Raw genomic sequence first — 60,471 nt, forward strand, 5'->3', positions numbered from 1 at the left:
TTTGTATTTATCACATTGCGCCGGGGTGTCACGGATTTGCATGGCTGTTTAGAAGGAAATAGCCGATTTTCTCAAGGCCATTGCGTTACCAAGTGCTGTCATACACACCAAATGAGAGCACGAGGTCAAGCGAAAGCAGAGCTGTAAAGTAGGCTACTTGATCTCTGATTGGTTCTCGATCTTGCACTAGTATTTGGCACATAAGTCCTATGGGATTCATGGCTGATCCCAGATTTACTTTGCCGCATGTGACCCAGTCTGTGAAAACCCAGCTAGCCAATTTTTTGAGATTTGTTTTACGCAAAACCATCCTTCATAATGTAAAATATAGCTTTGATATCTTTAATATTGACTGAGTAAGGTCATCAAATCAATGACTGTAATCAAACTTTGATGCTCCTTATCGCATATAATTAGATTACAAGACTTTGTCTTGGATTTTACAGACAGGGACATATACAAACAGTGCAACAGGACAAAATATAGGCTACTAAACGAATTGATTAACACACATGCCAGTCTAATACCACTTTTGAGGCTAAAATGAAAATGAACAGCTAAACTCGACTATATCCAGCTAACTGTCTTGAACTGAAACACTAGTAATATGCTGTGGTTATTCTGCATGCTTGTACACATGATGATCCTTTTCTCAAGGTTGTGTATGGTGTTTTAAGTCAAGGAATACCTTAAACTGTAAGAAATGGCAAAAGAGATTTGTGCATTTTTTATCTTTTTATTCAACTCTTTTGTTTCAATCTTTCAAGTAAAACAATGTGGAATTTCAAGGGAACATAAGGAATGTTACAAATTAGAAGAGACAAATCAAAATGAAAATAAGACCATCACCATATTCTTCTAATACCCCAAACGACTCTGTCCAAAAAGGGTAAAGAAAGCCAGCTTACAACTCACTTGACTGCCAATGTGTGGCAAAGTATAAGATATTCCTCTTAAAGAGGTTTTTTAAAGTCTCTCCTACCTACACAGCATCAGTCCCCCAAAGGAAAGGACCAATACTCCAGAAATAAAAATAGCTGACAGAAGCAATTTTCACTGGAGAACTGATTTTGGGTTTTGGTTGCACTTGAACAGAGATTGCGTTTTTATGATGAAAAGTGGAAAACCGTACACTTTTCCACCCTTCATCCTAAAAATGCCATCCATTACGGTAACGGTACACTTAAAGCGCTACAGATGTCCAAACTTTTATATGTTAACATGGATCCTTGTATAGATCAACAGGCACTCTCATTTTATCAAACTCAATACAATTTAATGTGTAAAGATGATTATAAATGACTAACACTGGGAAAAAGTGAAGAAAAATTGCAACAGGATGTCTCCAATTTCTGAACTGCTGTAAAGCAAATGACAAGCAAATTTCAAGATTTATCACAAGCTCAAGAGATACAACATTAGAGCTTACAAAATGCAGCATGAGGTACCAATAAAGATCTATTGACAAGATGATGTCCTTGGGGGAAAATAATCTAAATCACCTATGCACTCCAAAAACTGGGACATTTTACATGTGCAAACTGGAAAAGCAGGCAGCAGAAGAACTTAAAAGTTATGGACTGAAACAATACACAAGACAGATGATCTAAGCAAATAGTAACTCCAGCATAGTGCAGCCCCCACCCCCAAAAAAACATTTATAGACCTGCCCTCTTCTTCATACCCTGGAAGATATATAATTTTCTTAATTTATCAACTGACTTGAAACAAACAATAGCCAAACAGCTGACAAACATTATCCAGAATGCAACAGTCTAAAAACTTTACAATTGTACAATTCCGACTAAATCATTTAAATGTAGCATTAATGAATCTCTTTCTCATCAATACCGTTTGCAGCACGCTTTGTAAAAGAGTACAATCTATGTGACCAATCTTCCAACACTTCACATAGTATTCCAGTCTTTATGATTACAGTACATAGTGTGAACAAATAATAAATCTTGCCTCTTGCCTCTTGCCCAGCTACTTTGACGTTTTAAAGTCTCTGTGGTAGGGTAAAAGATCCCATTATAACTCAAATTATTAGGACACATTTGTCACAGATGACTAATTCTTCATCATTATTGTCCCACTTCTATAGACCCTTTCCACAATGTAAATGGCTTGACTTAAAATAGCTGAGAGGGCAAAGGCGAGGTCATATCTAATCCCAATGTGCAAAAGATCTTCTGTCTCTCTTATACAGCTAAACTATGGCCTTTAATGAAATTGATCCCCTTTCCTTGAATCCATAAAACCTGGCCATTCTCCTTTCTCTGTTTACATTTAAAGAACATTTCTCATCTCCTCATCACGTCTTGGAGTGCCGGTTTTGGGTGGATGAAGAGCGTGTGTTGTTAGCTGGAGGGCGTGCCTGAGCTGCTGCCAGGGCAGCTACACTCCTGAGAACCCTGTCAGGAGTCCCATCACTTGATCCTGCAAGAAGTTCAGGTTTCTCAGGCCTCTTCTCTCGCCTGCTCTTTCTGCCTCTTCCTCCCTCACTCTTCCTCTTAATACTTTTGCCTCTCTCTGTATCACTACCAGAAGAGGGTGCTCTGGAACGAAGGCGGGGAGGCTCCGTACTCTGTGAACTTAGACTGTGGGTACGCTGGCTGCTGTTGCTGCTGCTTCGACTTCTACTGCTGCCTGGTCTTCTTTCGCTGCTTATGCTACTGCAGGCACTATGGCCTCTTGAAGACCTAGTTTCTCTCGTCTCCTCTTCACATTCTTCCTTGGAATCAGATGTCTTTTTCTTCTCGTCTTTTTTAACTCTCTCAGATTCCAAGGGAGGAACGAGGCTGCCTGGCCGCTGCCGGGTGGATCGGGCAGCAGAAGAGGACTGAGGTGATTCGGTTGACTGATTGGGGGTTTGTCTGCCAGTCCCTGCTTTACTGTTGCATGTCTTGGGAGAATCCAGTCCAGTTTTGGCTTTAGGCATACTGCTTTTTTCAGATGTCTGTTGTTTACTTTGCTGTCCAGCAGCCTTCATTTTAGGGCTGGGGCCAGGTGTATCTGGTCCTCTTCCTCTCATTGCCAAAAGCTTGGCTGCAGCATTAAGGGCCGAACAGCGTTTGCCCAGTACCTCAGGTTCAGAGGACGTTGAAGTGTTGGATTGTGAAATTGTGGATTTTCGTGTTTTTCTAGAATTTGCTTCTCCGCTGGACTCCCCATCTGTGGTGTTGGTGTTCTGACCCTTCTTATCTGACCTAACTCTTTGTCTTTTATTGCTCTTATCATTGCTAACAACCTTTTCATCATTCCCCAGCTTTCTTTGGGCTGATCTTGTTAGACGTCGGTTTCTGCTATTAGAGTCCTCAGAGTCTGAAGAGGAGGATGAAGATTTAGACTGGTGTTTTTGTGCAGACACCTCCTCTTTTTTCTCTTTTTCAGACTTTGTATCTTCTCGTTTCCTTTTCACAGGTTTTCTACCCTCTCCACTCTTTTTGGACCTGGATGATCTCGTACCACAGGAGGATACAGAAGATGGGGAAGAGGAACGTATTGACTCCTGGCTGCTCTGTCTACTGATGTTTCGTTTTTTAGCCAAAGTTCTGGTTTCTCTGTCCTCTTTATGACTGTCCTCTTCTGATGGCTTATCAGGTCCGTCATTCTTGGGAGCATCATGGATCTCAACATCTAAGATTGCTGCTGGCAGTTCAGAGGCATTAAGTGTCTGTTCCTTTGGCAAACTATCAATTTTCCTTCTTTTTGGCTGAGATGAGACGGTGTCTTTTTCTTCCGTATCATCTTCACCAACACTGTCAATTTCAATTTCTTCTGTTTTCTCAACTGCCTCTGGATTTGGTGGGTTTTGGTCTTCTTGATTTTTATCCATGATCTTAGCTGGCATGTCTTGGGGTTGAGAAGAATCTGCATCTTTATAGTTGGATGTGGACAAAGAATCTGCTGTTGTTGGATTCGGAGTGGAGGGAATTTGGTTTGGTGCAAGTGAAGAATGTGTACAATGTACAGCTGTTTGGATAGGTGTGATCTGAGATTGTGAGGGGGAAACAGATGTTTGATCAGACATAGGGATGGTCAGTTGGACATCTGTCGACACAGTAGGTGTAACAACAGGTTCTGATTCAGATTCTAGCTCAGTTACAGAAGTCAAAGAAGGTACAGATAAATGTTGGCTAGATGACTGATTTGGGGAAGTAGAAGGTAAATCTGTATCACAAATCTGCTCTACAGAGGATTGAAGAGACGTTTTGTCTAAGGGTTGTGAAGTTGTCTCAATCTCTGTATTTGAGTCTATGCTCTCATTGGTGGTGAGTGAATTTACTTCAGTTTCTAAATCTATGCCTGTGACAGTTAAAGGTTGAAGAGACACTTTGTCTAAGGGTTGTGAAGTCGTCTCAATCTGCATATTTGAGTCTTTGCTCTCATTAATGGTGAGTGAATTTACTTCAGTTTCTACATCTATGCCTGTGACAGTCAAAGTTGACACTCTGTCTAAGGGTTGTGAAGTCATCTCAATCTGCATATTTAAGTCTTTGCTCTCATTAGTGGTGAGTGGATTTACTTCAGTTTCTACATCTATGCCTGTGACAGTCAAAGGTTGAAGAGACACTTTGTCTAAGGGTTGTGAAGTCGTCTCAATCTGCATATTTGAGTCTTTGCTCTCATTAGTGGTGAGTGAATTTACTTCAGTTTCTACATCTATGCCTGTAACAGTCAAAGGTTGAAGAGACACTTCATCGAAGGATTGTGAAGTCGTCTCAATCTGCATATTTGAGTCTATGCTCTCATTAGTGGTGAGTGTATTTACTTTAGTTTCTACATCAGTCAAAGGTTCTGAAGAAACTGCGATTTCACTGCTCTGATCAAGGACAGGTGTAAAGGTATGCTGTTGGGCTTGGATAGAAATTGTATTAGCTGAAGGTTCTGTGAGATCACTAGGAAGTTGTAGTGTAGGAAGTAAAGTTGTGTTGGTCTGTTTTGGGGAGACACATGCTGTAGAATTGCTGTGTGATTGAGTCTGGTGTGTACTTGTTTGAGAATCCGTGCATGCAGTTATGGGGTTCGAACTGGCATGTCTGGTACCACCATGTGAGAGTTCTGACGAAGACTTATTTAGAGAGTCCCCATGCATGGAAGATGATAAAACAGATGTAGTGGTCTGGTTTGTTTGTAAATCTGGTTCAGATGATAAAGCAACATTTGAGGGTGAAGTGGGGTTGACTTTAGGAGAGTTTGTGGATGGAGTTTGGCTTACAGTGGGTAAAGTCACAGGCATAACATTTGACACTGGCAAATTAGGCTCTTGGGATAAAAGAATTCCCACAGTAGTAGTAGATGGAGATGAGCTTGTAGGTAATTGTTCTTGTTGTCCCGCAATACAAGTTATAGCTGTACTTGTTGTGGAATCTTTACGGGGACGACCTCTTTTACGTTTTGGTGAGACAGGGGGACTCTGTTCAGGACTTGTTTTCTGGGTTACAGGTATCTTTTGTTCTGGCAAGTCTGGACCCCTTTGTGGTGTTTTAGGAGGGCGGCCCCTTTTGCGTTTCAGTGGTACAGGATTATTCACATTTGAGTCACTTGGAGCAGGACAGTTTGCGGCACTGTCCCTATCAGAAGTAGCTTTTTGTTTTTTGGGTGACAAGGCAGATCTCCATCCTAACCCACGACCTCTTCCAACAAACTGTTCTCCTAACTGTGCAGCCATTCGAGACTCTATTTCCAGCTGCCGTCGTACAGGTAGGTTTCGCAGGACAGGCATGTCTGGTGAATGGTGTGTTGGAGAATACGGGGGGTGGCCTTTCCCTGGACTAGACTGTGATGAAGAGGAGACCTGATCATGCTCACGTGGTGGTGGGGACGAAGACAAAGATGTTGGTGTTGATTTGGGAATAGAGTCCTTAGAAGTTTGACCAACTGCTTCAGAAGAGTGAGAAGCTGTCTCTTGTACTAGCTCTGCCTGTTCGGTCTCCTCCGATGAACCCTCAGTCTGTGCTCCGCCACTTCCACTAGCGCCGCGCCTTCTCCGCCTTGGCTCTTTATCTTCCACCACAGTGACAAGGCGACCTGGTAGCTTTCGAAGAACCTTGGCTGATGGAGAATCTTCTGGAAGGCCCTTGAGAATCTCTCTTTCAGCTGATTGCCGCTTTCGTGGTGAGCGAGAGTTAGGTGATGTCATAGTAGGAGAAAGGGACAGCTGACCATCCTGTTCAGACTGATGCTCAGGAGAACAGATAGAGTCTGATGATGCAGATACTGTTCTATCTCTCTTGCTATGCTGCACAGTATCAGATAGTGCCTCTACCATATGCTCTTCATTGTCCTCTTTGTTAACAGCCAATAATAAGGACTGATGCCCACCAGAGCTTCTGTCTATTGCAGAAGATGCAGGGGTTGAAGGCACTGAGCTTAATGGGGAGTTTGCCTGTTGGTGGGGGGATGGCACATACATGCTTTTTGGGTCGGAACACTGCAGAGTAGGGGAAACATTAGCTGAATCTGAAAACTGCTGGTTGGTTTGGAGTTTCTGGTTTTCTGATGACATGGGTGACAGAGATTCTTTGGTTGCCCCTCGCCCTCGCGGACTCTTGCCTTTGTCAGTTACTTCTCTTTGTTGAGGTGTAGAGTTCATTAATGCCCCCCTCCTGCCTCTCTCCCTATCTGGAGATAGCCTTGATAAGGATATATCATCAGCAGGTGTCCCTCTAAGCCTGCCACTGACCCTTGTTGAAGGAGCACCCTTTTCTTTGTGTTTTCGAGGTCGGCGTGCAGGAGTTGGTTCCTCATTACTGTGAGTTATAGAATCATCATCACTGTCAGATGACTGATGCAGTTTCAGACCTTCTTCCTTTGCCTGATCCAAACCTTTTCTTGCAGCCTCAACCTGTTCCTGTAAGTCAAGACAATATATGTTTTAGATATAATTTCTTAAAATTGAATAAAAGATAAATAAAATAACCTAGGATTCTGGTTTATTGATTACCTCTGCTTGCTTCAACTCCTCCTTGCAAATGTCTTCAAGGGAGGCCTCAAGGAAATTCATGGCATACCGTTCTATTGGAGTGAGCTGTTCAGAACACATGCAATAAACATTTAGCGGAAAAAAGGCAAATTGTGAAGCAGAATAATTTACAGACTAAAAGATTCAAGCCACATTGTAAAAAAGCATTAAATAAGAAAAGAATAAACTACCTGTTCAACAAGAGCAGCAATTTCCTGCTCTGCCTTGGAGAGCTCCTCCTCTTCCTGGTCTCTGCTGTCACCATCTTCGAGAGGGATGTTCTCATTAAACTCTGCAAGCTCAGCCACCTGCTCAGCCTTAGCCTGAGATGCAGCCACTATATCCTCTTCATCCTCTGCACGACAAAGGGCCTGGAAAAATAACATATAGAAATTATATATTTTTTCAGCTGTCTGAAAAATTAAATACATTTAAAAAAAAAAAAAAGAATTTGTACCATGATCACTGTACATGAAAAATGTCCTGTTTAAAACAAGAAAGTATAAAATGAACAAACAATTTACTTCTGTGTCAAGTGAAAAATAATTACCTGTTCCAAAATTGTGGTTTGTTGTTTATTGATGGACTCCTCATCTTCTGACTGAGGCACACTTGACTCAGCATCTTTCCTCTCTCCTTCTGACAAATCAAACAACTCTCTAATAGTTTGCTGTGGAAATTAGGTAGTGGGTTACTTAATTGTTCCAAATTGTAAGCACATGCGATGACTATACTTTTGAAAGCCCAAACAAAATAAGTCATACCTGCTTGAAAAAGGCTGTGGTGAAGTTTCCACCTTCAATAGCCATATCCCCCAACATCCTCTTTTGATTGGCCTTTTTCAAAATATTTTCTTCAACTGTACGCTCACTGATTAGCCTAAATAAATATCAAATCATAAGTATTAAACACGGTTCTATAGTCTGTGCGATTTAAAAAAGCTGATAAATGGGCAAGGTTTTTACCTGTAGATGTGGACATCTCTTGTCTGTCCAATTCTGTGGCACCTGTCTTGAGCTTGGGCATCCATGGTTGGATTCCAATCACTGTCATAGAACACAACTGTATCTGCCCCAGTCAGGTTAACACCCACACCTCCACTGCGAGTGGATAGGATGAAGCAGAATATGCGGCGGTCTGCATTGAAACGTTCCATCAGAGCCTGTAAGAATCAAATACTCTACGTTTGGCTTGCAGGTCTTAATACGAACGTCAAACATGTAAACATCCAACTACTAATATTATTTACTCATTTGTTACTTACTTGTCTCTGCTCAACGCGCGTGCTCCCGTCCAACCGTAGGTAGATGTGCCCATGGTAGTTGAGGAACTGCTCAAGGATATCCAACATGCGTGTCATCTGAGTGAAGATGAGGACTCTGTGCCCTCCTCCCTTCAACGTTCTAAGTAGAAGGTGGAGTGTCTGGAGTTTACCTACACAGGAAAAAAACATTGCAGATCACAAAAACAGCAGATTTTAATACATTATGTACGATGATTTAATACATCAGTAAAATCTAGACTATGATTAATTTTATATTGGTGCTCAGCAAAAAAAATCAATTCAAAGCTATATACTAGAACAGTACCATCCCATTATAATCACCTATAATAAACCTGTCCTTAAAGTCCCAGTACTTACCACAATCATACTGAATAAGCCTCAAGTCCGGAAAATGTGTCCTCATGTTACACTGGATGCGATGTAGATTGCGAGTAAGCGGAGAGAGACGGGCAGATAGAGTCGAAGATAAGTGGGTTTGCTCATGTCTGAGAGAGGGAGGTGGGTGGCAGCTGTGCATTGTAATAGGTTTCGCCTCCACTGGAGGGATAACAAAAGTAAACCTGTGGTGTGAAGGAATTAAAAACTATTTAGATTTATTCAACGAAGTTTAATATCTTATGTATGCACGATTTAAGGTGTTTGTAAGACATGCCTTTCTATAACTTCATTGAGAAGTTGAAGCCTCTCTTCTGAGTTGTGGATGACTTCTTTCAGGGCTTTGCTCTTTTCCAGGAAGCTATGAGTATGCTGTGATTGGGCAGTGAGGCAGGAGCTGTACCCCGAGTAACTCCACCTGCCTAGAACAGGACGTGCTGGGGATGGTTGAAGTCCTGGGAGGAAGGTTAGGAAGTCCAACACCTCACGGCCATACACAGGCTTAGCACTGGAGTGTAGCTCGTTGATGCGAATGATTCGAGAGATTGTGTCATCTCTTTGACCCTTGCGACTGTCTGCGAGCCATGACTGTCAGAAAAAGCCATGTGACAAATAAGTGAAAAGTGACAAATAACCGGGACAAAGCAAAACAGCAAAAAATGTTACTGAAATAACTGTCAACGTTGACCATGATAGCAGATTTATCAAACAGGTATTTTTATAATTACCATATAGAAAGGAGATCGTGGTGGGGGTGGCAGAGGCTGAATGCGGGGGCGCTGGGATGTTGATACGCTGCTCTGAGACGAAGATGCTGGCTTGGGAGCGCTCATACGCAAAGTAACTACTTCACTATGTGTGTCTTCACGCCCTGAAGATGAATTTACCTTTGCTACTGCAAACAGAGTTACACACAAATAAAGCAAAAATGTTAATAATTTAATCCTCTATTTGCTATTAAGCAAATTCAAATTTTTTTTATCTGGAACAGTCTCACCTGGTTCTGGATTTGGTGTTGGTGCCTGTATCACTCTTAACACAGGCCGAGGGGGCGGAGTCTGGGATGAAGCAACAGTTCGGGGTGGAGCAGCATAAACTGGAGGTCGGGGTGGAGGCTGTGATGAAGCGGGTGCTCTGAGAACTGGGTTTGGTGTGCCATGAGGATGCAGGGTAATCGATTGAGGAGGAGCAGGGCGAGGACCGGCAGGACGAGGAGAAGGAGGCACAGCCAAAGTGGGGACTAAACTGGGCTCCTTACTTGCTGACTGGCGAACAACAATCTTTACAATTCCAGGCCCACTTATCATAGATGTTGGAACTGCAATAAACAAAAGGTATGTTTAGTTACTATGCAAAAATATGATTTAAAGTAGCGGAGCTATTAAAAGACAAGATTTCGAATGATCAAATAAGTGTTTAATCTTTCATCTCTATGTCAGGTGTAAACAGAGTTTAGATGAAAAAAGAAGGGACAATAATAAGTAGGGGTGTGACAAGATTGTGTGAGATTAAAACATCACAAGATTTCTTGTGGAGGTAAAATGCTGTCTCATAATACAAGCATAAAGTTTAGTTTGTGGCAAAACCTTTTACAGTGCATGCATTATATTTTACTGTATATGCTTCTTTGTTTGATATAATGTTCGTTTGGGAACTCATATAAAGTCAATGAAGTGTTGTGTCTGTTGATCATGAACATGAAGCGTTTTAGCAGATTAAAACCCTCATTCTAAGTTTACATGATTTAATGTATACATGTACTTGCTCAAGAATTACAGTGGCTACATAATTTCTATTGTAAAGAATTGGACAAATATTAAAGATTTAAATGTTGTATAATATAACTGTGTTGTGTAATAAAAATAACAATCGCGAGTCTGCTGGCACCCTCTGTAGACATTTGTAATAATACATAATGCTGTTTATCATGGGCAACAGAAGCAAAATAAACGAAGGGTGGGTTCAAAGCATTTACTGAAGTAGATGCCATTTTATTGAGAGATCTAAAAATTTTGGGAGGGGTTGCTCGAGGACCAGGATTAGGAAGCACTGCTCTGAGGTCCTTATTTAACACACCTGATTTAACTAATAAGCTTGTTAGGGAGACATGTTTAGCATTTTGGAAGGCGGCTGATACACTGCTCACCTAAAGGATTATTAGGAACACCTGTTCAATTTCTCATTAATGCAATTATCTAATCAACCAATCACATGGCAGTTGCTTCAATGCATTTAGGGGTGTGGTCCTGGTCAAGACAATCTCCTGAATTCCAAACTGAATGTCAGAATGGGAAAGAAAGGTGATTTATGCAATTTTAAGCGTGGCATGGTTGTTGGTGCCGGACGGGCCGGTCAGATTATTTCACAATCTGCTCAATTACTGGGATTTTCACACACAACCATTTCTAAGGTTTACAAAGAATTTACAGTATTTGGCAGTCCTGTGGGCAAAAATGCCTGGTTGGTACTAGAGGTCAAAGGAGAATGGGCCGACTGATTCAGCTGATAGAAGAGCAACTTTGACTGAAATAACCACTCATTACAACCGTGATATGGAGAAAAGCATTTGTGAAGCCACAACACGCACAACCTTGAGGCGTATGGGCTACAACAGCAGAAGACCCCACCGGGTACCACTCATCTTCACTACAAATAGGAAAAAGAAGCTACAATTTGCACGATCTCACCAAAATTAGACAGTTGAAAACTGGGAAAATGTTGCCTGGTCTGAGGAGTCTCAATTTCTGTTGAGACATTCAGATGGTAGAGTCAGAATTTGGCGTAAACAGAATGAGAACATGGATCCATCATGCCTTGTTACCACTGTGCAGGCTGCTAGTGGTGGTGTGGGGGAGGTTTTCTTGGCACACTTTAGGCCCCTTAGTGCCAATTGGGCATCGTGTAAATAACACGGCCTACCTGAGCATTGTTTCTGACCATGTCCATCCCTTTATTACCACCATGTACCCAACCTCTGATGGCTACTTCCAGCAGGATAATGCACCATGTCACAAAGCTCGAATCATTTCAAATTGGTTTCTTGAATATAACAATGAGTTCACTGTATTAAAATGGCCCCCACAGTCACCAGATCTCAACCCAATAGAGCAGTAATTCTTAAAGTGTGGTCCGCCAAACCCCCCAGTGGTCCCCCAAAAGATGACCTAAACTAGGTGTTTATACAATCATCACTTATTTAAGTAGATTTTTCATATTAAGCTGCAACTTATTTCACATATAATTTTTCGTCTGAAATAAAATTCATATAAAAATTTCTGAACATAGCATTGCATTTGTGTTTAAAAAAATAGTTATTAGTGCATATTAAACTTAAATTTAGCTAATCCTTCCTATTTTGTTGTTTTTTGGGGGCGTGTTAGAGTGGGATTCTGTTAGGTGGTCCTCAGAAAAAAATTGGAAGATAAAGTGGTCCTTGGGTTGAAAAAGTTAGAGAAACACTGCAATAGGACATCTTTGGGATGTGGTGGAACGGGAGCTTTGTTCCCTGGATGTGCATCCCACAAATCTCCATCAACTGCAAGATGAGATCCTATCAATATGGGCCAACATTTCTAAAGAATGCTTTCAGCACCTTGTTGAATCAATGTCACGTAGAATTAAGGCAGTTCTGAAGGCGAAAGGGGGTCAAACACAGTATTAGTATGGTGTTCCTAATAATCATTTAGGTGAGTGTATATGCCCTAAATCAGAAAAAAAGGGAGTGGGTCCAATATCATTAGTCTTAAAAAGTGGGTGGGACATATAAATGGTTCCGAAGCTCATGCTGTTTTTAGTACATATATATTAAAGTTTTTGTTTAATAAAATCATGTGTTTACTTGGTTGTGATACTTTTTAAACAATTATTATTGCATCATTATTATTATGTTATTTTAAAGGTTATTGCATACTTAGGTTTATTTTTAATACCAAAAAATATAAAATTACTTCATTATCAATTACCAAAATAGTTGTTAAGGACACTCCTGCATTAGTTAAAACATTTCAAAATTAGGTTTTTTTAGTTTTCCATTCATATATTTTATCATTGAGGCTTAAAGTGTAAAAATCTTGTCTCATTCTCATGAACCCAATCTCATGTCTTATCTCATGGAGTAAGGGTCTCGTCACACCCCTAATAATAAGCAATACGTATTTAAAAGAAATAAAAAAGGAATTTAGAAATAAAAATAAGAAACTAATAAAACAGTACAAACATTCAAAGTACAAACTTAACAGCTCACAAAACTATTCAACCATTAAGAAAAATAAATGTAACACCTACAATTTGCAAAACTGTAACTTTCATGCAAGAGTTAATGCACCTTATCCAACAGGAACTATTTGGTTAGTAGCCGGCAAACCGCACAAAATTATCTGTCACATGCTGTTACAAACAAAGAACCTTTAGCAGACTACTCATGCGCATGCTGAGAAAACAGGTTGTTTGCTAGCCGGGATACAGGCTGTACCCAGACAAGAAAAAACTCAAGGACAGCACAAGTACCTTGAGTAGCGGTGAAAGGTACTGCTAGTCCAGAGCAGGTTGGGGTTGTGCTGCTTGGGTGAGGAATTGCTGAGCTGCTAACTGACTGACTAACTGTGTGAAGAACTGCCACCTGAGCTGGCTGACTAATAAGGTGGTGCTGCCCACTACTGGAAACCAGATGCATTACATTTCCTAAAGAGGCACAACCACAGAAGAAAGTGTTAGCCCACAGACTCCATCACACACTCACCGAAAGACTGAAGGCATGCAGGAAATGCGAAACCTATCCATAGCAGGCAGTGGATCAGTTCCACAAGCAGAATACTCTTATGACTAATATACACGTGGAAGAAGGTGGTTACCTTGGATGGGGCGTGATTGAGGCACAGGGACTTGGTGTAGCTGAGTCCCAGAGAGTGTGAGCTTGTTGCCCTGAAGCTGGAAGGTGACTGGTTTACTGCCCTGAGATGATGACACAGGCCGGCCAGCAAGAGAGGCTAGCTGAGCAATACTCACCACCTCCCCAGCTGTACATAGATACATAAAAACAGTTGAACTGTGTTTTTCACCATTTAGCAAAACGACTGGTTATATAAGAGTAATAAAATAACTTACATGGCAACCGAGCTTGCATATCTGGGCTGAGCAGAACTCTTTGAGTCATGAGGTTGCTGGATGGTTGAGTGGGAGTGGTCACAGCTGGGATGCTAGTGGGGGCTGAGGCGCGTATAGTCACTGGATGAGGTGCTGGAGGCCTGACTGCAGTTACAGAAGGGGTGCTGCTTGGAGCCACTGGGGCTTTTGGAGCAGTGACAGGAGAAACAGGACAAACTAAAACAGAAGTAGAAAGTTATTCTTCCTGTATAATGATCATAAAGTTCTCATGCATGACAGGCGCTAGCTTATCAGGATGTGAGGTTTGAGCTAACCTGGAGCTGCTGGCTGGGAAGTAGCCTTAGAAGGGGCAACCTCTGTGATTAGGGGAGGCTTTGGTGCCTGAGCAACAGTGGTGGTGGTTGGGCACGAGGGTCGTGGAGTATTTCCTGCTGAACGCCCATCAGACTTAGGAAGTGGCTGGAGCATTCTACAAAGGTAGAAACAAATGCAGAATATTTAGAAAAGCTATGATCAATTGCCAGTTTCTGTATTCCACAATATACACATAGCCTTTTTATCTGCATACCTGTTGACCTTCATGCGAACAGGCTTTGGTCTGGGAGGAGGATCAGGGGACTCCATGATTTCCTGAATAAGCTGACGTGTCACTTTTCTCTGAGGCAGGAAAACATCTGCTTGGTATCGAGATACACGTTGCTCCAGACCAACGAGGTCAAACAAGGACAAATCACAGCGCTTTGAAAAAAACAAAAATATCTATTTACTTTCTTTGGAGCTCACTAGGACCAATTGGTGATTAATTTATGTGATCAAAAAAAAATCTTTATTTAACATCATAACGTTTCTAAGTTTACTAGTTTTTCTTTTTTCAAGGCTTTGAAATCGAAGGTTTAAAATGTAGGTTTAGTAAAAGTGATCATCTTCCACCATTTACCTCAAAAGGTGAGGTCTCAAGAGCCCGCTGAACCAGTGAGGCAGTAGAATAGACGATGAGTTTTGTGATAAAGGGAGAGTGTATGGGTCTCGGATCAAACAGGTTGGGGTGATTACACACTTTCCGCAGCTGCATCAGGATGTTGATCACAGACATAAAATGGCCGCTGGCCAAAGTCTCTCGTGTTCTAGAAAATAAAAATAAGATTATTATACATACGACACACATTAAAAGCACTTAATGTCATCAAAAGCATTAAAATTTCACATTGACATGACCTTACTCAGTTCATATTAAAGATATAATAAGTATAAATATTATCACAAAATGTTCTTTTATTTACGTACAATGATTTTATGTAAAAAACATTAAATCACAAAAATTTACTTTAATTGGGTTTTACAGACTAGGTAACAGTGGCGGTTCTACACGGATGCCAAGGGTGGCCCGTGCCTCTGTAGACATGTCCCTGGCCACCCCTGTGGTCACCCCGTGCTGACCAAATAAAAAATTATAAATGTATTTTGATTTTACACGCGAGCGCCAAAAGCGGAACTAATGCGATGCAACATTCTACACGGGCAAATTAGAGCGGCGCACCCAATCACTGTAGCCGCCCTGTGGGTGCTGCTCGGCGAGTGTCTCAATTCGTTCCCAATCTCCCGATGTTGAGAATGTGTATGCAGGTTTGGGCACTGGTAAGGACTCTAAGCTCACTTCACATTGGGACACTGTTCACTTGTTCTCCTGTGACGTGGCTGCTTAAGCGCGTTGTGATCATTCACAGCTGTTACTCATCAACAACCAGCAAAACAAACATCTCGCTAACTTTTTAAATAGTACATTGTAAAAAGTGCTGTAATTATGCTCTTACATTTACCTGCATAAAATTGGAGGAATATAATTAAATGTTACATATAAAAAATGTACAATTTAAAATAAATATAATTTTAAATATTGATTAGATTGTGGTCCCTAACTGTCTACACTGTCAGAAATAAAGGTACAAAACTGTACCTTTTCTGTCACTGGGGCTGTACCCTAAGTATCCGTTTGATACCTTTACAGGAATACAAAACAGAATGAAATTTTTTGTAGATTACCGTACCTTAAGGACCTACATTGTTAGAAAAACGTCAAAATATCTACCCTAGCTGTCAGTGGGGCAGCACCCTTTCAAAAGGTTATTGTATGGACCATTAGGTACAGATATGTAAACATTTAGTACCAATATGTACCTCTGAGATATTAATATGTATTTTTGAGGTACTAATAAGCTCTCTTTGGTCCCAGAATGTACTTCTAAGATACTAAAATGAAATACATAGGTGCAAAGCTGTACTTTTTGAAAGGGTACAGCTCCAGTGACACAAAAGGTGCAGTTTTGTACCTTTATTTCTGACAGTGTAGCAATGTGTGTTTATATGTAAACTAAAACAAAAGTTTGTATTTATAAAAGTTGCATTTCATAAAGTTTATTGAGTAGGCTCGAATGATTTCCGGTTGGAGGGCTTTAGAAAAGAGTCCAGGCTCCTCTTTTGCACCTGCACTCACTTTTGTATGAAATAAATATTTATATGATTGTAAAGTAAAATAAAGTTTAAGGGGTGGTTTCCCGTAAAGGGATTAGACTAGTACTAGACTACAATAAATGTAAGAGCTTAAATCTTAAAATATATCCGTGCCCTTTGTTTTGCTTCAAAATGCACACAAGTAATGTATTTAGTAAGGCATTTTGTTAAAACTAGTTATATTTCCTAATAAAAACTAAGGCCTAGTCCTGTCCTAAACTAATTCCTGTAACCACCCCTATAATCTTTAAATATAATTTCTTGCCATTTTTTATGTGCCCCTCTGGTAAAACACTGCCCCCTCCTTGGCCCCCCTAGTGAAATTTGTCTAGAACCGCCACTGCTAGGTAACATATCTGCTGTCCTTGTATACTCACGAGGCCTGTGCCATAAAGTCATCGTAGAGAAAACGCTGTCTTTTGGAGAGTCGACACCGCACCACATGCTCATACTTTTTGGGCATTTGCTTTTCCACATCTACTTTGATTCGGCGCAGCAGAAAGGGTCTTAACACCTAGAGAAAATGACAGAGAGAGTGTTACGCTTCTATAAGCCCCCTTATAATATTGTATTAAAAAACATGTATATCTCTGTAAACGTCTGTATATCTCTCATATACTCTGTGTACCTTGTGAAGCCGTTTGATTAAGCCCTCGTTGTACTCCTGGCTCCCTTCAATCATGCCAGTGAGTGGGTTGGAGAACCACTCTTTAAATTCACGATGGGACTGGAAAACGTGCGGCATGAGAAAGTGCATAAGAGACCACAGCTCCATTAGACTGTTTTGGAGAGGGGTACCTGTGAGCAACAACCGCCTCTGACTGTACAGAAACAATCGAGAGGTAAATAAACCATTACAGATCGTATTTGTATTACCTGGGTTTTGCACACAAGACATTATAAATGGGACCTGTATAGAAAATGACCCATAGAAAAGTACCTGTTGAAGTTGAGCAGACTTTGCCAGCGCTGAGACTTAAAGTTCTTAATATTCTGGGCTTCATCCAGAATAAGGTACCTCCAGGATTTACGCCGAAAAGCCTGATGATCTTGCAGCACAAGCTTATATGAGGTGATGCAGACATGGAAAGCATTGGGTTTGGTCCAGCCCTGAGAAATAGTGAAATTGAGAAATGTGAAACATGAAGAATGAACATCTTACTCCTTTAATTTATATTAATAATGAATATTGTATTTAGTACCTGTCTCTTGAGTTTGCGCTCCTTCTGGCTACCATAATAGGTGAGAATTTTGAATCCTGGGCACCAACGTTTCAACTCCATCTCCCAGTTGAGCATTACACTGGTGGGTACAATGATCAGATGTGGACCCCAATTGCCTGAAAAAGCAGAAAGACAAAACATTTTGTAGAACCGCACACATCCACCACATTTCTAAAACATACTTATGACAAACTTATGTGGGATAGGTTACCCTTTACACAAGCTAGATGAGCCAACAGTGCAATAGTCTGGATGGTTTTGCCAAGTCCCATTTCATCGGCAAGAATGCCATTAAGTTTCTTCTCATTCATGGTAACCAACCAGTCCAGTCCAATGTGCTGGTACTCACGCAATGTACCATGAAGCAGGAAAGGAATTGGTGTTTTGACCTTGAATTACATAATTCAGTTAGCGCAAAACAGAAACAAAAATGTTATTGTGGAGCTGAAGGGTTTGTGTATGTTGTCACCTTTGTTGTTGCCAGTGTGTATCCTTTGGGTTGAAGACTCTCCGCAGTAGCAGCAATGTGACTGATCTCTTTCTTGGGTCGAGGAGATGTAGGAACAGTGGGACTATGATCTCCCTCTCGCAGAAGAACCTCCATTCCCTCACCTACATCCTCATCGTCGTCACCATCCTCCTCCTCATCCTCTTCACTACCCACATCCGTATCCTCTTCAACATCTTCATCACTATCTACAGCCTCCTGGGAATCTGAAAATGGAGTAAACCACAATTGATGATCTGTAATATTCATTGATTTCGACAAGAAATGTTTCCCATCACAAAATTGTTTTACCTGAGGATGAGCTGCTCTCATCAATACTGTCCTCTCCTTCTGTCTCTTCATCTGCCTCCTCTTCAGTGCCCTCTGATTCTTCTGAGGAGTCTGGAGATGCGGAAGCTGAGGGTTCCTCAAAATCAGAGGCATACGCTCCTCTGTATTTTTCTAGGAGCTCTTCCATGCTCATCTCCCCTGTGAATCAAGTAAGTAATTCAAACCTAAACCATACCTGAATTCTTTCCATAAAAATGGAAATAATACATTTGGGAAAAATAAGAGACACCATTTCAGTTACCCTCTCTATTAAGGTCATCAAGTTCATCTGCATGATCTCCATCTCCTTCAATGATTTCCTGAGCTGCAATGGTGTCCTCTTCATCTTCCGCTAAAGAAGAGCATAAAGAACACTCAACTCTTGTATTCTCTTACAGTTATTAAGACTCCCAGCTTAAACCTCTTAAGAAAAACTCTATGTACCATCTTCTTCATTAGCACTGAATTCTTTGTCTTCATCCTCAACTGTGGAAGAGGTAGCATCTGAGGGTTCATGTTCTGACTCAACATCCTGTGCAATAAAAAAGCATCTAAGGACAGTGCACTAAAAGAATATGATGTCTTGTGAATAATGACAGTGACGATTCGGAGGGTGAGAATGCATTAACAAGTAGGTATATTCGTGTCTGTTCATGTTAAAGGCAGGGTAGCTGATTTTGATTAGCACTAAAATCATGACCACACCCTCGTCATCCAAAGTCACGCCTCCTCCAAAGCACAAGAACACGCACAGACCAGAAGCATATTCATGTCTCATTCACCAGTGCAGTACAAAGTGAATAACATTACCAAAATAATGAAGATAAACAACTGTTTTAAAAGTGAATTAGATACCACACGTTTTTGGTTGTGTAGAAGTAGTAGTTTGCTTGTAATTGAAAACATAAATATTGTTGCAATAATTTGTAAACGTACACAAACTACATAAGCAACACAATGTTCCACCAACGTAGAATATCTGAATCCATCTAAAAAGAATCATATCGCGTATCTACCTTTCCAAAAGAAACATTGCAATGACCTTTTCAGACCCTTTGCCTCCCGCAGTGGAAAAGCAGTATAGTTACCGATGTTAATATGGGGTTTTGCTCTTTGCTGATCCAGATGTTTTTTGCGAAATTAGACTTATGAGGTGTCATGAAACATTTTGATAAAAAAAGTAAATGCAAAGTAAAAGTATCAAAATAAGAAGCATACAGTTACAAACACCTCTTCATGTACTATTTTGCCCATGATTTCCCATGATTTTTTCCACATTTAAGGGGAAAATTTTCATCACCGCAACGTGTCCATGACTGGATTTGGGTTCTTTGACATGGAAATATTTATAATAAAAAAATTAAAAAAATAAAATCTTCAGTGCATGTTTAACTAAAAACATTTAAAATAAAGAAACATGTGGTATTTGGTAATCACTGGTAGGGGTGTCATTTTTCGTTCGAAAATCGATTGCACAATCGATCGTACCAACCAAAAATAGTTTTGAAAACGAAAATAGGCAATCGATTTTAACCAAATATGTACACTATTAATTTTAAAAGAATTAAACAGTTAAAAATATAGATGTAACAAAACTCACAAACAAGCAGAAAAAGAAAATAAAGAATTCCGAAAGTGCAGTAGGTGTGCGAAAGCTAGACAGAAAATACCCAGCAATTTTACGCACCTATAGTTTCACGCTTTCAATCGCTGCATCTAGTGTTTTGCAAAGAAAATGGAGGACAACGTCAATAAACCTGTGCAACACGAGAGAGCGTCGAAATTGTGACCTTACAGGAGATGATGAGTTATGACAAGGAGCCACCCTTGCGAGCTGACAGCGACCCGCTTTTGTGATGGAAGATTGGTAGTACGAAATCCCCCACCTTGTGCAGCTGGCAACGAAGTACCCGAGTTTTCCTGGGACATCAGTGCGGTCGGAGTGCGTCTTCTCAACAGATGGACATATGGTGAATGAAAAGCACTCTACTCTGGACCCCTAAAATGTTGATCGACTTGTTTTCCTGACCAAAATTTTTGTAATGGCCCTAGTCTTTTTGCGCATTTCATTATGCCTGCCTAGTTCCACCTAAGTGTCGATTATGTTTAATAAAAAACACAGCATGTTCTCAACTTCAAGTAAGTCTATTTAAAGTTTCATTTTTGAACAGTTGTTTGAAATGGATCGAATCATTATTTAAAATAATTTTTGAATTGCCTAAATCATAAGCAGCCGGTTGAAGCCTGCAGTAATGTCTTTCAATTATGGCAGCAGTCCACTCTGCATATTTTTTTCGAGAATGTTGCACTACTGTTGCTGTTTTTTATTCTGCACAAAACTTAATGACAACGAATAAGAAATATTGCTGACTTGTGCGTTTCAGGCGCTCTCTTTACATTTGTCTGTTATTTGGCGTTGAAAATGGAAACGTCTTTTTTAGACATGGAAAATCGATTTTAGAATCGATTCAATGAACACTTATATATTAAAAATCGAAAATGATTTTTTCACAAAAGTGACAGCCCTAATCACTGGTAAATGTAGAGACAATTATAAGGAATATAAATGTGTTCAAGACCAATTTTCTCATCCTCTGCAACAAATTTCAATCATTGTTTAAGCCCTCAAGGAACTAACATTTTCAGAAAAAAATTGTTGGAAGGGACATAATTGACTGTGACACTCAAAATGGCTACCAGATAAGCAGTTCTTATTTTTACTCTCCAGATAGAAGTTGAAATTTTGTTTGTCATAGTACCTAGACAACTTTTTAAATTCAAATTACCGATTACAGAGTTTGTAAATGCATATATTTAATGTAATATCATGTTGCGGTAATGATAATTTTTGATAATGGTAATCTAAAAAAAAGTAAATAATTATATAGGAAATAATTTTTAAATCATCTAAAAATAATGGTTATAGTAAGTTCAGACCTTAATCTTATATGTGCAAAAAATTGGCTTCAAGGGCTTTTTAAAAATTCTGATGCTGGACACTTCTAAATCTGAATTTTGTGAGAATCACCCAAATGTGTTTCGTTTTGTGGCTCCTGTGCTGGTTGTCAATTCAGCAGGAAGGTTTTTTTTTTACAGAGCGGACATGAATGCCCTGATGACGTATGAAGTCTGTATTAACAGGGTGCGCAGTGGCATGCAAAGCACATTCACCGAAAAGGGGAGCAAAATTGCATGCGTCCAGTTATTAAATTCGGTCCGAGTTTGTTCACAGGTGACATATGTTTATACAAATACATTGACAACTTAAAGGTCCCTGATACCAAACTGAACAGCTTAACTTGATCCCATTTTTTCAAACTTTAATTAGTGTGTAATGTTGCTATCAGAGCATAACTAATACCTGTAAAATGATAAAGCTCAAAATTCAATGAAAAGTTATATTTTTTTATATAATTTCCCTTTCAACGCCTACAGTGAACGGCCGGTTTGGACTACAGCCCTCTCCTTCCCTATTGAATGACGTCCATAAAACAGTTTTTGACTAAACTCCACTCACAGGTATACATCAGTTGCCAGCTTTGGCTCAAATGGCTTAGGCTAATCTAAGCTCCTGTCGAATCACAACACACTAAACAAACTACACAATCAGAACTCTTTACGTATTTCTGAAGGAGGGACTTCACAAAACAAGACAGACATCAGCCCGTTTTTAGGACAGTAAAAACTGCGGTATAGAGATAAGTAAATTATGTAAAAAATACAGCTTTGTTTACACACAAAACATGAACACATGATATATTGCGCACCATAAACACAATCATAGCTTCAAAAACACAGGAAAAGCAGGACCTTTAAAGGGATAGTTCGGCCAAAAACGATATTAAACCCATGATTTACTCACCCCCAAGCTGTCCGAGTTGCATATGTCCATCGTTTTTAGACAAACACATTTTCGGATATTTTAGAAAATATTTTAGATCTTTCTGTTGATTAAATGTAATGTTACGGGGTCCAGCATTAGTCCACGACCTTCAAGTCCAAAAAAGTGCGTCCATCCTTCACAAATTAAATCCAAACGGCTCCAGGATGATAAACAAAGGTCTTCTGTGGGTAATCCGTGCGGTGTTGTTGTAGAAATATCCATATTTAAAATGTTTTTAACGTTATAAACTACCTTCCGGTAGCGCCGCCATCTTAGAGTGATGCGCATTCAGGATGAGAGCTTACGCAGCGTACAGAGTTTCTCTGCTGCTGCTCTGTGCCCCCGCCCTCCGAATTTGTCATACGTCACTAAGAAAAGTACACTACGCTAATACTCTCTCTTGAGTCTACGATGGCGGCGCTACCGGAAGGTAGTTTATAACGTTAATAACATTTTAAATATGGATATTTCTACAACAACACCGCACGGATTACCCACAGAAGACCTTTGTTTATCATCCTGGAGCCGTTTGGATTTAATTTGTGAAGGATGGACACACTTTTTTTGGACTTGAAGGTCGTGGACTATTGCTGGACCCCGTTACATTACATTTAATCAACAGAAAGATCTAAAATATTTTCTAAAATATCCGAAAATGTGTTTGTCTGAAAAACGATGGACATATGCAACTCGGACAGCTTGGGGGTGAGTAAATCATGGGTTTAATATCGTTTTTGGCCGAACTATCCCTTTAACATAGTGATTGCAATCAGGATGTGAAGAGACTTTCATCCAGCATAACTAAAAACGTTTCTGAATCAAATCAGCTACCCTGCCTTTAACCGGATCCAACTGTGGAATTTGGTTGTCGCTTCCATTAAAAAGTGTGAGTACAGGATTATGCATTGATAAAGAAGTGTACATGGCTAGTAACAGTAGCGTGTCTGATCCTAAAAGACCGTACCTGGGGCATAGTTAAGGTACTAAGCAGCTGGTCCAGAGGCAGAGTGCCCTCCTGTCTCAGTAACTCTATCTCTCTCCTCTGTGTCTCTGCATCATTTCCCTCTTGCTGCTCCTCCACCTCTATAGTCTCTTCATCATCCTCCTCCTCACAAGGTGGCTCAAAGTCTCTATCTGCAGCACAAAAGGATAATTTAAAAGTATAGGACTAAGACTTGCATTGCACTACATTAACTACAGCACTGAAAAAAAAGAAAATGGTCTCTAAAAATATCTAGACACTTAAATCACATTTTGATATCTATGAAACTCATAGGTATTAAAATGTGAGCACATAAAAAATGATGACTTGAACACCTGAATAAAAACTATAAAATAAAGCCAGTCCGTACCATCCTCATCAACAGTATTCTGCTGTGATTGCTTGGATGGAGCAATGATGTCTGAACTGTGTGCTGGATCGGCGTGCAGCGACTGACTTAACAAATCAGAGTAACGCTCAGTCTGACCCACAATAAAATCCAGCTGGAGATCTAGAGCCTTCTTCCGCTTCTCCTCCAGTCTGGATTGTTGTTTATACTGGACCACCTGTACACAACAATGGGTGGGCAACAGGTATGAGGTTACATTTAAACTGAACAGCTTAACTTGATCCCAGACTAACCTTCTGAAGTAGGCATTTAAATTGTTGAAGCAAAAAAATGAAAATTTGTATGATTTACTCACCCTCAAACCATCATCAATGCACATTTTTTTTAGATTAACACAATCAAAGTTATTTAAAAAAAAAATGTCCTGGCTCTTATAAGCTTTTTAACAGTAGTAATCAGGGTCCAGGAACAACTTCTGACTGAAGCCTAATAAAGTGAACCCATTTTTCACAGAAGTAATCCACACAGCTCCAGGGGGTTAATAAAGGCTTTCTGAGGGTAACTGATGTGATTTTGTAATACGATAATGCACCGTTGGTGCTACCTGTTATGAAATGAAGTTAAAGCGCCTTGGCTGACACTGGAAGCTAGTTATTATGATTTATAATGTTTTAAATATGGATATTTGTCTTACAAAAGCATATCAATTACCCCCAAAGGGACTTATTAACCCCCTGGAGCCGTGTGGATTACTTAACTTTTTTTGGGCTTTAAAGTCAGAAGTTGTTTCCTGGGCCATGTAAATCATAAGTAATTTTTTTTCACTAGAGTATTTCTTTTAATGATCATAAAAAACAGTTGCATTGTGCATTTAAAAAGAAAAATCTGAACTTTACCTTCTCAACGTTGTTCCAGAAAGCTTTGACCTCCTTGGCAATGGAAGAAGCAACTCTCCTTAGCTTGGCTTGCTCTTCACGCTTTGCTCGCTCTTCCTTCTGTCTAAGCTCCTCATGATGGCGCATCACCATCCGTACTACCTGAGAAAAGATTCAGATTGTTAAGATTTCTAAAATGACAATTATCACACTTCATAAGAGAACTAACAGTGCTTTCTCTTACTTTTCGAGCTACTCCTCTTTTCCATCGTCTTTCTTGAGCAAAGTCTGCAGAAAGCCACTGCATTTCCTCACACAGGTAATCCCAATGGACTTTGGGTCGCACTGGTTCTGGTATGCGAGACAGGCGCTTAAGGGACCAGTAACCTTCACGTTTTAGTGCTAGAGTGCGATGTTCTATTTCTGCTTCCTGTGAAGAATGCACATCTATGTTGTTATTTCAAGCACATGAAAGTCCTAAAAAGTGTTTGTGGCTAATAATAACCAAACTTTAAATACAAATCAAATACTTCTCTCACATGTTTTGCCAGTTCTGCCATATCTGTATGCTTCTCTGAGCGAGATTTTGGGGTGTTGGTTTGCTCTGACTGAGATCCGCCACCAGAACCCTGGGAGGAAGTGGAGGGTGTGTTTTTGCCATAAGAGCTTCGCACAGGTGAGGCTCTATCCGAGTGGGAACGTATCCAGTCACTAGATGAAGGAGACGGACAAGGAACAGGGGAGGTGGAAGGGGTTGAGCCTGATGCGACCTTGCCTGCAATCCACTGGCAAACCTTGGAACAGACAGATATTTAAAACAAAGGATCTGAATGCATGACTGCACAATACAACTCAGTGGGAACTGCACAAAAGTGACAGATTGCTTAAGAAGGTACAAAAGGAATAAAAAAGACACCACAGTGACCAAACATCTTATTAACTCCCTCAGTGCTCTAATAAAATACTCTGGATGAAAGAACAATCTTGTTTACTCAGCCATACTGCCCTGCCATGTTTAGCATAATAAGAAAGATAAGGACAGTGAGTTGGAAGAAGTAGGATCTTCACAATGCCTGACACCTCTTACCTTCAATAAAATCCCTTGTCTGCCTGTCCTGCTCTGCCCATGCTGGAAAACACACATGGCTCAACACATACAGCTATAATAAGTGCACTAGCATCATATTATGGCTTTAAAACTGATATGTATAACACACAGCTTTAAAAAAAAATCATCTGAATTAGATTTTTTTTATTTTGCTGACTACCTTCTTTAAGCTCTTTCTTTATTGTGACAAACTGTGTGCATGTACCTGTAAACCTAAGCCGCCAATAACTTTTTATACCTTATTAGGTGCTGGACTGGGCATAGCGTTGCTGTCATCATTCTGAACCTCCATTGAACTGTCTGCCTCTCCATCACTGCTTTCATCTATGGAAGCATCAAGTGGCTCCAATATGCTGTGCTGGGTTGTTGACAAGCGTTCATCTGGTGACTGCTCCAGTTCCAGTTCACCTCCCAAAGACATCGCATCTTGACAAGGTGTGCTGGCAAGAGACTGTTTAGACCTATTCTGTGGCATAACATTGGATACAGTACCCCACTCATCCCCAGAAGACAAAGGAAGAAGGCTTTGTGAAAAGGTGTTAGCAGTGGATTCATTTGGAAGATTCCTGTCAGACCACTGAGAATTAGTTGAGTTTTGCTGCAACAGTACATTAGAAGTTGAAACCGTCTGAGAGGACTGCGATGGTGTGATCAAGTCTCTAGGTAATGTGACATCCTCTTTTGTGGTGGAGGTGTTATCATGCAAAGTGTCTTCAGTTGCATCAGTTTTAACAAGGCACTCCGAAGCTTTAAATGACTCAATGGGGTTTCCGGAATGGACAGGTGAGTTCTGCTTGGTTGATCCTCTAGCAGACAGGGAAGAAGGGTGTTTAAGGACAGGGTTTTCACCCTTTTTTAGGATAAGTATCTTGGGATCAATTGTGCCACAAGGCAATGAAACTAATGACGCATCTTGTGTATTTTCCATTACCACAACAGTCTCTTGTTGATCTCGCATAGACCCAAGTGTATTGCCCATTAGAGTGGACGTCAACCCTGTTGGTGTCTTTGCAAGTTCATGGGGGTGTGTATCACTTTGCTTTATAATTACAGATCCTTCTGTTTGCGCGGATGCCATGATGGTTAACTCTTCTGTGAGTTGTAGAGTATTAGGATTAGATGAGCTTTGAGTGTCTATATTACTATGAATTTGTGAGAATTGAGGTGTGAACTCTTGCACCAATGTTTCCATTGGTTCAGGAGCTTGTTCTTCCTCTTCATTTTCAGGTAGCAGCAGCTTAACGTCACCATGTATGGCAGCTGAGGTAAAGCAGGGCACAGTGCATTCATATACAGCAACAGCTGACTGGGATTCAGTGCACTGCACCAGAGACTCCGTGCTGGCCTCCAGCACCTCCTCGGTGCCCTCACACTGGCCATCTATTTCACTTACAACCAGCCAGGTATCCTCCATATCTGGCTGCATTAAAATTCCTACATCAATCAAATCTTTCATCTCAACAGCATTTATTTCGGACAGAACCTCGGCCCCCTCTTGCTGTCTCTCCTCCACATTCACAACTTCTGCCGTTTCGTTTAAGCATATCTGTATCTGTGAAAGTTTATGCTCTGCAGGAATACACTGTTGTACTTGTTGGACCACACAGTCAATGCTGGCCTCAGACAGATTCGACTGATCTGATTCTAGGCCCTCTAACGCCACACAGTTCGCTGTGTGTGTGAGCAGAATGCTCCGGTCCTGTTGGCGAGTTGAGGACATGGATATTTCTAAATGTTTGGCACTGTCATTCTGTTTGAAAACCATATCTGATGAGCCACAAGCCAGGACCGGTGACCTTTCATTCACTATAGGGACTTGTACATGGCCAGTGCATGCCCCATCCCCAGACAGCTTTGGTTCATCAATAGAAATGTCATGAAATACTTCCTTAGCAGCCAAGTTAGAACACAGCTCTCCATCTACAGGGAGGTTCTCGTTGCATTGTCCTTTCCCTGCACTTATCGCATTACCTAAAATTTGAGGGGTTTCACACAACGGGATAAGCTTTTGTGCACACTGAGTATTTTCAGATGGGGCAGGCAAGACAGTCTGTTCATGAAGTGGGCTTGCATTTGGAAGGGTTGATCTTTGAGTAGCAGCTGCGAGTTCAGACTCCTGCTTTCTGTTACTGTAGTCCTCCTCCGAGACGTCTGACATGCGGTTTCCCTTGTTAGGGGTAATGTGCTCTTCAGAGTAAGGTCCTCCTTGTTTTGATGAAGTGTATGCTGAACAGAGAGAACTTCCACTAAATCCTTGTGTTTTTCCATCTGCTGCTTTTGTAGCTGTACTAACGCCACCTTCCTTTGTGTTAGGTAGGTCTTGCGTGATGTTTTCCATAGGCTTCTTAGAGTCATTTTGTGCACTAGCTTGGTTCTCTGATTTTGTTGTATTTTCCCCCTGTGGGACGGTAAACTCGGATGACCGGACGATCTGATTTGTCTGAAAATAGGGAGTTGTTTGAGACTGCACAATGTCTCTGTGTTGTTTAACTGCACTTGAAACGGCTGGGATGACTTCAATGCTTGGGGCATGAGTGCTATCTCCAGGTGTGTGCTTTCCAGATGTTTTCTCCTGGAAATTGGGCTTGATTGTCTCTGATGGCAAGGATCCCTTGTCAGTCTCATTAGGGGAAGAGAAAGCCCCTGAATCTCCAGGGTGTTGACTCCAATCCTGGCAGTGGCCTGTGGTGGATTGCTCCACCCTATCGGCCTCCATATGTGCCAGGCTTGTCTTACACCCGTAAAGCAAAACTTGTTTTTTTGTAATGGTATCCGCCCCACTCTCAAAAAGTCTGTCTGTGGGAGTCTGATCCTCCGATGTGTTCGTAAGCTTTTGTAAGGTTTCAACGGAAGCTGACACCAGTCCTCTTTGCACAGCTTCTTTTTTGTGATGCAAAGTTGATATATCCTCTGGTTTCTTGGTGCTGCTATTTCTTTGAGTATCAGCAATGGTCTGTTCTTTATTTGCGGCCTTTGAGTCTCCTTTCTGCTGCTGTGATCCAGTGGAAATGTCAGCCGTTGATGGTGATAGAGGGGCAGCTGCGACTGGCTGCAGGGCATGCTGGGGTGGCCCGGCCACATTCTGCGCAGCCACGGAGGTGCCACCCAGCACAGCCACTGCCGGACAGGTGCGTTGCTGCACCGCCTCTTCCCCAGACTGTCCTGCTTCAGAACTGCCGCTGCCACACAGTAAACCTGTAAAACAAGAGAAAAATGTGTCAAGACTAATCTTTCACAAAGTGCACATATTTCCATTTTAAGATGCGTGACATGCAAATTCGTCTTTTTTAACACAAACAAATCCATCAGTTTGTAATGAAACCACAGTATATAAATACCTGTATGTGATGAAGGACCAGTCTGTTCTGTGATTTCCACTTCCAGGATGCTGAAATCAGGAGTACCACTGCATCTGAGGTAAATAAACACTGTGAGCGTAATGAAATGAACTTTATATCCAACGCAGATGACAAACTATTTGAAAACCAAACATGTAATCCTAAAGAAAGGGGGCATAGAAAGCAAATTCGTATTGGTGAGTTAGCCACAGTAGTGCTGTGCAACTTTCTCCAGTCGACCTGCAGTACATGGTTGGTGGTTATAAAGCAATTACAGACAAATTATTCAGACGAAACAGAGGTAAAATTAGTATTTGTATTGGATGCATCTACTAAAAACAGGAATTATGACAGTACGCTTCTTTAATACTATAGGAATCTTAAAAGCATACATAATTTCAAGTACAGTACTTCAAATAGCCGAAGTCTTCAGAGTACATACCATTTGAATAAGGTATAATTGTTTTGAAGATGCGTCAGAGTATTTCCAGGCTATTACTTTAAAAACACAGTTAAACACATGATTTCTTGACTGCTGTAATCCTATAGCAAGTTGGCTAATATAAGCGTTCATTCAGTACAACAGTGCTGGTGCTTCGCCTGCGGATAGCATTTAGCAACGAGTTACGGCTAAAAAAAAACGTTATTCTCCTATAAATGCTTGTACACTTGTAGACAGGTTTGCGGTTAACGTTTATTGTGTGAGGATGACGAATGCTGCCGGTTTCATATGCACGAGCCGGGCTGTTGGCAAACGCACAGCACACATGGGCCTTTAGCAAGCTAGCATGCTAACAGTTTACAGACGCTACTTTAGAGCAGATATGATGTAGCTTCATTTATGTTGTGGGCGTTTAAATGACAGAGAGTTCGTGTCCTTGAATGTGTCGTGTAATATTATTCGGAAGGGGGTTCGCTAGTATATGTCAGTATTAGTCTTACAGATACAAACAAACACATTGATACACATAAATACACTGTCTCAAGCTCTCACGCGCGCACCAAACGCACTGCACAGGCATAGAGCGCGTGCAGACATCGCCTTTCACGAGAAGTTATGCAATGACGAAGAGGACACTAATTTATCTTAATCCTACTCGAAGGGTTTTAAAGACTTGCCACTGGATATAAATGTTTTTAATGCTACAATGACTTTCTTTTTCACCCGGTACAGAGCGGACAGTCGTATGACGTCACGCGTTGCAAAAATCAGTCAACTCAACAGTCCATCATACTTTACCACATACATACTATCACATGCACCATCATGGCTTATACAGCAACAAATTATTTCAAGTGATATAAATAATAGTAAAAAGTAAAAATCGTTACGGGCAATTATTAAGTATATTTTTTCATCACTCATGGAGGCAGTAAAAGGTTAAAGTTGCATTGTCTGAAGTAAACAGTTAGACACACTGGAGGCCAAAGAAGTAACACAGAATTAAATGTCCAGTTTGTTGTTAGGCTCGCAGTGACGGGCAACATTTTCCCAGACATGTTTAACACAAAGGAACCCGGAACCCCGTGACTTATTAAAGTTTTTATTGTAATTCTGTATTTCGCATTTAAAGCAGATTTCACTGAGTTTTACGAGCTGTTATACAACTCAGGCTTATTCATTAAAGGTCATTCTGTTTCCTTCCAAACCTGATACTTTTACCACCGACCGCTTGAAAGTCAACTTGTCCCGCCATGTCACAATCCCCCCCAATAAACCCCATTTCCCTCCTCCCCTCCCATCACTTCCTCCCCAGCATTCCCCCCTCCTCTCGCCGCCGCCATCTTAAGTTCCCACCTACCTGAAATTTCCGAGCACTTTTCTTTTACTAAATTCTCGCTAAAGGAGTCACCATCCGCTTCAAATCGTACTCAATCCGTGACGAGTGGGTTCCAAACTGCCTCTCGGTACCCAATGAGGTACTGGCAGGATCGTAGTATCAAGTTAAAGAACGGTCCGAGAGAGACTGGTTTCGGGATCGCTGAATCTAGCGGTTGCGGGGAGGAGACTTTCGACGCAGCGAAATGGAGGAACGAACGACTGATAGCCAAGTTGCGGAGCAAATCGACTTCTCGCGAGATTTGCTTCAGCGCGCGCTGCACTGTCTGCAGACTTCTGAGACGGATACTGCTACACCGACATAGTAAATATTATTGAAATATTCATTTTCTTTATTTAATTCTATATATGAATCAAACCATCACTTTCCCTTTGGTAGCTTTTGTTTTCTCTAAATCTGAACGTGCGGCTTAACCTCGTGAATCTACACGAGACAACATTTTGACAAGGCACAAGTTAAAGTTACAGATTTATTGCTAAATTCAAATTGTATTATTTTTACACTACATTATTTATTTATGCTAACTTTGTGGATTTTGTGTCAGATACTGTTTTAGATTTCCCGACTATATTTATAATGACAATAAGTCAAATGTTGTGTTTGAACAATTTTTAGGTAGGCTAATATTGTGCATCTTATCGAGAGATGGGATGCACGTGTAAAATAAAACTATATGCCGTAAAATAAAATATGTAAGTAAATATGCCGTGTATGTTGGTATATCTGGGTATCATGGCTTAGAAATTAATTTGTTGCAAGAAATTATTTTACAAAGTAAACCTCTGAGTGAGCCACCTCTGCAATGAATTAAATACACTAACACACATGTAAATAACCAACCATTTGTTTAATAATCTTTGTGATTTTCTTATTAAGGGGGAGGGAACATTTAAAATGTATAAAATTGTTTTTTGCTCAAATAATTAATCCAGAATGTCCTGTATATCTGTGCAAGAGTCCTTTCAATCGTCTTTAACTCCAAGTACAAGACGTGCACTCCTTTAGTCCAGTCAACAGATGACCCACTGTGTTGTATGTATGTCATGGTCTGGATGATGCTTGTTTTGCCGAAGACTTCAATTAAACTGTAAATAAAACATTTAAAAACACACACCTCTCCCAAACTATAAATATATTTCTTGCGCTGCAGAGCCCGGCTTTGTTACATCCTTATTACATTGATATCAACAAAACCACATATAGGAGCCATTTCACTGTAGTGCTTTGCTGGACAATAACCATCACCAACTCATTTCAAAAAGGGAGTGCATTTGATGAGACCTGAAACATGACATTATAACATAAACAGTGAATATATTTATTATGGAAGGTAATTAATGTTAGCAATAATTATTACAAAAGCAATATCACTATTCTACTATATTCTGACCCGTTCTTTTTCTGAATCAGAGTAATGAATGGGAGACAGTTCTTTCCCGTTAGATTTTAAAATATTATCCGATAAGATGTACAGTTCATAATTTTTTTTTTAAAGAATAAAATAAATCTTAAGTTCATTCTGATGTTCATGGAAGTTGCCTGATGGTTGACTTGAATATTTAAAACCATGATGACCACGTGTCTATATTCATCATTCCATGGTTCCACATATCACATTTCCAGACAGTTCATATTGACAAAAAAACCCAAAGTACTTGACTTTTTCAACCAGAGGATGAAATTTCTCTTTACAGTATGGTTTTCCTAGAGTTCACCTAGAGAAACAGACCTCCTTTGATTTGTAAAAATTATAACTGTATCTTTGAACACAATTCTGGATCCGTCACTCTTCAAGACAGCCTGTTTTCACCTTTTTAGTAATAATGAATAGTCTTTGAATGTCGACAGGCTTCTTTGAAAAGACAACCCTTCTTAAAACCAGGGCATAGCAAGATAATACCTTAATTGCACCAACATAACCACAGTGGATAGATAAATATATCAAACAGCCATAGGAAGTCTCTGTTTCCCCTTCAGGTTGTTTCAAAACACTTGTGTATGGTCATCAAAGCTTAGCTCTTTATTTGAGTGTTCGGCAGAACCTTTCCAAGCAAGGAATGGTTTCTTCAGCACATCGCTACAGAAACACCTCAAGCTTTACCCATTACTATCTGGACTCCCCATCTTTGTGTGTGGTAAAAAGGACCAAGTCTCCTGCACCACCAAGTCTGGAACCACGGGGTGGAGTAGAAGATCTGTTCACAGATGAAATAAGAGGTGGTGGAGCTCCAACTGACAATGCCCCAACCAGACCTGGGGCCTTGGTTAGAATGCCATTAGGTACATGAGAGTGTGAATGCAAAGGACCGAGTCTAGCGTAAAGGCCGGGGTGATGTGAATGTGAAGGTCCGGATGCTCCGCCTGGATGAAGATGAGAGTGAGATAGTAGCCCTGCATGAAGCTGTTCTAGGTGGGCAGCATGAGACGGGCTAGATAGATGATGAGGTGCGGACAGGTGTGAATGCATCCCAAAGTACCGTGCTCTCTCAAAGTCTTCCCGCAGTATCTGAGCACGTTGTTCCTCATCAAACGCATGCGACATCATCGCAAACTCTGGTCTGTTTACAGAGGAAGAAGCAGATGAAGAGGTAGGTACTGATGGATGGTGTTGGCCGTTTGCCACTGCTGCTACTGCAGCAGCTCTCTCTGCCTCAAAATAGCGCTGTACGCTATGTTGATGCTGGAGAAAACGAGACAAGTGTGGATCAGTGCGAAGTGCAAGGTGGGGATCTGACCTCAGATTCAATACATCCCTGCGCTGCTGCTGTTGTTGGGCAGCCAGATCCCTCCAAGGGTCCCAGGGAAAGCTATGAGTGGCTTGGGAATGACCTTGTGGTGGACCATGTGGATGTGGATGGAACCGATCAGCTGGACCACCTATTACCAGTCCAGCTGGGCCTCCAGCACCACCTAGATAAGCATCCATAGCCCTTGTACGATCTAGGAGGGAAAGAGGATGATGAGGAGTGTGTGGAGTAGGAGGAGGAAGAGGCATGCCAGATGTAGGAGTCAATGAGAGGGTTGAGGAAGGAGTGGATGGATGGTGGTGGTGTCGACTACTAGGTCGTTCATAGCTGTGCGGGGGTACAGCAGGATGTGAGGAGATGGGCACTGGCTCAGGCTCCTCTTTACGCTCTTCTTTGACCTTGACTTGGGGAAGCAGCAACCCATGGTTTGGACCGGATTTAGTTACAGGAGTTGTGGTCCGATCAGGTTTCTTGACTGGAAGTGAACTAGCAGAGGAAGAAGAAGATGCTGGACCATTGTTCTCTCTTTGTAAAGAGTGGCTGGATTCTGTGTTGAGAGTGTGCGGTGGCTGTCGGTGAAACAGATCCAGAGGAGAAGGGGCTAAGGGGGCACTGGTAGGAGAGGCTGTAAGTAAAGAAGAAGTTGAAGACCGAGGTCGTTCAGGTGCTGAGGCAGAAGCAGACACTGGTGCCCGAGATGCAGAATGTTGTCTCTTGTCCAACTCTCTTTCTCGGTCTCGTTCACGCTCTCGGCTGTCAGGCTGAGCCCCGCCTCCGCTTAGTGGACCCAGGCCATTCATTTGTGAACTGGGGGTGCTGCTGCGGTGCTTGATGGATGGGATACCAGGCGACATTCGCACTGGCTGGCGTCCATACAAGATACTGTCTCTGTGTGAAATAATATCAAACATAAGATTTAATACAAAGTCCACTCCTCTGAAAATCAGATAATTCATATCAAGAAACCGATCGAAATTCGATCACTCTGAAATGTAATACCTGTCTTTTTCATCTTTTATATGAGTCAGTTCTCTTCTCTCCATTTCTTTCACTCTATCATCTCTTTTTTCTGGCCCTTTAACCCACGAGGAACCAGAAGAGAAGGTTGGAGGGGGAACATGCAGACGATTCCATGGATCATGGGGGTTGCCTAATCCTCCAACTGCACTTGCAGAAGGCTCAGTCTTAAACACACTGGCAGCTTAAGTGGGAATGTAGAAAATTAATGGGTTTAGTTGAAAGATACAAAAATTGAGAACTGTCAATCAGATGATTATTAAATATAGCAATATATTAAGGCATTCTATAGATTAAAAACAGAATAAAATAGCACAACAAACCTATCGTTGGGCTGCCTAATCCCCCAAAGGCACCAGAACCCAGGGCTCCCAAAGTGGGAAAGGGAGGCGAACGTACATATGGGTCTGCAACAAGACAAATGCCCATTAATGATGAAAGCAGGCTTCATTTTTACATAAATCACAATGGTAATGTTTATGCCCTAAAAGGTAACCAGTAAAGCAAGCCAGGAGAATATAACACAACACACATCTACAAAGCAGCAACCAGCATGAAACTATGGGTCATATTGTCTTACAAAGCCCCTACTTTCTCAGAATCAGTCTCTTACCCAGATGTGATGCTGGGGTGAGGAAAGAGTGGGGCGTTGTTGGAGGCATGAATGGTGTGGAGGACGGATTGACTCCACCTGAGAAGACATGGGTCAACTCAGACCAAAGCTTTAACACCCATAAATGGACTACCATTGAGTGTTGATATTTAGCCATGTTTCTGCTTTTAATCTTTTTAAAGCTTTCTTTTATAAGAGTGCAATTTGGTAGCAAAGTAGGGCTGCAAAACCACTCACATCTCATTAACAGTGATTTGTCAGTCCAGTGTATAGGCAAGATTTTTAAAACAATCACAGAATTATGTCACCTGCAAAACTGAAGGTTAAAGAGAAAGGAGTGTTACCCACCAGCAGCTGCAAACAGGCCTGGTCTTGTAAGATCATGAGTTGGAGGAAGGGGGCCACCGAGTGATCCTAGACCTCCTAGTCCTCCAATACCAGGGCCAGGTAGTCGAGGTAACAGGTCATTACGGAAGTCAAGTTTTTGTGGATCAGCGTGCAAGAGCTAATTAGTGATAGAAATGGTTAATATAACTGGCACTATTATATTACTAAGCAGTATTTTGTTCAATATTAAAACATGTTATTGTATGAGTGCAGATATGTTGTACTTGTGGATATTCTGCGAAGAATTTTAACTATTTTAAGCTCCATTTTTAAATCTAAACCAAAACACGCTCAAAACCTTGACTTTCTCTTGATGTCTTAGAATCATCCAGGCCACACGGACATGCATAGCACACCATTTTCCAGGTTTCTGCAAAAATACAAAAGAAGTTTTACTGTGGAGTTCCTCACTAGTAATCACTGACAGATAAACAAATGTAATATAATAAATAAAGATAATCTAACTTACATTACTGACTTTTGGAGGTGGTGCAAATGGGTCTTGTAGCTGCTGATACAAACATCATATGTTACTCAAGCTACAATTTCTATCCATCCATATAAAATACACAAATATAATTATATATGCTTTTCACTAATTATTTGACAAAACATAACAAAATTAACAGACAAATGTTACAAATCCTTTACCCTTGTAGCTTTAGGTTGCAGATGGGGAGGTACTCCCAAACCAGAAGTCATCTCTGGAGCAGCTCCCTGAAGGACAACAAGCTGTCAATAACAACAAACTTTTGTGACCCACTTCATTACCATTAAATAAAAAACAAGAATAAATGCCGGCGGATTTGTAGGTAAAAGTAAACATGAAAAATCTCATTTGAAATAGAGAAGTTTGATCTACTGATGTAACACAGTCTGTCTTTCAGACCTCGGAACACCATGGCCGGTCCAGAAAACCTTATCATTGAAACAAAGCTGTAAATACTGAAATCTTCATGGTGAAGACATAACAATAAACACATGACAATTGAAAATATGCACATAACAAACGCCTATTCCTGCAGCAACCACAATAAGAAATTATTATTCTAGTTGGTAATTATAAGAGCAAAGTAAAACAAACTCTAAACGCAAGTACGCTTTGTTATGAAAATGGCCTGGTTAATTCTCAGAATCTAAAGGTAGAAAATGATCAATGCTGATAAAATTGTAAACATTTCTGTGCAAGAAACCTCATTAAAAGTTGCCAAAAAGGATAAACAAAATCTAGACCTGGATTATGGGTGGGCGATATGGGAAAAATATCATATCAGGATTGGTTTAGGCAAAATCACGATTTTATCGCACTTCCTTTTCATGTTGTTGTTTTTTTGCCATTACAAGACTATTTTTGCCATTACTGAGCCTTAATATAGCCATAATAATGCCCTAAATTTATCCTAAATTTTTTAATGTACTGTAAATGTTGCAAATCAGTGATGCCCTGACAGCCTGGTAGAGTAATTTTAATAAAAAATCATTTGCATTGCGTATGTGTTGGAGCACGGCCATCCGCGCGTATCAGTATACTTTGAAAGCTCCGTGGACGCGTGCGAGACGAACAAGGGAAAAAGGTATACCCTGCCCTTACCTCGCCTTTATGTAGCGCACCCCTTGTCGCGTACTTGATGTAGGCACGAATCACAATACAACGTTGTTTCCGGAAAAGTGGATCGTGGAGACATTTTAATCGTTCACGATCAAATATAGTCATATCGCACACCCCTAACCTGGATTAATCTAAACCCTGTCTGAGAAAATGTCCCATGATCTTTTTGTAACAGTGATACTACACCAAAACTATCCTTTATACCACATACGATCATTTAAGACTATCAAGTCATTGGTAAAGTCAAAATTCTTCATTTGCGTAAGCACCAGAGGACACTCATCATCTGATTTTATTAATCTTTCATAGGAAGGACACAAGAGCTTTCAGATTTCAATATTCAAAACATGGACCAAATAACAAGCAACACATACCTTAGGCTGAAATGCTCCCCCCACTGAACTGAAAGGTCCTGTGGGTGGAAGAACCGGCGGTATTCCAGGCACAGGTGGTGGATACTGAGGAAAAAACTTCACAGGAGAGAGAAGATAATAAATTAACATTTACGAAACAGATGCACTTACAAAGACACTGGCTGTATTTTCGAAAGATGCATAACAGATTTAATAAGCAGGATTTTTCTGCAATGATTTTGGTGCCCATGCAAGCAAAAATTTAGAAGTGTGATTTGCAAGAGCTACTTGAAATAATGCTGTAGACAAAATGCATATGACCCATTTGACAGCATTTATATTTAACACGGCACTGATAATGAAAAAAGAGGAACTACCTATGGTACCTGTAGCTATGACTTTAATGCTACAAACGTTAAACAACTGAAGAACTATAGTAAAGGACAAGTACAAGAGAGTCCCGATCTCCAAATATAATAAACCAAGCTATCAGTTTCCTCCCATTTAAAATGTACTCTATTCTAATGATAATTGCTATAAAAATAACTACATTAAAACTTACCGGGTGTCGAAAGAGACTGTCCATCTTGCCTGGATACTTTTCAAACTAAAAAACAAACACACACAAAAAAAACAATGAAATCTCATCATCTTTTAAATGAAATCAATTCATTTCTTATAGACCAGTTCAAATGATGTAAACAACACTGGTCCAGAAACACTTCCTGTTACAGTTTGTGAGAGTTATTTTTTTATTTTACATATATTATTATCTAAGATGTTTGTTTAACTTCAATTAATTCAGGTTTATATGTTCTGTTGGTTTATTTTATCCCAACGTTTATCTAGTGTTAAAAAACGGAAACAGGAAGTGCTTCTGGACCAGTGTTGTTTACATCTGTTGAACTGGTCCATAGTCAACTGCTTACCAGTGGAGGTGCAGCTGCTGTGGGATGTAAAAAGTGTTGGTGAGTATGAGTGTGCTGGTGCTGGTGGTTGTGCTGATGGAACTGGTAGGCCATTGTGGGGATGGCTGTCTGGGCTTGTGAGGATCTGCTGGAGGTCCCAGAGCTTGAGCTGGACACAGACGCCCCACCAGGTGCAGGACCAGATTCTGTCAGGTCATGGCAGATCAGATCTGGATCTGTAAGTGGAAGAGAAATGATTAGCAAATGACAAAGAATACTTGACAGTTACTCAAAGTAAACTGATTGCTTGTAATATATTACAGATGAATACTACCCACTGTACTTTACAGTAGCTCTGTTTGGTTACCTTTACCTGTCGAACGGTGCGGTGACACCTGCAGGAGAGGAGGAGGTGGGGGGAGGCTGGGGGACGGGGTGAAGACAGTACCTGGACGAGAAGAAGGTCGCACTGTTCCCACTCCCCCTGGCCCTCGACCTAGGGACACACTTGTAGCAGGAGTAGGTGGTCTGATCGATGATGAAGAGGCCGATGAGGATGGAAGCTTGCCTGAGGTACTGCTCCTAAAAAAAAAACTAGTCAATTAGATTGCAGCTGATGACATTTGTCATCTTTGTCTAAATACGCATAATTATGGATAACCATAAAACCGACTATACTTCAAAGGAATTATTTTAATGCTTACGGTATACAGTAAATGTGATTTACCTCACTGACCTGTTGTTGCTTCCTATAGTGAAGATTGATGGTGACTTCTCAAGGAACGGGATGAAAGGCTTGTGTTTGTGCTGTGCTGGACTGGGATTGTGCCGTTGATGGGGACCACCATTTCTATTACGCTGCTCAGGAAGTGAGGCGGAGACTGATGCGGTGGAATGGGCTGTCAGGCTGGGGAGGGAGGATGAGGTAGAGATGGGCTCAGGGTAAGGCTGCTCCATACTCCTCTCCTGACTCCTCTCCAGACCAGATATCCGGGGTGTGACTGACAGAAGGGGTATCGAGCTATTTGAGGGCAACAGAGGGCAACCGTTGGCTGCAGCAGGTCCGACCAAGTTGGAGTTAGCTGATAAGAAAAAGAGAGAGAAAGCAGCAATTTAATTATTGTAATATTACACAACTCAAAAACAAAACTTTCATAAAGGGTTAAGAATACGCACAAGTATTTTATTTCTGTGATTATATACTATGCAGTTAATATCTAATTTTCTATTCCTAATTCCTAATTTAAAATATGCACAAATTAAATAAATAACGTGTGAGACATACAAATATAGCATTTACATGCAATTGATAACATGCAGCAGATATTTACCTTCTCTTGTGCGAACAACGAATGCTGGCTCCATATTGTCCGAAGCCTAAATAGTGTAAATGTTATATTATTAATAACCAATATAAATCACAACACATAAACGCATAAAAAAGGCTGAACAATTTTTACCTTATCCCCAGATTCACTTTCTGTATCACACTGTGGGTTTAACAGAGATAAATGAATGTAAAATATTTATTGCCTAATAACAAAAAAATTCCAATAACAGCTAGCAAACTACAAATCGGAAAAATAACTTACAATGTATCCTGTCTCCATGTGATTCCCAGATACCTAAAACAGACATTTGGAAATAGTCAAACCCCAATGAAACAGCAATATGGCAAATAGCAGACATACATTGATCTGCAAACAATTCTTAGGCATGTTTTTAAAAAATGTATTGTATATTATTTTAAATATTAATTTATCTAAGTAAAACAGTTGGCTGACAGGAGAAATTCAACTATTATATCCTCCAGTTGCAACAAACCCCATAGAAATCTACTGGCTATAATTACAAGGTTATTATAATTTATAACCAAGTGCTTACTTCACTATAATTTTGTTGCACTGGTCAATAACAGGGTTCACATGTCCGATTAACAGATGTGGTAGTTCCACTTGGAGTCAGGTCCAAAATATACAGACAGCCTTGTCAACGGTTCATAAACGATGGCCGTTTTGCTATTTGCTAAGTGAATTTTAATGAATTGCATTCCAATATATAGTTGCATTACATATATCACCCTGCTAGATATCAGGCCAAGAGGCATTTTTACATGTGGTGTGAAGTGAGTTTAAACCAGTCACAACACTGCAGCAGCTTCAGACAGGGTTTAGATTGATCCATAACTAGGCATTAGTTATACTAGGACATTTAAGTAGTTTTTACAAACAAGCCTTACAAAAAAATACTGGTGTGCATCATGAGACAAAACAATGACACTGATATATGTTAAGATGTGTCAGTGAAAGATGTTTTAAAATTAGGCAGCTCAAATATGCATTTTATTCAGGGACTAGGACAAGCCCCGTCCGGAAAACCGCCCCCATATGTCTAATCACAGTTAAAAGCACAAAAATAGGGCTCCAATCACTAGGTAATTATCTTAACAATTAATATTACACTTCTGGAGATCTGACCATTCAATTTCCAATTTTTTGTCCCACCTGCTTACATTCACTCAATAATATAAATGATACACCAAAACGCACTACACTGTCAGCACTGTCCAGCATTGTTTAACCTCCTAAGACCGGAGCTTTAGTTTGTCTTTTTTTCAGATATCTTCCAGCTATTTGGAGGTTAGGAAGAACCAATAAATATAATAACCAAATATTGTTTTTAAACATGACGCAGTGTAATTGTCCACGTTTGTGTACAACAGGTTCCAGTTACACAGAATTAAGTATGGTGCAAACAACAAAAAAAATCACAGGTCTTAGGTGGTTAATTTTACCAGTATGCTAATGTCCTATAATAAAAAAATGAGTAACAACTGTTTCTTATTCTTCAAGTAAGAAAACAGCTCCCTTCGTGATTCATACACATGAATTTACATTCATCTATGAATCTTTCAGTACCTGAGCACTAAGTGATGATTTCCCAAACAGACCTAGCCTGTTAGTCAAGTAACTATAACTACATTTACATACGCATTACTCATTAGGGTGTTTATACTTGTTCCGCCTTTCTTGTAAACACAGTTGAATGCTTCATAGATCTGTAGTATATCTACTTGGAATAAACCTGTATACATGGTTATTTCTAATGAACTAAGATATATTCATCCCATCCTGCCGTTTTCCTTTGATAGAAATACTTGAGATGAAATGTTGAAAATACTTCTTTATAACATGTTACGCTGTAGTTCACCGATTCAGCATGATAACTGAATAAAATAATTTATTCACATTTAAGTCATGTGCTTGTCATTCACAAATATATGAGTGCCCTTTCTCCGGAAATTACATGCACACTGTGATAGATCTGTACACAATGGGTGTTTATAATTAGATACGAGAACTAGATTTAGGATATGAAACCGATTTTATGAAACCCAAACTTTTTCAATTTCAAATGCATTTTGGCTCTTGTTTATTTGTCAGATATCAGGAAAATCATCTGAATTGAATGACAGTGTAAATGCACATTAAATAGATAAGTATAGATAAAAATAAACCCACCTTAGCCTCTCCTTTTCTCTTGAGTTTTGATTTGATTTTCCTGCGTTGTTCCCAACTGTTGGTGAATGTTGCAGGAGGTCCTTCCTCTGGCTCTGACAGAGGGCCTCCATTTTCGTCAAGGCCTCTCTTTCTTTTGATTCCTCTAACCATTAACAAACCAGATCGTTCTGGTGGCTTCAGAGAACAGTCCATCTATCAAAGCAACACATTGAAAGATTTACAGGTGCCAAATATACCATACATGTGTTGAATTTAACATAATGTCCACTTACATCTAAACCAAGTTATTTTGTTCAAGTCTCAATTCAATTGTGTTTATTAACCACCCTTATGGAAATAAGGGTCAGCACCAATAAAATGTTTTAAGAAACATTTTAACAAACTTGTACCTAATTCAGATACCGATATTTCTTACTTGTTCACTTATTTGAGCTCTTTCATTGGACCAATACATTAGTGTATCTCTTGTAATAAAGTATCCAGCGTGACAATAAAATGTTTACCAAGATGTAAACCACTTACGGATGTCATATTTTATCATCATCACCAGTAAACTATTTCTACTTCTCAATTTTAACCAATATTTTTTATTCTGTATAATTTAGTCAAGGATCAGTACTAGATAAACAAATAAACAGACCTCCAACGCCTCCAGGGTTATAAAGCTGGCTATGGCGAATCCATCGATGATATCCTCCTCGCACGACACGGATTCTCGCTTTCTCCGACGCGGAGGCCGGTGTCTGGCCCCGGGGAAGACGGGTCTGCATTCTCCCCTGCCTGCACCGAGCAACGAGTCTCCTCTGCAGAGTTCCTGGTCCGAGGCCGAGGATGGCGATGTGGCCCTGTGCTCAGCGAGATCCGCTCTCCTCCGCCGCCACTCTCTGTCACGCTGGGAGCGTGAGCGACGGCTTTGCCTGAACCCACCGCTTCGACTGGGACCGTCCATGTCAAAGCACGACACCAATGTCCGTACAAAGGCACTTAGAAAGTAAACCCTGGTCCGGCCTAGGACAGTTTACAAACTATTTCGAGATATAAAACCAACACGTTAAGGTCTCAGATGCGATTTACTGTTCCTGATTTATAATTTAATAGAGCCCAGTGGAGGCATTAAGGTGGCAGCACACTGCAGTCCGGTAAAAGTCATGTCTGGGCATTACTGGGCCCGTTTAATCCAAAAACACACAGGTTATAAATGCTTCTCGATATTCCAGAAACTGTTTTTCTGTCAAGACATTGTCTCAGTCATCTGAGGAAAAAGGAGAAACTAGACATCAGTGGCGCAGTCAGGCTTTAAAAACTTAATATGGCTGGTATAAATAAACCTAAATAGGTAATTTGCATAGATACTGTTTTGCGAGTAAAGCACCAGCATCTGATTTAAAATAGGAAATTACATAAACATAAATTAAATATTTATGTATAATTAAATAATTTATGCATTCAATATATATGACTAAAGCATTTATTAGCATACAAAATATTCTACATAGTACCTAACTAGTTGGGTCTAAGGGTTTTCGTTAGTAGACTTTAGTAAAAGTGGACGCTTGGTACACACGAATCGCATTTTGGCAATCAATATAGACGAATAAATGTTATCATGGTCTCGTTGTAAATTAATTCAATCGATTAGTAAGCGAAGAATCGTTGCTTCGGTTAGCTAACGTTTACTGCTAGCTTTTCAGTTGACGATGTTAGCTTGCTAACTTAGTCAGCTAACCACATCAGGATCAAGAATTAAAATTCACTCACGCAAACAGGAAAGATTCAATCGTAAAATGTTGCGTTATTGTACTTTAAACGTCAGTGTGGAAATTGTTATTGTAATAATGTCAATAACAACGTTGATAATATCCGGTGTAAACAACCAAGCGAGCCATCACTGTCCTACAACCTCCTTACATTTACATCTTACCACATACATTATATAATTTTAAAACACCAATCATCTTTAATCGGTTTAAAGTTGAGTAGGTTAATAATTTATCTTGTGAAACATCAGTTCAGGAATCACAATTTAACTGTATTTGCTATTTACGACTCCAATAAAACAAGCTAACCATGTAGCATGTCTTTCGTTGACACCCCACCTTTCAAAAATAAAGAACGAACTAATCCGTTCAATTTAGGACATCAATCCGACCGATAAACCTTGCACAACCCTCAAACCACAAATGTTAAAATGAATGCTATCGTTATCTGATAAAGCACACGGGCTCATTAGCTATCTTATATACGAGCAAATGGGAAACGGAGAGACAAGTCTCTGTGCGATCGGTTTTAAAAAACCTCTTATAACGCATATATTTTACTCCTTTTGGACAACACTAATCATCATGTTCTCGGTATTTAACAACCCTAAAGGCACAAACAATAATAAAAATAACTAAATTACCAATCACACCCACCACTCGAGCTCTAAATAAGGCCATTTTCCTTTGGCTTCTGCTTTCGTCCGAGCCTCCATTTAAAACGATAATAATATAAAACGGGCCTCGAAGCCTTGGGCTGGAGTTGCACCGTCAGGGATATTGAGCGCAGCTCCGTCAGCGCAGGCCGAGCACCTCCTTCCGCGGCCCGCTGTGTGAGCCACTCAGTCCGCTGAAGATTGAGATTTCGCCGGGCTCCGCAGCACAAGATGGCTTTCACTCAAGCGTAACGTGGAAACTAACGTATGAAAGCTTACTTTTCGGTCCGATCGTCAAAATAGAACACATCAATTTTTCTTGACATACATGAAGCCTGGGTGGATTACCCGTAGCACTCAAACTGCATTGTGTGCTTCTGTCCGGTTTTCTTCCTCTGTTGCTTCACTACAGGCAGTCTGTACTGAATGCGACGACCGTACTGCCACCTACTGTTTCAAAACTAGCACCATCTTTTTCGCCTAAAAGCGCACAACAGATATAAAGCTATTTACAATATTCACAGTATTTACAGATTATGTTTATCTGTTTGTGACTTGTGTTGGTAATCTTGTGATGCACGATCCTCTATGCATATTACTTAATAGCATCCCAAAACAATCTATCAGTCTCTTAGTAACTTTATTCTGGCTATCAGGTGCACCTGGCTTACTTTAACTTGTAATACCGTAGCGTGCTGTTATTTTCGTTTAAAAAAAATATTATAACCTAATTATTATTACTGAACAAAAACTGCAGTATAAATAAAACTGTAACTAGCGGCCTGTGATTTTTTTTATTAAAAGGCAACAAACAAATTTATAATACACGACATCCAAATAAATATCAACATAATTAGATTTTTGTGTCAGATTAATACTATACAGTAGATACATTTATAAGTACAATAGATGGTCAATAAATAAATAAAAAAACAGAGGCCTTAAAACAGTTACTCATTTTACATGTAAATGTATGTACTAAAACAAGTAACATCCGAATTATGTCCAAATTTGTGTTGATTTTTTTTTTTTTTTTTTTGAATGAAAACAACAAGCAAAAAAAAAGATTTTTATGTCTGATCAAAATAATCAACTTACATTGATGTCAAATGTGTTGCTGTTTATTATGTTAGATTCATATGTCATATCCTGTGACGTAGAACTATAGAAAGGAAGTATTGACATTCAGATGCGGAAGTTAGAGCGGTGAAAACAATCGGGTGGGTCGACGGTAACTTTAAACAAGGGCTATAAGAAATAAACGGCGGCGTAATATTTCGTCTCTTCAGCCGCTTCAATCACTCATTTCTACAGACGTTTTCTACGTAAAGAAAAGTAAAGGTAAACCCGACGGTGATGTGGGTTCAGAGGCCTCACAGTTTTCTTCATTTTCTGATCTAAATTTAGCTTAATGAGCTCATTATTTTTAACTTAAGGGTTGCATTCAGTTTGTGAAAGGTTAATATTCAGTATGTAATTGTTCAGGAAGTTAATGATCAGTGTCTTTTCCTGTTTGTATTTATGTTTATTGTACTAATGACCATTGTCTAGCTGTCTCAAGTAAGCTTGTTGAAAGTTGTACCATCCTAAATCGAGGACGCAGTGTGAACGATCATTATTTTTACAGAATGACTAATGTCAATTGATTTATAGTGTATAAAATATGTCAACTAATATGTCAAAGAATAGCTGCAATAACCTTTACTAAGAACTGGTATATCTGTAAAGGATGATGTCATTGTGTCATATGCTCGTCATTCGTGAAAGCACCTGTGGAAGTCTGAATTCCACGTCTGTGACTTGAATTTGATCTTCTTTCTTTAGTGCTGAAAATACTTTCTGGCTTAAGGGGAAAACATTTTTAATATTTTTTTATCCAGCTTAAACATTTATGTTCAAACAAAAAATAAAGACAAATGTAACACTTATGGCAAACGTCTGGTCTAAATTAGTTTTTCTCATTTGTTTTGTTAGATGGACTTTCTGTTTGGAAAGAGAAAGACTCCGGAGGAGATGCTTAGACAGAATCAGAGAGCACTTAATCGAGCCATGAGAGATCTAGACAGAGAACGCCAGAGAATGGAGCAACAGGAAAAGAAAATAATTGCTGACATTAAAAAAATGGCCAAGCAAGGACAGATGGTAAGGACAGAGAGTAAGGGCCTTTAATTCCCTGTTTCTGAGGGCTGATGTGTAAATTCTTTATTTTGTATTTTTTGTTACAGGATGCTGTTAAGATTATGGCTAAGGACTTGGTTCGCACAAGGCGATACGTAAAGAAATTCATCATGATGCGAGCCAACATCCAAGCTGTTAGTCTTAAAATTCAAACCCTCAAATCAAACAACAGCATGGCACAGGCCATGAAAGGAGTCACCAAAGCTATGGCCACCATGAACAAACAGGTAGAATTGCTATATTGATAGTAAATATCTTTATTTCTGTTATAAACAGAAAACGGATTAAATTTCATTTTTCTCAATCCAGCTGAAGTTGCCACAAATTCAGAAGATAATGATGGAGTTTGAACGCCAAAGTGAAATCATGGACATGAAGGAGGAGATGATGAATGATGCGATTGATGATGCAATGGGAGATGAAGACGATGAAGAGGAGAGGTAAGTGTAACTTGTACAATGAATTTATATTAATATAGATCTCTAAGATGTCAACATCAAACTCATGAAATCTCTTTTGCTCTAAATGTAGCGATGCTGTGGTTTCTCAAGTTTTGGATGAGCTGGGTCTGAATCTGTCTGACGAACTTTCAAGTAAGGATACAAGTAACACAGTTGCTATGCATTAACAATACTATCATTCTCAAGATGCTCAAATATATCTATTTTTTATTTCATTGAAACAGACCTGCCTTCTACCGGAGGAAGTCTTTCGGTTGCTGCTGGAAAGAAAGCTGAACCACAGCCCACGCTGGCAGATGCTGATGCTGACCTGGAGGAGAGACTGAATAACCTCAGGAGAGACTAAGATTTTAGAGACATTTAGTAAAGTTTGACACAGAAATGTTTGTGTAAAGCTTGCTTTATCAAGATTTAGACTGATGCTAATGAGGAGGTACATTATGTTGATGCGGTCTTGTTTTGTTTTTCCTGATGTTTGACGCTTTTATGCGTCTCTTTTTTTCTGACTCGTTTTAGGATGTGCTGTATATATATTACTCTACCAAACAAGTAACCCAAATGAAAATGCAATGCATCAGACCGCTTTCGAACCTTCTGTTTAGACAGATGCTTTCTGAAGGTGTTCAACAAAGGATCTGTTGCCCAGGAATGCAAGGTTTCCAACTTGAGGAAAACTAACACTAAGTTTAATTACTATAAAAATTTATCATTTCATGGGTCTAATAAATGTGCATTGTGATCCTGAACTTTAATATAAATTGTTCAAAATCGAGTTGCTGCAGTTTTTCAGTGTGTCCATATATATTGTCTCTTCGAAATACTTTTGCTATTATACTATTAGGAACTTTTAAAGATATATATACCCTAAGACAATAAATGTGGTGGTTTATATGCAGTATTTGTTTTTCCAAATTGATTAAATCGTTAGTCCTTACACCCAGACTTGTTCGTCAAATTATTATTATTCATAATCCCATTAATTTGTATGAGGCTCTTCTAAAGCTATTTTTTCAGAAAATAAAGATTCATTGAATATAAAAAGAAATACCAATGTATTTATCTCATAGTAAATCAAAAAGTGGTGGTAGCTATATTTTGAAAAATTGATTTGTTATCTTGCATTTGTTACATTATGGTTTAATAAACTTTTTTCACATTTACCACGAAGTACTTGACTGCTATGCATTGTTTTTTCTTAATTAGGAATTTTGGGTGAATTTTTACTATAGTTTGGGTTGTTTATGCAGAGCTCCGATGCAAAAGCCACTAAACGCAAGTCAAAAATAAAATGATACTAACCGAATGCTCTTGCATGTATTATATGTTCATTAAAAACCTTTGCTTCAAATTCACTTTATCCTGGCTCCAGGGCATTCAGAAATACCAATCCACCATGGCAATTTTTCTGTCGCCTAGCCTAATGTATGCTGTAATTTTTTGACCTGATGGTAGGGGTTCTAGCAGCAATTATGCATAGTTACATTTTTGGAGAGGTGCGCATCAATATACCCCGTAGGCCAGGTGTTTTCAAATTTTGCATGTTTCCCTTTTGTGACACACCTCATTCAGTTACCTTACACACCCAGTTCAGGTCTTGCAGTCTCTACTAATGAACTGAAGATTTAAACCAGGTGTGTCTAATGAGGGAGACATGCAAAATGTGCAGTACTAGTGGTCCTCCAGGACAGGTTTGAAAACCCCTGCCATAGGCTACGAGTTTGTCTTTACCTGGTTAAAGGAGGTTTGCCGAATCTATTAGGATATTGACCGAATTTTTAAACCTTTTACCTATACTTCGTATTGTTTTGTGTACACTTAAATTAATAGTAATTTAGGAACAGACAGATTTTGTTTATAAAGGCCAATTCACACTGATTCAAAAAACATGTTTGTTGAAGTCTGTTGGGTCAGTGTTAAACCCTTGTTTGCTGTTGTTGGATCAAAGTAAACGAGACTTAAGAATGTTGGGCTTTGTTGGGAGTTGTTGGACCAATGTGAATTGGCCTTTAGATGCACATCCAGGGTTCCCACACCTCAGTTAACTTTAAATTCAAGGACCTTTCAGGTCCAGTACCCTCAAATTCAAGGCCTAAATGTGGGGACACATTTCAAGCAAGGTTACATTGTGTTACCTTTAAGGATTATTTTTAAGAAACTTTAAATGAGACTTCTAGCCCTATTCGGACGGGATTAGTTTTACAGGGGGACCTCTGAGAAAATCGTGCTTCTCAGAGGTCCTCTGTGTTTTTAATCCCGTCCGAATCGGCCATGTCTGTGTTTTTCTCTGACGACCTCCGTAAAAATTCCAGAGCAATTTACCTACTGTTTTTCGCCGAACTCAGAGGTCCTCTGAGAAATTTAATCCCGTCCGGATGCAAATGTCTGTGTTTGCCCGCAATATCTTTTGAAAACGCGGTTCATTTCGTGTTTTGGCCAACTTGATCTGCCGTAAGGTCTTACTAATGCGCGTATATTGTATTTCCTGAGTCCCATTCATTCAGATATTAATGTTTTTTCGCATTCGGCAAAATAAAGCAATTAAATCAAGACGAGCTGAATATCATACACTGTTAAGACTAAACACTGATATATCATTAACATTATAAGAAACTCCGTTCAAAGTTGTTCAACTCCGGAATGGTAATGTTAATTAATAAAGATATTAAATTGTATTAATCATTATTTCTTCATTATTTTGTGTTTGTTATAAGCAGACAGTTATATAAAACAAGTAGGCTAATGTTACTTTAGTAGGATTTGTATATTTTATTTTGATTTGTTAAAATTAAATTAATAAATTACATGTTCTGTCATGATTTTACATTTAAAGCAAAATATTAAACATTACAAACACGCGTATCCAGAGCACGTGCTACTGCAACGCCCAAATGCATGAAACAGACACTCCCATCTCTGGAATAGCCTGCATCATTTTAATCCCGTCCGAATCGGTACATAAAATCACAGACGACCTGGGGGACACGCTGAAACTCAAACGTCGTTTGGAAAACTAATCCCGTCCGAATAGTGCTTTTGTGTAAAGCCGGCATTTCCAAACCTTTCATTCCACAACCTTTTAAGCCCAGGATACACTTCAGGATTTTTGCAATCCTATGAGATCATTACCTTTATCATTACTGTACGATGAAGACACCTATTCATTCGGAGACTTCATCAGCAACGTTGATGTACGTTGTACCGTCACACAACATATGTGTTGCACTGTTGGAGCAATCATTAGAAAATGGAAGAAGCTAAATATGACTGTCAATCTTCCTCGGACTGGGGCTCCATGTAAGATCTCACCTCGTGTTGTTACATTGTTACAGTTCCCTTTCGAGGGAATTTGCGCTGCGTCACTGCGGTGACACTTTGGGGACTCCTCCAAGGATAAGTGCGTCTGAATGTGTATATCAAATTCAACCAATGGCAAGGCTTCACAACAAAAACAGGGTGTAGCGGGAGCTACGAAGTATATCGCTATCCAAAATATTGCCAAAGATGGGGTTACGGGGACGCAGGAAGTATGGCAAGGGAGATGCAGCGCCTCGTTCCCTTCTCAGGGAACAACAGTTACATACGTTACCAGAGATGTTTTCATTTGTCAAACAGAACTATGCAAAAAAACATTTTGGTATGAAAATCAACATTTGCATACAGAAGATATAAGCATTTAAAGCGAACATTTTAGAATTTTTATAATATTATCCTACACTACACAGGGAATAATATGGATTTTTTTCCAGAAAACTTCTTGCATAAAATAGATTCAAACACTTTCAATGACCTGTATCCATGTATGTATATTTCCAAAAACTTAAACATCTTTAAGAGTTTGTGCATAAAATTATAAACAAACAACGGATCATTTAAATCATGATATCAATGAGGAGCAGTTTCCCGGACAGGACTTAAGTCTAGTCCCAGACTAAAATGTATTTTTCCGGTGTCTTAACTGAAAACAGCTTGCACTGATAATAAATATGTGCCATACTTTTGTCTCAAGATGCACACACCAGTAATGTTTTTTGTATGCAGTATAAAAACCGCCTAAATTCCAAATGTGAGGCTTAAACTCTGGCTTAATCAAAACCCTTCTGAATGTTGTACATTCCTAGGTCTGAATTTACAATCCTGCACCTGGAGCACTATAATGGCAAATATTCTAATAATAAAATATGCAACAATAAAAAGAAATATGGACAACTGTTTGAAAAGATGAAATCACCAAATGCGTTTTATTTTTCTGAAAAACAAATTATTTCGTAAATAATGCTATCAATATATCTATACTGGACATACAACATTTTGACATTAAATAAAAAAATAACAGCAATGTTTTTATTTACAGCCAATGTGTGGTATTAATTACAAAAAGGTTTGTTTGTACACATTCAAGATGAAGTGAAAAGACTTAGGTCTGTGGTACTAACAAGATCACATTTACCTCTAGCATTCATCTAGATCAAACAAAAATGCTTGCTAGTCTTCTAAACATGTCAGCGTCCTCATTCTAATTCTGCTCTTTGTTGTCTAAATGTCTATGTTATGCTAACAAAAATGTTTAGATTTTAGGGCATAAGATTGAACAAGACATTCATGCATACGATTCTAAAAACAAGCCAAGCCATTCTCAAGACTATTTATTATATTGCGGGATCACATGCAAATGTGCAACAATACTCCATTGCCACAGTTTAGTGCACATTGAAACTTTATTTGCAGCAGAGTCTGCAATAAACAATATAATTTCTTCTCAGTGAAAGTACACAGAACCAGACAACAGATTTAATATTAAATCAAGGCCACACACTTGTTGCGTGTTAAATAGTAGCTTGCATGGCAGTTGATGTCTTATTGTGACAGCAACACAGCTGTAATCCTGCTAACTTCATTTAATTCCTGCATAAACAGCATCCCTATCCGCTTTGGTTCCGTAACCGTATGTTTACTAGACATAATCCAGCGCACTTCTGTGTCAAGCACTCGGACACAAATTCAGAGTCTCTGCCACTCATTTCCGACAGGTTCTATGGGGCGTTTGTTTTTTCGGATTTTCAACGCGACATCGACTTTTTTCGTCAAGCCACGGCAGCTTGAAGTTCCTGAAAGAAACAGAAGAGAGACATAATCATCATGGCTTTTGATTCATATAGTAGTAAAACTTAAACGATTCAAAAACGTTGATTTGCAAAAAAAAAATATTTTCTTACTGTGCGGGCAGATTGGGCAAAGGCTGTCCGAAGGCCACTACAGGCAAAAAGGGTGTAACTTCAATATACTCCACTATAAATAAGGTTAAACAGAACCAGTGAAATTACAGAACCAGCTTTATGTGTTTATAATTGCAATTAAAATGTGTATAACAAGTGTTAATGTGAAGGGCGTACCATTTTCTGGATCAGGGTAAAATGAGGAAACCTCAGGCTGGCTCTCCTGAACATTAACCTTTTTCTTCTCTGTGCGCTGCTGCAGTCTTTGATACATGCGTTGCTCACGTATTCTCTGAATGTCCCACCTGGCAGGAAAAACATGAAAAAAGCTGCTCACACAACAGGATTATCAGCCTGAATTTAACCCAATTTTCCCCTTCAGGGAATCGGAGAGGAAAACAGTCCCTGGACCTCAATCGGTTCAAATTATCATGTAATGTGTGATGTCTACAGATCAAATCTTACACATCCTGATGTGCTCACAAGCAAATAGGTGCCGCCTCGATAATATCATGTTGATAATTAGGAGTATTACGTCATTTTCACAATTGCCAATGAGAGGAGGAGGTGAATAACAGACATGAATTAGCAACCGTGAAACAAGCTGCTGTACAGGTCAGGCATTGGCTCAAACACGTTGGGTTAGAATTGAGCCCATGTTCAAAATGCTGGGCTATTTTAACCCATTGTTGGGTCAAATAAACAATTTTCTGGGTTTCTCCCCTTCCGACTCAATGCTGGTCCAATATTTTTGTTATCTTTATATTCTTTGATTTTAAAAGGTTCAGTATATTTATTTTAGATTTTATTTTGCAAAGCCCTATGTACAAAATGTTAAACAATTCATTGATACATGCTAAAACAACAACTTACATAAAATGACATAATAATATTACATATGGTTTATGCTTGAACATAAAAAGTCTTTATTTTTAACCTAGAGACAAAAGTAAATATTAAAAGTCTCACCTTTTTCGTCTCTTCTCATCCAGTTCTAGCTTTGCATGCCGTTTTAGAAAAACACCGTCATCAAGGTTCTACAGAATTAACACACACACACAACGGGGTAAAAAAAAGTTCCTTAAAAACCTGGATTTATGTAGAAAACATATATAGTGCTACTGCAAGTGTGCATAATCTAATGAATCTTACCTCAGGGATGTCAGATGCATCCGCCTCCTCAAGGGGATCCATGACATTTTCCCTCCACGATGGAACTGAAGCAATATTTTCGACATTAGAATTTATAAATTCACATGACTGCCAATTTACATCTGAGCCAAGCACTTACTTGCAACCTCTTCCTCTTTCTTTGGAGAAGCTTCCAGTGATGGAGAGTCCGGAGGCTGGTGCCAGCAGCATACATACATCTCGTTGGTTGCCATGCATGGTTCTTCAGGTTCTTTTTTTCCTTTTCCCTTTGGCTGCACAGACGCCTCTCCGGATGTTTTTGCAGCATTCCCTTTCTTTGGAGTCTCCTTGCTTCGCAGGTCACGCTGACATGTCGATGTCTCACCCATGTCTAATTTTTGGGGGGTCATTCGTGAACCCTTACCCCTCGACCTCTGCGTCTTACTGTCCAAGAAGCTGAACTTCCTAGACAAAATATTTACAGGTTGACATAAGTCAAGTAGAAGCCACATGAAGACAAGAACGATGATCGAGGAATAACAGAAGAATCTGCCGTTCGTTACCTCTTTTGCCCCTTGCCACTCGATTTAGGCGTCTCAGTCTTCGGGCTGTCCCCCATATCTGATTCCCAAAAGTCCTCCGTGTCAGGGACCCATCTCTCTAATGGCTGAAAGAGCCTCTTATCACGGGGCTCCTTACTTACCAACTGCAAACGCCGTTCCATCCTCTCAATACGGGCGAGCAACTGTTTTAAGTCAGGTCACAGAGACAACATGAGGAAATATATTTACATCACTTTCCTTCGAGAAAAAGATTACAAACCCTACATTATACAAGAGTAACAGAAAATTTGAATTCTATAAGCATGATAAACTATGCACCACACATACCGTGTCTCTGTCTGATTTGAGATCTTCTATTTCTTTGTCTTTAGACTGCAGCTGTTGCTGTTGTTGCTCTATCAAATCCAGTTGAAGCAGAAGGAGTTGTTTAAGGCAAGTGGCTTGAGAGTGACCCGCAATTTTCCTCATATTTGTCCTTTTACCGTCAGTGTGATCATGTGATACCCCCATGGTTTCTAACCCCTTCACACTTTTCTCACCCACAGGGTCTCTAGAATTACTATGCGAATTCATTGATACAAAGTCTGGCTTATTGTCAATAGTGTTGGTCTGTCCAAGAGGAGTTTTACTTTTTACAGGGGTGCCTTCACCCCCCATTTGTTTAGCTTGAGAGGACAGTGTTACTGTGCCCTCAGAGCCAGCCTCTGAAGCTACAGCTAAACTTCTCCCGAGCTTTACAGGCAATGAAGTCCTTTTAGCTTTTCCACTTTTGTCCAAGATCAAATGTTGTCTGGTGTCGTTGGGAGCATCACCATCTTGTGGCTCTGAGTCTGAAGAACCTCTTCGGACACTCTTTAGTCCTGTTTTTGATTGGCTCAATTCAAGGTTATTCATGCATAATCCAACTTTAGAAAAGCAACCGGGGCGCATATTCATGTTGAAGAACAACCTCTACTCTATAAACCATGGCTCCAATTGAAATCATATCAACTTGTTCATTGGCTCATATGATAGGTGATCGTACTGGTGTCTTCAGAACTGTACCTGCAAACAAAACAAGACACTTATTTTCCCATTAAAATCAACTGTATAACAGACAGACCTGTACATATTTGCTTTAAGACCTGCCTGAAAGCAGAAATCTAACATAAATTAAAATGAAATCACTGTAAGAATGTGTTTTCTGGCATGGCTTTTAAAATATTGCCCATTGACTAAACATAAATTGCATGTTATTAAACAACATCTCGCCGCATGTTGAACTTGGCTAGCTTTCGTGCAAAGATAAACACAAAAATGTACTAATATTACAACTTGTGCGACTAGTTTCTAAAGTACGTGAAGCAAAAGTTTAAGATGTATTTATGTTCCAAGAGATATTAATGAATTCACTTCAGCTAGTGTGATAAATAGTGTGCCTCCATTTTGATTCCCATTGCTAGCTAGCCACTGTTAGCAAACGAGGTAATACAACATAGTCGTTTTCCAAAGACAACGGCTTGAAGTCTACTTTACACCGCAGGTCATATAGATCGCTACAACTCACCCAAGTAGAAAACGCTAATGGTTATACAAAACATATATTAAATAAACCCATTATTTTACTTTTATTGATGTCTGTCGCCCATTTTCAGACTGAATCCTCTGCGCAATGTCCCAACATCCGATTGCCGATGCCACGCACGCATGCGCCGTGTGAGGAAATGTTTACCTTCGGTGTGCTGCGTTTCGAAAGATGGATTAAATGAAGTTTTTAATTTTAGTGTTTAATTCCCGATAAGCCTCTAGGATAGAGAGACTGGTCAGGATACAGTTGGCATGGGAACAGTAATTGTGGACGGAGGTAATATGGATCATACCGTGCACAGTTTGCGGGAACGTCGCCGACATCATTTCCTGTGACGTTTTTCGACTGTGCTCTTGTACAGATTCTTTTTGAAAAATGTAAAGTATTTTCTTATAACTGAATGTAATTTTGAAATGTATAGTTTATACAGTAAATTTTAAATTTGTATCTGGATTTGATATTCATAAGAAGTGTATTCATACGGCGCTGCGCAGACTTATCGGCAAGTACCGCGAGAACAAACAGCTCTGTATGCTTTCGAAACCTTCTCGCGGTACCTTGATATCATGCGCGATTGGCATGAAGTCGAACAAACTTGTAAGCACTTGTGCATAAGTAATTTTGCCAACAGAGGGCGATGTACTACAGCTGTTTATCCCTCATTCTCAATTTCTAATGCACTTTGCATAAACTTAATTTTTTTTTAGATATTACAGGAAATATAGTATGCTCTTTTAGTGCCTATAAATTTATGCAAACGTAAATGTGTTGTTATTCAATGCTCATTTAATGTGACAAAGAACAAACACCATATTTAGCAACTGATAATGCATATCTGTTTTTAATTTTTTAAATATTTAAAAAGCCATATTATGCCTTGAGATGTAACTTGTATGCATGTTTTTGAGAATCTTCATCAGCTTTTTTACAAGTGTGCAAATAACTTGCTTCATATAACATGCATGCAGAAAACATATAGAAAATGACAGAAAACAGCAGCATATGTAAATGGCATATATGAATTTCCAGATATACGAGTAAGTAGGCTAAAAGTAATGTGTAGGAGAGGAGAGGAGTATGTAAATATGGGTGAAATGGGATTGCACAGGCTTATTGGACAGTGAAGAGACCTTGAGGGTAATGGATCTGTTCATGAAGTACAGTAAATGAGATCTCCAATGTTTTTTCTCACTCTCTGAACAGATGAGAAAACTGAAGCTCAGGGCTGAATTATGAGAGCTATAAAAACACATGTCAGGTAGAGGTAGGGGTCTCCCACCTTTTTGATGTTTTATCATTGTTTAAAATGTTAACATACATAGAAAAAGCCATAGCCTATATACCGGTAGCTAATATAAAAAATATGTAATTAATAAATATTAAAATTGAGGATATTAATACAATGTCCTTTGTGACAGTGCACAGAAGAAATCTTAATCTATCATGGCATGGCCTTCTCAAATCCAATGTACTCATGCACATACATTGCCAGAATAAATGGTCAAAACATTTCCCTAGCTGTCACTGGGGCGGTACCCTCTCAAAAAGCACCCATAGAGTTTTTCCAGTGTACATATTGGAACCAACTGTATCTGTACCTATGTACATATTAAGACCTTGTTAAAGGATATTGCCCCCTAATGACAGCTTGGGCATTTTATCTGAACTCGTAGGACTTAAAACATCAAAAGTGCCTTGGTGTTCATAACCCAGCCATATCTTCTATGACGTGAAGATTTATGACTGATCTGTGCCTGGTATGATGGAATAAAACAGCAATAAACAGTTAAATAAATTTAGCTTTATTGAAAAAATCTGAACCCTGCCTTCTTGCTGTTTACTACTACTTTCATAGAAGTGACCCTGGTAACCAAACTGTACTTTTAGTTGTTTTGATTAATTGAAAAAAAAGTCTTTAAATTAAAATGTACCTCAAAAGCGTTTTGTGTTATCATTCATGTTCATTACAGCACTGTAAGTTCCCTATGAGTTATTGGATTTCAATGGTTTGAAACACTTAATATAACAGATTAAGCCGTCATATCACCAGACACAGCAGGCCACTGCTGGCCTTGTGGCATCTGTCATAATCTCCTTGCATAATGCACAAATGTCTGCTTAAGTCTTGAAGATGAGAGCACGTGTATGATTAATTATGAGCGTATGCTGTTCATAATTATAATAACCATCAATATTTACCCTGCCATATGCTGCAGATACACAGGGGTGCACCTCTCTTCTCCTTACAATGGCTTTCACAGAGGGAGAGGAGAACAGGCTAACGTTTGGCAGGTATCTCTCCAATGCTCTTAGCCATCTGCCAATAGCATGGTCTCTCCCCACAAGAACATAATGTTTCTGATTACTGGGTTAATTTCAACACAGTTTGGCACAGTGGAGACTCTCTTGCTGCACAGTTAGCACGTTTGGCTAGCAGCCAGCACTGTACTGCCAGTCTCCAGTCCAGTGCTGAACAGGTTTGGGTTTTACTCAAAAGAGCTGGTAAATTCATAACAATTGATCCTGGAGGCTGGTGAACGTTAGGATTTTCTCTCTGATGTTTGATGACTTCTCTGTCTTTCTTGGTCAATGCCAGAATGAGAACATCACAGCAGATCCCACTGTATAACATTTAGCACCCTGCGTCTTTCACCATCATCTGTATTTACTTACGCATATGAACCTTGTGTCTACATTTCTTTTCCAGGCCTTTCATCATCTTACAAATAACTCATTTTGTTTGTCTGTTTTTAAAAGCATCTGTATTGTCCTGCTTCTTTGTAAAATGTGTTTTTTAACCATAAACCACACAAACACATTGTATTATACCAAATACACAAAATAACATTGTTTTTAGCAATAAAATTTAGCACTTTAAGCTAATTCAATTTTATTTTTAAACTTATAGCCTTTAGTCAAATTGTAAATTTAAGTTGATTAAACTTAAACATTTAAGTGCCACAAGGTTTTTTAGTACACTGTAAAAAATACTTTGCTGCCTTAAAATTTTTTGTTGAATCAACTCGGATTTACAAGTCATTTCAACTTACTATTATTTATCTTGACTAGAGATGAGTTGTTATAACTACAGCTGAGTTGTTATAACTTATAAAATTAAGTTGACTTTTCTCAACTATATTTTCTAAGTTGTGACAACTCATCTCTGTTGACATGACTTGTAAATCTGAGTTGATTTAACAAAAAATTTTAAGGCAGCAAAGTATTTTTTACAGTGTAGCTTCAATTGTAATTGATCAAATTGTAATTGATAAAAGATTGCTTAATTCATTAATTAATAATTTTAATAAAATTCATAAATAAAGACCTTGAATAATTAAACAGCATAGCTGTTGTTTCCACAAGAGTAAAATGCAAAATGTATTATCTTAATTTCTGTTCATATGTCAAAATAGCCTGTAATACACAACTTACATTCTGTGGTTATTTTATTAAAACTGCTGAGAGGTGCATCATTTGACCAACTTATTAATAATTTGATCACCCTGATTAAATTACTTGAACTCTACACGTGAACCCTTGATTTTTCTGTGCATTCATGTAAAACCTGTTATAGAGATCAGGTGTCAAAATATTGCTGAGACACTTCTTGTGGTTTTTAGTTGTAAGGCAACACTGCTTTGCCATATCTGATTCTGATTCTCCTCTCATGTGTTACTGCTAAATTTTCTTTCTCCTCTTCTGGAAAGAGTTCTCGCTCTTCCTGCTTAATGATGGCGAGAACTACTTCAAAAGGACGAAAGCAAAAAAAATATAGCAGAGAGATTGTTTCCTTATTCTGAATTCTTTTAATCCTTTGTTATCTTTCATCTCTTCATTTCCTCTTGTTTGTGATGTTGATCTGGTTGAATTAACTACAGATTGGTTTACATGAAAGTTTTCTAGGGTGCATCAACCTCTCCATAGTGTTTTAGGTTAATGGGAGTAATTATATGACAAATTAAGAGATTCAAAAGAATATCTGACACTGCAAACAAACTTTTTAGATTTACAATTAACTTATTTTACTCTCTTTATATCTCTTTTTCTCTTGGTAAAATTAATGATCAACTCTATAGGTGCCTATTCAAAGTTAATTCTGTATCAGACACCTGCCATTTCATTTGGGGTAAAAATACATTCAAAGAAAGGGGTTTGTGAAAATACAAGTTTAAAATACAAGTACAAGTGTACAATTTCTTGTGAAACAGCCCAGACCATCCAAATGCTATATCTGCCCTTGATTTTTAAATTGACTGTCTACATCCTCAAAACGTCTTGGTTAATACACTGCAAGAAAAGGTAAAAAAAAGTAAATTACCTTGTTGCCTTAAAAGTTTGAGTTACTTAAACTTAAAATATTGGTGCCATAGAATAAAAAAACTGTATTTACCTAGGCATAGATGAATAATAGCTCTGGTAATTACATATTGTGAGCCTCAAACGCATTTGGTTTCTCATTAAACCTTGTGCACGCAAAAGACAGCTGGAAAACAGGCCACCTCAACATAACAGTTAGTCATGATGTATACTCCAACATTAAATTACACATTAAATTAACAACAATTTTGTAACAATGCTAAAAACAAAGTTGTGGATGCTGAATTAGTGCTATATGCTAATTAATGCTATATGCTAGCTTTTTTAGGTTGAAATTCTACTATTGACCCTACAGTTAGGCTACGTTATACAAACTTACCACTCAGAAACGTCCATTTCCAATCTCTGAATAATTGATTATTCTTCAAAATCTGTATCTTCGTCTGATACAGGCTAAAACATAAGGTTTGTTTGCACACACACAGAGCTACTGAAATGAGCCACTCTGAGAAATAGCCGATCAGAGCAGAGCTCAACATTATTATTCATGAACCTTTCAAATAAGGTAATAATAGACAAATTTTGTCTGGGGACAAATCCTGGGGTTGTAAATGGACGTGGTAAACTGATAATTTTTGCATTAAATAAAGTCACATACTTTCTATGTAAATATCATATGTAACATATACCGTGTTGTATCGATGCATTCTTTTGCACCTTCATATAACAAACTTTTGTTTTGGTAATATATATGAGCTATAAAAATGCTCAATTTCCTTCACTAATTGCCTAAATGTGTTCAGAGAAAAGACAAGGGGG

At 39.3% G+C, this 60,471-nt stretch overlaps 4 protein-coding genes across 17 annotated transcripts; 1 reads left to right on the forward strand and 3 right to left on the reverse strand.

The window, feature by feature from the left end:
- Nucleotides 1–716: 716 nt before the first annotated feature.
- Nucleotides 717–31,347, reverse strand: srcap (Snf2-related CREBBP activator protein). Of its 4 annotated transcripts, none has more exons than XM_065262812.2 (35): nt 30,616–31,347; nt 28,814–28,887; nt 25,714–28,670; nt 25,455–25,496; nt 24,907–25,161; nt 24,612–24,797; nt 24,389–24,529; nt 23,514–23,709; nt 23,126–23,295; nt 18,723–18,810; nt 18,541–18,630; nt 18,261–18,437; nt 17,931–18,175; nt 17,673–17,850; nt 17,441–17,577; nt 17,179–17,348; nt 16,867–17,059; nt 16,616–16,752; nt 14,668–14,854; nt 14,299–14,468; nt 14,045–14,199; nt 13,731–13,946; nt 13,478–13,642; nt 13,134–13,307; nt 9,625–9,945; nt 9,356–9,519; nt 8,905–9,215; nt 8,610–8,812; nt 8,232–8,401; nt 7,933–8,129; nt 7,732–7,846; nt 7,518–7,637; nt 7,159–7,338; nt 6,950–7,033; nt 717–6,856 (listed from the first exon to the last, which is right to left on the reverse strand). In XM_065262812.2, the coding sequence occupies exons 3-35, from the start codon at nt 28,189–28,191 to the stop codon at nt 2,315–2,317; spliced, it is 12,357 nt and encodes a 4,118-aa protein (XP_065118884.2). In that variant the 5' UTR covers nt 28,192–28,670; nt 28,814–28,887; nt 30,616–31,347; the 3' UTR covers nt 717–2,314. The 4 variants fall into 4 exon arrangements, with proteins under 4 accessions (XP_065118884.2, XP_065118881.2, XP_065118885.2 ...); XM_065262809.2 differs by having other exon boundaries at nt 9,356–9,522; XM_065262813.2 differs by lacking the exon at nt 25,455–25,496 and having other exon boundaries at nt 9,356–9,522.
- A 611-nt stretch (nt 31,348–31,958) lies between these two features.
- Nucleotides 31,959–44,624, reverse strand: fbrs (fibrosin). 10 transcript variants are annotated; one of them, XM_065273293.2, is made up of 19 exons: nt 44,224–44,624; nt 42,450–43,061; nt 41,810–42,001; nt 39,881–39,913; nt 39,749–39,778; nt 39,620–39,665; nt 39,025–39,370; nt 38,662–38,870; nt 38,310–38,524; nt 37,943–37,987; nt 37,402–37,497; nt 36,070–36,135; nt 35,888–35,926; nt 35,717–35,788; nt 35,380–35,536; nt 35,032–35,109; nt 34,742–34,825; nt 34,401–34,602; nt 31,959–34,289 (listed from the first exon to the last, which is right to left on the reverse strand). In XM_065273293.2, the coding sequence occupies exons 2-19, from the start codon at nt 42,756–42,758 to the stop codon at nt 32,762–32,764; spliced, it is 3,747 nt and encodes a 1,248-aa protein (XP_065129365.1). In that variant the 5' UTR covers nt 42,759–43,061; nt 44,224–44,624; the 3' UTR covers nt 31,959–32,761. The 10 variants fall into 10 exon arrangements, with proteins under 10 accessions (XP_065129365.1, XP_065129361.1, XP_065129360.1 ...); XM_065273289.2 differs by having other exon boundaries at nt 35,888–35,929; XM_065273288.2 differs by having other exon boundaries at nt 35,888–35,929; nt 38,656–38,870.
- A 761-nt stretch (nt 44,625–45,385) lies between these two features.
- On the forward strand, nt 45,386–48,028 carry chmp2a (charged multivesicular body protein 2A). Its single transcript, XM_065273275.2, has 6 exons — nt 45,386–45,563; nt 46,197–46,364; nt 46,448–46,627; nt 46,710–46,840; nt 46,932–46,993; nt 47,086–48,028. The coding sequence occupies exons 2-6, from the start codon at nt 46,197–46,199 to the stop codon at nt 47,205–47,207; spliced, it is 663 nt and encodes a 220-aa protein (XP_065129347.1). The 5' UTR covers nt 45,386–45,563; the 3' UTR covers nt 47,208–48,028.
- A 3,042-nt stretch (nt 48,029–51,070) lies between these two features.
- Nucleotides 51,071–55,529, reverse strand: msl1b (MSL complex subunit 1b). 2 transcript variants are annotated; one of them, XM_065262648.2, is made up of 9 exons: nt 55,374–55,529; nt 54,096–54,812; nt 53,769–53,950; nt 53,366–53,670; nt 53,227–53,291; nt 53,044–53,111; nt 52,252–52,379; nt 52,075–52,111; nt 51,071–51,966 (listed from the first exon to the last, which is right to left on the reverse strand). In XM_065262648.2, the coding sequence occupies exons 2-9, from the start codon at nt 54,702–54,704 to the stop codon at nt 51,876–51,878; spliced, it is 1,485 nt and encodes a 494-aa protein (XP_065118720.2). In that variant the 5' UTR covers nt 54,705–54,812; nt 55,374–55,529; the 3' UTR covers nt 51,071–51,875. The 2 variants fall into 2 exon arrangements, with proteins under 2 accessions (XP_065118720.2, XP_065118718.2); XM_065262646.2 differs by having other exon boundaries at nt 52,075–52,147.
- Between the last annotated feature and the right edge of the window lie 4,942 nt (nt 55,530–60,471).

Source organism: Paramisgurnus dabryanus, chromosome 1 (assembly GCF_030506205.2).
Source record: "Paramisgurnus dabryanus chromosome 1, PD_genome_1.1, whole genome shotgun sequence".
NCBI lineage: Eukaryota > Metazoa > Chordata > Actinopteri > Cypriniformes > Cobitidae > Paramisgurnus > Paramisgurnus dabryanus.

Coding starts and splice junctions, on each gene's coding strand:
- srcap (XM_065262809.2), bottom strand. CDS start 28,191: ATGGAGGCCGATAGGGTGGAGCAATCCACCACAGGCCACTGCCAGGAT. Junction 25,162..25,454: donor GACAAGGGATTTTATTGAAG/GTAAGAGGTGTC, acceptor GTCTGTTCCAAG/GTTTGCCAGTGGATTGCAGG. Junction 17,851..17,930: donor ACACACTGGCAACAACAAAG/GTGACAACATAC, acceptor ATGTAATTCAAG/GTCAAAACACCAATTCCTTT.
- fbrs (XM_065273283.2), bottom strand. CDS start 42,758: ATGGACGGTCCCAGTCGAAGCGGTGGGTTCAGGCAAAGCCGTCGCTCA. Junction 35,930..36,069: donor TGCAACCTAAAGCTACAAGG/GTAAAGGATTTG, acceptor TGTTTGTATCAG/CAGCTACAAGACCCATTTGC. Junction 34,826..35,031: donor CACCCCAGCATCACATCTGG/GTAAGAGACTGA, acceptor GTCTTGTTGCAG/ACCCATATGTACGTTCGCCT.
- chmp2a (XM_065273275.2), top strand. CDS start 46,197: ATGGACTTTCTGTTTGGAAAGAGAAAGACTCCGGAGGAGATGCTTAGA. Junction 46,365..46,447: donor TGGCCAAGCAAGGACAGATG/GTAAGGACAGAG, acceptor TTTTTGTTACAG/GATGCTGTTAAGATTATGGC. Junction 46,994..47,085: donor TCTGTCTGACGAACTTTCAA/GTAAGGATACAA, acceptor TCATTGAAACAG/ACCTGCCTTCTACCGGAGGA.
- msl1b (XM_065262646.2), bottom strand. CDS start 54,704: ATGAATATGCGCCCCGGTTGCTTTTCTAAAGTTGGATTATGCATGAAT. Junction 53,951..54,095: donor TCAAATCAGACAGAGACACG/GTATGTGTGGTG, acceptor GACTTAAAACAG/TTGCTCGCCCGTATTGAGAG. Junction 53,112..53,226: donor ATGCATCTGACATCCCTGAG/GTAAGATTCATT, acceptor TTAATTCTGTAG/AACCTTGATGACGGTGTTTT.